This window comes from Microtus oregoni, unplaced genomic scaffold (genome assembly GCF_018167655.1).
Source record: "Microtus oregoni isolate MIOR12 unplaced genomic scaffold, Mior012 000014F_ref0000157, whole genome shotgun sequence".
Taxonomy (NCBI): domain Eukaryota; kingdom Metazoa; phylum Chordata; class Mammalia; order Rodentia; family Cricetidae; genus Microtus; species Microtus oregoni.
In genome coordinates, this window is record NW_024543073.1 from 41,300,003 (window position 1) to 41,372,091 (window position 72,089).

At 44.5% G+C, this 72,089-nt stretch overlaps 1 protein-coding gene across 4 annotated transcripts; it reads left to right on the forward strand.

Moving 5' to 3' along the window:
- The first annotated feature begins 29,178 nt into the window (after positions 1-29,178).
- Isx (intestine specific homeobox) lies at positions 29,179-45,965 on the forward strand. 4 transcript variants are annotated; one of them, XM_041663759.1, is made up of 5 exons: positions 29,179-29,295; positions 29,811-30,351; positions 42,198-42,349; positions 43,994-44,069; positions 45,013-45,928. In XM_041663759.1, the coding sequence occupies exons 2-5, from the start codon at positions 30,054-30,056 to the stop codon at positions 45,279-45,281; spliced, it is 795 nt and encodes a 264-aa protein (XP_041519693.1). In that variant the 5' UTR covers positions 29,179-29,295; positions 29,811-30,053; the 3' UTR covers positions 45,282-45,928. The 4 variants fall into 4 exon arrangements, with proteins under 4 accessions (XP_041519693.1, XP_041519696.1, XP_041519692.1 ...); XM_041663761.1 differs by having other exon boundaries at positions 29,206-29,352; XM_041663762.1 differs by having other exon boundaries at positions 29,191-30,351; positions 43,994-44,110; positions 45,013-45,965.
- Positions 45,966-72,089: the final 26,124 nt, after the last annotated feature.

Below are 72,089 nucleotides of genomic sequence, written 5' to 3' on the forward strand. Positions count from 1 at the left end.
GGAAACACTAGAGAATGCATCTAACAAAAAGCCTGGCGGAGTCACGCAGTCTACATGTAGCTTTCTTTCTAGCTTAACCTTATCTCGGCTTTCTGTAACAAGCAGGGTGGCTTGCAGCTGCAAACCTGAGTTTCTCAGGCTCTGTAGGGTAGACAGAGAAGATCTGCTGTCCTAGGTGCCAGGCTCTGTCTTGTCCTGACCTAGCCTTTTCTATACATGTTCCTTTCTGTGTCCATGCCTCTTACAAGGTTGCTAGTCACAGGATTTAGGAATCTCCATTGCCCTTCCAAGCTAGGCTATTAGGACGGCTTTCCTCTCATAGAGTCTGCCTGTTTCCCTTCTGCTAGCAAGCCATTCAGTACCTGGGCCCAAAGAGAATGACTTAGAGCAAAGAATGACTTAGAACAAAGGAAAGATGTTTGTTTCTCTGACATTTTCTATTCTGGATTATCCCAGGGCATCTCTAGAGCCTGAGAGTGTGTGGAGTGGCCATGCAGACAAAAGCAAAAGGTAGGTACCTAGCACCCAACTGGGTGACCCAGTTAAGAGCACAGTCCATCAAAGCTGAGGCCACAGTGCCCCTCAGCCTATTTCACAGCTCCCTTGTGTTCCCACAGCTGAGTACAATAGAGGTGGCTGTAAATGAATTTAGCATCAGCACAGTTATTTTAATTGTTTTAATTAATCACAGATTGAGCAGTAAATGAACCACTAAGTGGAGAGAGAGTGCTTAGGAGCACACAAGAGAGGACAGGAGAGGAAAGCAGAGACTAGGTGATAGCTGGAAGCAGGGAGCGCTTCATGAACAGGAGGAGAAGGCTGCAGGCAGATGGCTGAGCTCTCCTGGCTCCAAGTTGGGCTCCTAGCACCAGCCCAGACAAGACTTGTGGAGGCAGCAGGTGTTCCCACCAAGTGGGGAGAACAGAGTTTGATGACTCAGGGATATCCTTTCCCCAGCATGAAAGAGCATTAGCTCTAAGGAAAACAGCAAGCATGGAGGAAGGACAAACAGCATGAACTCATGCTTAGCCTGTTCATGCTCATCACCCATAATTTCTTTTTCCTTTTTTCTTTTCTTTCTGACAGAGTCTCATCTATCCCAGGTGGCTCCCTGATGGAGGAAGGTCATTGGTTAATTATAATAAAGAAACTGCTTGGCCCTGATAGGTAGAAAATTAGGTAGGCGGAGTAAACAGCACAGAATGCTGGGAGGAAGAGGAAGTGAGGTAAGACGCCTCAGACAGAGGCTATGCTCCCCTCTCCCGGGCAGATGCCATGAAGCAAGCTGCCAGGTCAGATATGCTGAATCTTTCCCAGTAAGACTGATGCTACACAGATTATTAGAGATGGGTTGATCGGGATATGAGAATTAGCCTGTAAGGGCTAGAGTTAATGGGCCAAGCACTGTTTAAAAGTATACAGTTTGTGTGTTGTTATTTCGGGGCATAAGCTAGCCAGGCGGCCAGGGTGCTGGGGACGCAGCCCCGCTGCTCCTAGTACAACAGGTCCCAAACTCCCTATGTAGCCTAAGATGACCTTGAATTTCTGATTCTCCTGCCTCCAAACACAGAGTACTGAAACAACAGATAAACACCACCTTTTTTTATCCTGTGCTGGAGACTAAACCCAGGGCTTCCTGCATACTCAGCATACCCACTACCAACTGAACTACTTTCCTAGTTCGATCGATACTTCATGTGTGGTCCCCTGGTAGTTGGTACTCCAATGGGCAGTCACAAAACCAAGGGCCTGTGGGCAGCCCAGGTTGTACTTGTTTGTTTGCTTGCTTCTTTGTTTTTATTTATTATGTATACAACATGTATGCTTGCATGCCAGAAGAGGGCACCAGATCTCATTATATATAGCTGTGAGCCACCATGTGGTTGCTGGGAATTGAACTAAGGACCTTTGGAAGAGCAGGCAATGCTCTTAACCTCTGAGCCATCTCTCCAGCCCCAGCTTCTTTGTTTTTAATGAAGGCACAAAGTTAAGCAGGTAAGGAAAAAATGGATATTGGAGGAGTAAAGGAAGGGTGAATATAATTGAAAAACACTGTATTACATTCGCAAATAATTAATGAAAATCCAATTAAAAGTCTAGTTGAAGCACCAAGCATCCTGCAACCAAGGCCAAGAGCTCATGGCCATACCTTAGTACTGTATTAGTATTGTCGAGTTACCTGTACCAGCTTCCTATCTGGAGTACCTGAGAGCCCTGGAGACGGGCAAAAGCTGTTGTTTCTTGGAGCCTCCCAGATGCAGAATTCTGTTTTCTCAGTGGAAGACATTTCCACAACTCTCTAGACATGACTTTGTAATTTGCAAAATAGGTTTCTCACATTGTAATGAATTTCACACAGGACCCAGCACACTGTAGCCCAAAGGCCTGTTTCTACACACAGCCACAGGCTAGGAATATTCCACCACGTTTCCAAACTGTCAGAAGAAGAAGAAGATTTCATGGCACTTGAAAATTATGAAATGCAAATTCCATAAATAAAATGTGATGGGAATGTAGCCAGACTCCTTGAAACATTGCCAATGGCTCTTTGAGGTTCAGGGCAGAACTCAGTAGCTGCAACAGACTGGGAGCCTATGAACTCTGAAATACTTGTTTTCTGATGTTGTGGAAGGTTTGCCGACTCAGTTCCACATATCACATGTGAGGCACATAGGATGTTTATATGACACCACTAATGAACACTAACTCAACCACAATGCTCTTGTGTTACATAAAGTATTTGGCTTTTAATTTATTAAATGTTACTCTAGGAGCTCAGAATATGACTCAATAGCAAGCATTAGGATCTGAGTTCAAATCCCCAGCATACATGTAAAAACCAAGTTTGGCTGAGTGTGCATGTTACCCCAGCACTGGGGGACAAAGACAGGCAAATCCCAAAACTAGAGAAAAGGGAGAATTTCTGGTACAGTAAGACAGCCTATGTACGGAAATATGGTAGAGACTGATGGAAGAAGGCAACCAACATCTCTGATCTCTACGTGTATGAGCACAGGCTCGTACACCTGTACACTTATGTACAAACACCACACACACCATACATGATACCACAAGATGTGAGAGTGAGTGCCTGTGTCCTCTTCAGCACATGCTCTCACAGTTGCAATCACCTCCCGTACTCCACAGTCTGCTCCTGGAACTAAAGGAGCAGCCAGCAGCAGGAAAGTTGAATGCTTGGGCCTCTGGAGTTGGTTTTGTTCTGGAAGCAGAGAGGACACACGGGAACATGCATAGAAATAGAATACAGGGCAGCATCGGTTCAAGCTAAGGCGTTTGGAGGACACTAGAGAGGATGGTGGCACACGGCAGGGTGTGGCACTTTAAAGTGAGTGGAGCAGCACACAGGGCAGAGAATGGGCACTTTAAGGAGGTACTCGGTGTGTCCAGGCAGCAAGATGTCTCTGTCATTTCTAGAGTTTTGAAAGTTGCTTACAATGTACTTCCTGTTTACTTAGGTAATATTATATTCTTCTGAAGTCTTTGATGGAGTTGAAGAATTTATAGTTATAGTTTTCCTTAATTATGATAAAAGATAAAGTAGATATGAATATTATAACTATAATTCTTGTTTGATAACTGTTTTGTTATATGTAATTTTACTATGTTAAAGCCTTCCTTTTTGTTTAAACAGAAAAAGGAAAATGATGTAGGAAGTTTTCTGTCTTTGTGTTGCTTTCATTGGTTAATACAGAAACTGCTTTGGGCCCTTAATAGGTAGGCATGGAAAATTAAACAAAATGCTAGGAGGAAGAAAGCAGAGTCAGAGAGCCATAAATCCTCCACCTGAGATGGACACCACTGGTTAGAATCTTTCCCAGTAAGCCACTGCCACATGGCGATATACAGATTAATATAAATGGGTTAAATCAAGATATGAGAGTTAGCCAATAAGAGGCTAGAGCTAAAGGGTCAAGCAGTGATTTAATTAATACAATTTCTGTGTGGTTATTTCAGATGTAAGCTAGCTGGGCAGCTGGGACAAACAAATAGGCCCTCACCCTGCAATAGGAGGAGGTCACATGACAACAGAGACTGGAATGGGAGTGACACTCACAAGCCAAGGAGAATCAAGGCTTGTACTGACAACATCAGAGCCTATGAGATGGGGCGGTAGCAGATGCTTCCTAGGGACCTGCTGTGCTTTGACCACCTGTGCCCAAATGCATTGAAATTTAGTTCCCTAGGTATTAGCATTGTGACCCTGGCTAGGAGATTAGCACTACTCTAGAAAGGACCTTTGGGAGTGAATTCATTCTCTCTTCTGTTCCTGCACCAGGCAAGGACTGTAAGGGATAAAGTTATGTTTAAGTTTTAATTACTGAGCTTAAAAGAGCTGTAAAACAAACAAACAAAAGCCTCTAACCTACAAGCCCCACTTGTCCAAGGACAGATAACTTCCTGGAATGATGGGGGCTGTTGTTCATAGAACAAACCACGTGAGCCACATGCTTTCACTGCTATAAAGGTTGGTTGCCCCAACTGCACAGGATGTGTTTGATCACACATAGGTGGGGAAGTACATAGACAGGAAGTACACCAGGATGTAAACTTGCCCCCAATTGGACAAAAGCAGGAAGTGGGTTTTGCCTTGTGGGTTTTGCCTTTATAACCCTCTGACTAACAAAATTTGGTACCATTCTGTGAAAATTCAAAGTATGGACATGGTCTATCTTCTTGACAAGTATTTAATAAAGCTTGCTTCAAATTTGGCTCAGAAATTGTGATAGTAGTCTTTTTCTAGCCTGGTGGGATTAACAGGACCCAGAGTCTAATCAATTAAGTTTTCCACCATACATATTACAAGCACAGAAAAGGTCCTCACCAGATGCTGCCACCCTGATCTGGGTTTCCAGACTCCAGGACCGTGAGAAATGAATGTCTGTCCTATGTGGACTGCCCAGGCTGTGGTGTTCTATGCCAGTACCATGAAAAGACCAAGATGGGCCTCTGAAATAGTGCAGCCTTGAGGACACCTAGATTTTAGACTGCCAGCTGCCGAAACTGACAGAATTTGTTGCTGTGATTCAAGACAGAACTCTTGGTGGCCATCTGGCACGACAGCCTCTGGGAGTTAACAGTTGACAAAGAAGAGAGTCAGGCCACCCTGGGCATGGGGTAACATACTAATGGAACAAAGCTGCTAAGTTTTGGCTGGAGTTTGACCCAAAGTGTGATAAAACATGTGCACTGTCACATCGCTGGGCCTCCCACAGTACTCACGGTTTAGATTTCCTACCTTACAGCACCATCAAGGTGTGACAAGACTGTTTCCCCACTTTACACAGGGACACAGAAGCTCAGAGCAAGGCCAGCTCTGCCTCAACAGCAGGAAATCTGAGGTCTGGGAACATCCACAATCTACAGAATGAAGTCACACAGCTCCTGAGAGGCAGCACCCTGGACAGTGCCTCCCTGGCCTCTGAAGTAGATCAGAGACTGATCAGCAGTCTTCAGAGCTCAGTGTTTCCACAGCCAGAGGGAAACATGAAGACCCCACACTCGAGGAAACTTGAGTCTCCAAGTTCCATAGATCTCTGCGGGCCCTCAGCTGTCACCTCAGAGGCAGAGTCATACCAAGACTTGGGCCCTGTGACTTCAGACTAGTGCACTTGGCCTGGTGCCTTTACACCTCAGCAATGATTGCCCCTGAGCCTGCCACCACCACCCCCAGATTGCCCTCCCCAACTGCCAGAAAAGCAATCCACAATAGCAGCATCTGAGCCAAGCTGGAAGGAAAAACTAGAATCACTCAGCATAGACCCTTCAGTTAAAATCTGAGTTCCAGAGACAGAGAGTGACTTAAGCAATACCACAGAACCTGAAAAGCCAGAGTCTCACTCCAGAGGATCTGATGGTCTTCCCTCGAAACCACAGCAGCCTTATGGGTGTCCGGTCCTGTCAGAAGATTAAACTAGGAGGAGTTTAACACTGGGAATTGACAACTAGCTAGCAGCAAGAAGAGGATTAACAACTAAGAATAAAGAAGAGAAGCACAGCTTCTATCAGTAGTGCTGAGGTTGAGAAGGAAGGCGTGCATTTCAAAGAAGCCCTATTCCACAGCAAAGCCAGAGGACAGGCCGGGTGATCTGTGCTGGGTACACAGAGGACAGGCCAGGTGATCTGTGCTGGGTACACAGAGGACAGGCTGGGTGATCTGTGCTGGGTACACAGAGGACAGGCCAGGTGATCTGTGCTGGGTACACAAAGGACAGGCGGGTGATCTGTGCTGGGTACACAGAGGACAGGCCGGGTGATCTGTGCTGGGTACACAGAGGACAGGCGGGTGATCTGTGCTGGGTACACAGAGGACAGGCCAGGTGATCTGTGCTGGGTACACAGAGGACAGGCGGGTGATCTGTGCTGGGTACACAGAGAACAGGCCGGGTGACTGACGCACATTGAGAGCCACAGTTCTGGAATCTGGGAAGTCCAAGATGAAGATGACATTGGGTTCAGTGTCTGAGTGCTGCCCTCTCTTCCCAAGAAGGCACCTTAACTGCTGGGCCCTGTGACCTGTTAGAATGCTTCTTGGAGTCTGTTAGAGGGACTGAAGGGATGACTCAGCAGTTAAGGGCATTGGCTGCTCTTTCAGAAGACCCACATGTGGTTCCCAGAAATCACACGGAGGCGCACAACTTTCTACACCTCTACCTCTTGTGGCCTCTGCAGGCACCAGGCATGCATGTAGTGCAGACATACAATATAAGCAAAACACTCTGTATAAAATAAATTTAAATTTAAAAAAAATGAAAGACACATGATTGTGCATTAGGGAAGGGATGGGAGAGCGGAGGGCCTACCTAGCTCCCTTGAGACCCATCACAAGCTTGCTGACCTTATAATCTCCTCCAAATTATTATATTGTCAATTAAGTTTCAACACGAATATGGGGGACACGTTCAGATCTCAGTAGGAGGGAATACACTGACTAGTTGCTTCTCCCTGGAACACGAGTCTCCCCCACATCTCTAGCAGGGAAACACAGGCTAGTGTACAGGAACCCCTGCTCACAGCCAGCCTGCCGAGAAGCAAGAAACCACAGCATTATCCCGGGAGAAACTCCTTTCCTACAGTGCCACCTTCAGGTCATATTTAGCATTGCATCCACTGGTGAAGAAATATTTACTGCCCTGAGCAGGGAAAGGATGAATGAATTCACACCCCTACCCTGATCAGAGAAAACAGAAGACTCCCAGCATGATAGTCAGAGCCATCCATTGCTCAGGTCCTATGTCCTCAGTAGGCCGTTCCATAAACACTGTAGAAGCTCCCAATGGGACAAGTCACTTGGAACTGCTTCTCACTCATCTGTGCATAGAATTGTGTTCTCTCCTCATCTGAAGGCACAGTTTTGACTCCTGATCTGTTTTGTCTCTGTGCTTAGACCATGGCATGTGTTTATTTAACTAATCATGGACAGTGACCCAGCAGAGGAAGCACAAATATAATCATTTCACAGGCGTGGAGGCTGAGATTCCCAGGGCTGAGGCAATCCATGATCTCTGCCCTTTCCCTTTTAGAGACGTCATTCTGTGGCTAAACTCAGCATCCACAAGGTCAGGGAGGGTCATTCCATGTATGTCTGCCTACAAAATGCTGCCCATGACCACTTTGCACCAGTCTTTGGGTTTCCATGTACATCCATGATCCCAACTACAATCTTCACACTTCTAGCTCCAGGGCAATGTGGCTCCAAGTAGACATCTGGGAAACATCCTCTCTGAAGCCCCATTTGTATTTTTAGAGTGTTTTAGGAAGGGGTTAAAAGACAAAATTTGAATCATTTACATTCTAAGATTTCCCAAAAAGACATCCCTACAGAGTTATATATCAAATAAAAAACTCAAAGTGAGCAAAGATGTGTGCTGCCTGCATTCTGACTGCACTGCTCCCTTCTGTAAGGCTGCCTGGGCATCTTTAGCTTGTTGGTTTGCTCTTCCTGGGTTCTGGAGGACATGGTGTTTCATTGAAAGCTGATAAGCATTTTCATATCCTCCAGAGTCCATTTGGACCCCATCACCATTTTCACAGCCTCTGTGGGGTAGGATATAGGGAAGAGGGGACCAGAGAGAACAGGGAGGGCAAAGGGGAAGCAGGCAGATCAGGAGTCTGAGAAGTGAGGACAGAAGTGAGACAAGGTAGGTGCCATGCCAAGGCCTGTCCCCTGAGACCTGGCCATGTACTTTCCTCTAGGCTCTGTTCTGAGCCTAGAGGCCACTTGGTCATTCCTGCCGCTTAGCAGCTCAGACCCATCTCCACCTCTCTCGCTTGCCCAGCCTTTCTTCATCTGGTCAGTCTGACTTTTCTGGGCCTAGCAGGACAGAGACTTTGTTGGAACTCAATCAGGGGGTGACACAGTCTCAGGGTTTTGAAAGTGACATGGGTGAAATCGCCTGAAGAGTCAACCTTCTTTAGTCCCTGGGAAGCAATCTCTTTCTAAAAATAATGGTTTACAGGGTCCAAGCATTGGCTCGTGGGAAGATGGCTGGGAACATCCTGAAAACTTCCTCACAATGGGACCCATCTCACGCTCTTCCACCTGACTGTCTTCCCCTACAACCCTCCCTACACCCGCACACTCTTAAGAGTTCATCTTCCCACCCTAGGGAGGAGGACTTGCAGGATAGCACAATGAGACCCACACACCAAATTCCATCTTGATCTGGCTGCCAAGGCTACCAAACTCCACACCATGCCTCAGCTTCTTTGTCTGAAAAAGGGACTTGCCAATGTCTTTCTCCCTGGTGTATGGCAGAAACTCCTTAATTCTCGCCCTAGAAACATGACCTAGGGTGGCTGTGGACTGGGGGCTAAACTGATGCCTTGGTATATCATTCTCTCAAATTCTTCTGGACTTCAACCCTGGCCCTGCCATGCCCAATCTGCAAGACTGACTTTCCATTCTGTCGAAAAAAGAACTCAGGCTACAAACTGGGCACTTAGCTCCCCAGCCAGCTCTGAATCCTCCTGTCCCTGGAGGAGCTGTCAGGAAATGCTCTCCATTACTAACAAAGTTCCAAAGGGGCAGAACCCAGGGACACTCGCTTAGTATAGCACTTGTCTTGAAAACACAAAGACCCAGGTCCAAACCCTGAAATCTATTTAAAAAAATAAGAATCAGTCATAGCTGCCATGCTGTCAATGCCAGTGCTGGTAGGCAGAGACAGTGGACCCCTTGGGCTCCGTGACTGGCAGCATAGCCTACTCAGTGAGCAAAAGTAGATGCCACCTGAGGATGACACCCAACATTGTCCTCTGGCCTTCACATGTGCCTAAACACACATATGTCACATGGAGGTGCCAGCTTACCCAGGTGTCCCAGACCCCAGCTAGCTCCACCTTCTGCGTGGCTTTTGATGTCCCTGGATCACTTGCAAGTCAGATGCATTCACGGCGAAGCACAGAGCTCCCAGGATGCCGTGCACATGAAATGTAGGTGCAGGTGCTCATGACACATGTGGCAATAGAGGGCCTCAGTGCACAGATCTTTGCCACAGTAGGGACTGAGCAACCATCCTGTGATTCCAGGCCTGAACTTCAAGGCTTATGACACAAATACATAAATATTTTTGTGCCAGAGAGATTGCCCACACCATGGAAAGTTCATGCAACCTCTTCAGGTTTCTGTGTGTGTGCGTGTGTGTGCACATGTATGCGAGTGTGTGTGCCACAGGTTGTAGCCCTCAATCATTGTGCACTTTTTTTAAAGACAGGCTCTCTCACTAAACTTAGAATCAATTAGGCTGGGCTGACTGGCCAGCAAGACTCCAGGATCCTCCTGTCTCTGCCTCCTAGTACTGGGACTGCAGGTCCATGCCCACCATGCCTGGATTTTAAATAGGTTCTGGGACTCTATTTCATGGACCTATCTACACAGCCCAAATTCCTTTATTTGATGAGTAAGTATTTATTGGGAAGAACAATGGACTGAAGGTACAAGAACAAGTAAACAGACATAAAAAGAAAAAAAAAACCCTGACACTTATTGGCCCAAAGTCCAATTTGGGGAGAGAAGGCAAGGCACGAGTGTTAAGCCACAGGCATGCTCAGTAAGTAGGTGAGCGAGTCAGTGGGGAAAAAACGGAGACATCTGGGTTCCAGAGCAGGACTGAGCATGGATGTCTGCCTGAGAAAGTGGAAGCGGGAAAAACTGGAAGGAATGAATCTTGAGAGTACATCAGGACACACATTCTGAGCAGATGGACCATCACGAGCAGAAAAGAACAGCCAAGAAGATATCGCAGCAGGATCTTGAAGCTGCTTGAGGAGAGAGGGTTCCCAAAACCTGGCATGCTGTCGGTTAACATCCGGGTTCATAGCAGCAGGGTGGCTGGAGCAGAAGCAGTCAGTGTTGCCTGCTGGGAAGAACGGGTGGGGACCCAAGGACACTGGTATACAGGGTCCACTGTGGTGGAAGGTGGGTGACGTCCGACAGGCTAACTGGCAGGATTTGTGTGATGTGTGCATATGACAATAAAGGAAGCTGAGTTGTGGGATGTAATTAAAATCTCAGAACCAGCAAGTGACAGGATCAGAGAGAAAGCCGGATGTGTCCCCTGAGAAAGCAGGCGTCTCCCCTCTATGTGTCTGTTCTATAGGGCTGGTGACTGCAGTCTGTGTGGCAGAATCAAGGCTGAGAGACCCATTGCCACGAATCTCTGCCTTTCCACAGCTGATCTAGACATCGGGAAACTTCCTTGTGAGGCCGACTATTCCTGGATAGCTTAGAAGAGCCCGCCAGATCATGTTACTGAAAACGCCTGTGAATTCTACCATTTCGAGAACTATTGTGGGATATTTGTTCCCTCTGTCCCCGGAAACTGGCAATAAACTGAACCTTTTTCAGATGATGGAGTCCACACTCAGCTGCCCAGAATAAAACAGTCTTTTGGCAAACTCAGAGAGGAACACAGAGAAAAAGGGGGAGGGGCTTAGGACTTTAGCTGGCCCTTTTGGATCTTGGAAAAACAGAGAGGAAGGTCATCTGGGCTTTTCTCCATCGCTTTGTAGATCTACCAGGTTCTTGCCCTACTATCTGACTCCCTAGTTTTTGTTAATAATAGAATAAATTAGGTAAACATTACAAAGAACAGTACAGCAGGACTGGTGGTCCTTCCAGAGTCCATCCAGAGAAAGGTTGCACCGCCATCTATGAGAAGCCCTGCCAAGATGCCCTAAGTCTAGCCTGTGTCATGCAGGCTCCATCAACAGCTCATCTTATAAAAGAAGAAACAGAGATAGACCATGTTTCCATGATTCCTCTCTTTGCTGTGTGGCTTTGGACAAGGCACTTACCCTCTCTGATCTTACAAAGTTATTCCACTACCACTGTGCTCCTGTCATCAACTCTGAAAAGTAGAGGTCCTGGAGCCTACAAATACTCACAAACAGCCCAATATTTTGTGTTTTTTTAATTATCCTTACCTTTATCCTCACTGTGTATGCTATTTTGACATCTGTTCAAGGAGCTGTGAGATCTCATCACACATTTTTTTAAATGTGTGAAGAAAGGAATGTAGAAGGAATGAACAAATGAATGAATGAACGAACATGTCAATCACCCAGGGAAAGGGCTGGCTGGAATGCAGAAGAGGGTAAAGGGTATGAACAATAGGTTTGGGAACAGAGGGAGCTGGTGGGTACAATAGAAAAGATGTTCAGTCATCATAGCCACAAAACCGCCACTCAGCTGGCATTTCCCTCTTCTTCCAGGGCAAGAATCAGAGAACTGTTTCTATGCCACTGCCTGGTGATGCCGGTGGAAATGTCAATGGATCATAATTGGTCCATAAATGGACCCCACAGCACAAGTTATCCATCTCAAACTCCAGGGATGCTTTATAATCTTTTTAATTTGTGGCTCATTTAAGAACTTATCACAGATAACAAACCTAATAAACCGCAGATTAAAAGGACTCCAGACAGAAGTTATACAGTCTCCCATGTGACGGGTGGCAGCCGCTGGACCTTTGAGACAATCATAGCAACTGTCACCAGGGAGACAGCTGCAGGAAGGTCCAGAGTCACCATGGTGACAGTTGAACACAAACAGCCTTTCCCGACTCAGCTGGGCTGGAGGAGAAGCACATCCCGGGTCAAGTACCAGCTCTGCTGCTCACTGGCTCTGTGGGTACTGCATTTTGTCTCAGCTTATGTGAGACACAGCTGGGCAGTCACTGCCTTGAGGGCCATTCCATAAGTAAGATGATAAAGGCTCACAGAGATTCTACCTCCTGCTTTCTCCAGAGAACCTGGGATTCAAACTTAGGGGCACCAGGTTCCACAAGCTTACTCCACAGAGCTGAGAGCTGAGATTCTGATGTATCCAGATGAGCAAGCGGTCAGTGCACACACTCACTAGCATGCACCACGGTGGCTGCCTGCCTGACTGCAGTCCCTCGGTCTCATCAGCTTGCATCTGGAAATCACATAGAGAGAACTCTGTGGTCACACTCTAGTCAGAGAGTCTCTCTGTGACTTCCCCACAGCTAACTAGAATTATATGTCTACTTCATGCGAACATGAAGACTCCAGCCAGGCAGTCAGGAGGCCTGGCCTCAGCACTCCACACTCATGTTTAGCAAATAGATCACCAGATTCTTTATACAGCATCTACTCACAGCCCTGGAAAAGACTGGAGGATTTTGAACATATTCCACCAGCATAGCCGTGTAAAGCAAGGAACTGATAAATATCGGAGAACGAAGGAGTCAACATGCCAACACTCGGCTTACAGAGCCCAGGGGTTAACTTAGGTGTCTTCTTCTGCCTACAGCCATACCACCCTGGACATACCTGGTCTCCTCATATACTTCTGTCACTCTCCACTTTGTTTTTGAGACAGAACTTCTCATTGAACCTGGACCTATCCATTTGGTCAAGAGTGCCTGGCCAGAAACCCCTAGGAATCCTCCTGTCCCTGTCAACCCAGCCCTGGGGTTACAGGAACATGTAGACACAGCCACCCTACTATGAACATATGTTGAGAGATATCTGTGGGAGAGTTTTCAAGAAATCTGTGGAAATGTATAATAGCCCATTTGGAAAGACCTGTGTGTGGTGCCTGTGAGAATACCATGGGATCCCTGTCAGGATACCTGCAGGGGGTCTGTAGAAACCCTATGGGGAAGCCTGCTCAATAGCTGTGAGAATAGTTATTGGGAGTAGAGCTGAGGAAGTGACCCAGAGAGTAAAGTGTTTGTTAAATCACAAGCATGAGTTCGGATTCCACTACCCATGTAGAGAGCCAGGCATGGTGGTACAAAACCCATGATCCTATACTGAGGAGGAAAGGCAGAAAGATTGCTGGGGCTTGCTGGCCACCTAATCTGGTCAAACTGGTGACCTCCAGGTTCAATGATAGATCCTGTCTCAAAATCTAAGATGGGGAGTAATTGAGGAAGACACTTAACATTAAACTCTAGCCTCTGTGTCAAGCACACACATACACGCAAAGACAGACACACACACACAGCATACACAAACACTCAAATATATATAAATATATACTACAAAAATTTCTGTGAGAATACTTGTAGGGAGCATGTGGAAATACATGTGACAACACCTGTGAGAATCTGTGGTTGACGGCAAAATCCCTTGAGGTGTCTCTGTAAGAATACATGTGGAATGTCTTTGAGAACACTGCACAGGACTGCCTGTGGGAATCCTTACTGGGATCCTAGGAGCACACATGGAGAAAGCTGCTTTCCGTGAGACACCACTGTGGATCTGATCATGAAGGAACAATGTGGTCGCACATCAAATGAAGTCGAAATAACTTCAGCTAAAATGTTTCTCAAAGTACATTTTACTAATCTCCCAAGAAGGACTTAAAAAAGCACAAGTATCGCACCCATAAGATGCCTAATGTTAAACAAATACAGCCTCCTGGTGAGTCCTCTGACCCAGCTCAGCAGGAAAAACGTAGCCTGAATGGTTAAAAGAGTGAAGGCAATTCATAAGTTGTTGAATAAAAGCCAACTCAGTGTTGGGAGGTCATCTGCCAAAATGATGATCAGGGGACTTAGAGCAACTCCTTGTGAGCCACATTTCCATTTAGACTCATGAGGCTGTTCCTGGTTTGTGACAATAAAACCATGTCATGTGCATATAAAAGACCTCTAATTTCCTGTTCCCCAAAGCAAAGAGTAATTCATTCAGCTCATCCGAAAATCTTTCAAGCCATAAAACACCCATTAAAGGGGTCAGGGGCCAGAGAGGCTGAAACTGTCATGTGATTCATGGAGATTCACGCCTACACACCCTGGCCTCACACTGAGCTAGGGTGCAAGTTCTGCATAAGTTCCTGTGGCCAGGGGGAGACCAATCAAGAGTCTGCATCTTAGCTCATAATTAGTTGTCATCTGCATGCTTAGTTTTTCTCCAAGGCCAAAATCGGTCATGGCTGTTGCAATTCTTACGTTGTTCCTGACAAATTTTTGCACAAGTGCTATGAATAAAAAGGTCAATCATGTGGAATGAATGTGCCTGAAATCCAGGGACTCCTCAAACAAAATATCAGCTTGCAAAGTCCAAACTTACAATTTTAAGTAGGAAAAAACTGACAGGTCGCTTAGTTGGAATGTAGCCCGATGAATCTATCATTTGTACAGCAAGAGAGGGTGGAGGATGGAAAAGGAGTCCTTTATAAATGGGATTATCTGCACTCTGGGTACAGCTACATGAGATCATGCTGTAGGGTTAAAGAGAATGAGCAATCTCCCTACTCAACGCCACAAATTCGGCAGGAGCAAGTCAAGACATGCTCTAAGTGCAAGCACCCACCCAACTGCAAATTTATCACTATAAGAGAAGGTAACCCTTCCACTCGACATCTCACATGGGAGGCCAGCATGATGGCTCAGAGGGCAAAGCACTTCCTGCCAGAAGATGCAAATCTTATCACCTGACTTTGATTCTCTAGAGTCCACGTGAAAGTGGAAGGAGAGAACCAACTCCACAAAATTGTCCTTTCCCCTCCATGCGTGTGTGGAGTGCATACACATGTGCATGCACATGCACACCTTCCATAATAATAAACAACTTAATATAAAATGATTACACACTAAAACAGTAATATTTGGATATTTTATGTAAATATAGGATATAGTAGTCAATATCATCTTACTTGACATCTATATTGCTATAACAGGATTTCTGAGATTAAATGTTTATAAAGAAAAGGCTTTGGGGTTCAAATATCTTGGAGACAGAAATTCCACGTTTGAGAAACCCCTATCTTGTTGGCCTCAGCTGAGAGCCATCAGGCTACATCACAACTGAGTATATGGTATCAGTTAATGAGAGAGAGAGAGTGCGCGCGAGAGAGAGAATATTATATAACATGAGAGAAAATAAGAATGCAACACAAGAGAACCAAGCTCATTTTATAAGCATCTGCTTTCATGGTAACTAACCCAGTTCTGAGAAGCAAGCATTAATCCCTTCTAAGGACAGTAACTTGATAACCTAATCCCAGTAAACCACACCTCTTACAGTTTCTGTTATACATTATAGTAGGGACCAAGTCTTCAGCACATGAACCTTTGGGAATCAAACCAGGTCCAAACCACAGAATCCAAACTGATACCTTCTTTTTCTTTCTTTTTTTTTTAGCTTTTGTTTAAAGATTAGAGGATTCAAGATTGCTTATGTGCACACTATGGCAGTCATAGCCTCAAAAGAATAAAATAGACAGAGGCGCAGCGGCGGCGGCGCCAGACGCACAGAGGCGCAGCGGCGGCGGCGCCAGACGCTGCGCAGCGGCGGCCAGACCCAAGCGGCTGGGACGGGCGTGCAATAAGGAGAGCAGATCGCCCTACTACAATTGAATCAAAGAGGTAGGCCTTTGGTTGGCCAGGTCACTGGCACAAGGGGAGCCTGGTCCAGTCCTGAAGATCCTTCGGAGGGGTGAGAGGGTTCTTGGCCTGCAGCAGGAACCACAAAAGAGAGTGAGGGCATTTTGTAAGTGGAGCCCTTAGCCAGCAGGGAAACCTGATCCGGTTTCTAAAGGATCCATTGGATAGGATCAATAGGAGGAGATGGGCAGGCGCCAAGGCAAGAACTCACCCAATAATCCGAAAAACAACATGAAAACATCAGAACCCAATGATCTTACAACAGAAGTATTTGAACAACCTAACACAGAAGAAGTGGAAAAAATCGACTTTATGAAGATAATAGAGTCCCTTAAACAACATGTAAAAAATGCCCTTATAGAAATGGATGAGAAGTATAATAAAAAGTTTGAAGAAATGAGTAAATACGTACATGATACCCTGGGAAACCAAGAAAAAACCATCAAACAGGTAATGGAAACAGTTCAAGAATTGAAAACTGAAATGAAGGCAAAGAAGAAAATACAAACTGAGGACCAGCTGGATATGGAAAATCTAGGCCAACGAGCACAGTCTACAGAAACAAGCATAATCAATAGAATACAAGAGCTAGAAGAAAGACTCTCAGATGCTGAGGACACCATAGAGAAAAATAAACGAACAGATCAAAGAAAACAGCAAAGCCAACAAATTCTCAACACAAAACATTCAGGAACTATGGGACACAATAAAAAAACCAAACCTAAGAATAATAGGAATAGAAGAAGGAGAAGAGTCACAGCTCAAAGGCTCAGAAAATATTTTCAACAAAATTATGGAAGAAAACTTTCCCAACTTAAAGAAAGATATTCATTTAAATATTCAAGAAGCATACAGAACACCAAACAGACTGGATCAAAGAAAAACATCTCCTCGCCATATAATAATCAAAACACAAAATATACAGGTTAAAGAAAGAATATTAAGAGCTGCAAAAGAAAAAGGGCAAGTAACTTATAAAGGTAAACCGATCAGACTTACACCTGACTTCTCGATGGAAACTATGAAAGCCAGAAGGTCCTGGATAGAGGTTCTGCAGAAGCTAAGAGACCATGGATGCAAACCCAAACTACTATACCCAGTCAAGCTATCGTTCACTATCAACGGAGAAAACAAGACATTCCAGGATAAGAACAAATTTAAACAATACGTAGCCACAAATCCAGCCCTACAGAAAGTAATAGAAGGAAAATCGCAACCCAAGGAATCCAACACTGCCAACACTGCCTACAATAACCCAGGCATCTAATGACCCTTCACGAGCACATCTCAAAGAAAGGAGACACACAATCTCTACTACCAAAAGCAATAAGAATAACCGGAGTAAACAACCACTGGTCATTAATATCACTTAATATTAATGGGCTCAATTCACCTATAAAAAGGCACAGGCTAAAAGATTGGATACGAAAACAGGATCCAACATTCTGCTGTTTGCAAGAAACACATCTCAACCACAAAGACAGGCACCTACTCAGAGTAAAGGGTTGGGAAAAGGTGTTTCAAGCAAATGGTCCTAAGAAAAAAGCAGGTGTGGCCATACTAATTTCTAACAAAACTGACTTCAAACTAAAATCAATCAGAAGAGACCGAGACGGTCACTTTATACTCATAACAGGAACAATTCATCAGGAGGACGTCTCAATCCTGAATATATACGCCCCCAATATAAAAGCACCTACTTATGTAAAAGAAATATTACTAGAACTCAAGGCAGACATCAAACCACACACACTAGTAGTAGGAGACTTCAACACACCTCTCTCTCCAAGGGACAGGTCAATCAGACAGAAACCTAATAAAGAATTAAGAGAATTATTGGAGGTAATGAAGCAAATGGACTTAACAGACATCTATAGAACATTCCACCCAAATAGGAAAGAATATACCTTCTTCTCTGCAGCTCATGGAACCTTCTCAAAAATTGACCACATACTCGGAAACAAAGGAAACCTCCACAGATACAAAAAAATATCAGTGTCCACCTGTGTCTTATCAGATCATCACGGATTAAAGTTAGAAGGCAACAACCACGCTGCCCCCAAAAAACCGACAAACTCATGGAAACTGAACAGTCAACTACTGAACCACACCTGGGTCAAGGAAGAAATCAAGAAAGAAATTAAAGTCTTCCTTGAATTTAATGAAAATAAAGGGACAACATACTCAAACCTATGGGACACAATGAAAGCAGTGCTAAGAGGAAAGTTCATAGCACTAAGTGCCCACTTAAAGAAAACGGAGAATGCATACATTGGGGACTTAAAAACACACCTGAAAGCTCTAGAAAAAAAAGAAGCAGACGCGCCCAGGAGAAGTAGAAGACTGGAAATAATAAAACTGAGGGCTGAAATCAACAAAATAGAAACACAGAAAACAGTCCAAAGAATCAATGAAACAAAAAGCTGGTTCTTGGAGAAAATCAACAACATCGACAAACCCCTATCCAAACTAATTAAACGACAGAGAGAGAACACACAAATAAATAAGATCAGAAATGAAAAGGGGGACATAACCACAGACACAGAGGAAATTCAGAGAATCATTAGATCTTACTACAAAAGCCTGTATGCCACAAAACTGGAAAATACAAAAGAAATGGACATTTTTTTAAATAAGTATCATATACCAAAGCTAAACCAAGACCAGGTGAATGATCTAAATAGACCGGTTTCTCGCGAAGAATTAGAAATGGTTATCAAAAATCTCCCTTCGAAAAAAAGCCCAGGACCAGATGGTTTCAATGCAGAATTCTACCAGAACTTCCAAGAAGAATTAATACCTATACTCCTTAAGGTATTTCACAATATAGAATCAGAAGAGTCATTGCCAAATTCCTTTTATGAAGCTACAGTTACCCTGATACCAAAACCACAAAAAGACCCAACCAAGAAAGAGAATTACAGACCGATCTCACTCATGAACATCGACGCAAAAATCTTCAATAAAATACTGGCAAACCGAATCCAAGAACACATAAGAAAAATTATCCATTATGATCAAGTAGGCTTCATCCCAGAGATGCAGGGCTGGTTCAACATACGCAAATCTATCAATGTAATCCACCATATAAATAAACTGAAAGAAAAAAACCATATGATCATTTCACTAGATGCGGAAAAAGCATTCGACAAAATTCAACACCCCTTTATGATAAAGGTCTTGGAGAGAATAGGGATACAAGGGTCCTACCTAAATATAATAAAAGCTATTTACAGCAAGCCAACAGCTAACATTAAATTAAACGGAGAAAAACTCAAAGCCATCCCACTAAAATCAGGAACACGACAAGGATGTCCACTCTCGCCATACCTCTTCAATATAGTGCTTGAAATTCTAGCAATAGCAATAAGACAACATAAGGAGATCAAGGGGATTCGTATCGGAAAGGAAGAAGTTAAGCTTTCGTTATTTGCAGATGATATGATAGTGTACATAAGCGACCCCAAAAATTCTACCAAAGAACTCCTACAGCTGATAAACAGCTTTAGTAACGTGGCAGGATACAAGATCAACTCCAAAAAATCAGTTGCCTTCCTATACACCAAGGATAAGGAAGCAGAGAGGGAAATCAGAGAAGCATCACCTTTCACGATAGCCACAAATAGCATAAAATACCTTGGGTTAACCCTGACCAACGAAGTGAAAGATCTACTTGACAAGAACTATAAGTCTTTGAAGAAAGAAATTGAAGAAGACACCAGAAAATGGAAAGACCTCCCTTGCTCTTGGATTGGGAGGACCAACATAGTAAAAATGGCAATTCTACCAAAAGCAATCTATAGATTCAATGCAATCCCCATCAAAATCCCATCAAAATTCTTCACAGATCTGGAGAAGACAATAATCAACTTTATATGGAAAAACAAAAAACCCAGGATAGCCAAAACAATCTTATACAATAAAGGTTTGTCTGGAGGCATTACCATCCCTGACTTCAAACTCTATTACAGAGCTACAGTATTGAAAACAGCTTGGTATTGGCATAAAAACAGAGAAGTCGACCAATGGAATCGAATAGAAGACCCTGACATTAACCCACAAACCTATGAACACCTGATCTTCGATAAAGGAGCTAAAAGTATACAATGGAAAAAAGAGAGCATCTTCAACAAATGGTGCTGGCAAAACTGGATGTCAATCTGTAGAAGAATGAAAATAGATCCATATCTATCACCATGCACAAAACTCAAATCCAAATGGATTAAAGACCTCAATATCAGTCCGAACACACTGAACCTGATAGAAGAGAAAGTGGGAAGTACTCTACAGCACATGGGCACAGGAGACCACTTCCTATGTATAACCCCAGCAGCACAGACACTAAGGGCATCATTGAATAAATGGGACTTCCTGAGGCTGAGAAGCTTCTGTAAAGCAAAGGACACTGTCACTAAGACAAAAAGACAACCCACTGACTGGGAGAAGATCTTCACCAACCCTGCAACTGACAAAGGTTTGATCTCCAAAATATATAAAGAACTCAAGAAACTAGACCGTAAAAGGCTAATCAACCCAATTATAAAATGGGGCACTGATCTGAACAGAGAATTCTCAACAGAAGAACTTCAAATGGCCAAAAGACACTTAAGGTCATGCTCAACTTCCTTAGCGATCAGGGAAATGCAAATCAAGACAACTTTAAGATACCACCTTACACCTGTCAGAATGGCTAAAATAAAAAACACCAATGATAGCCTTTGCTGGAGAGGTTGTGGAGAAAGGGGTACACTCACCCATTGCTGGTGGGAATGCAAACTTGTGCAACCACTCTGGAAAGCAGTGTTTCGGTTTCTCAGGAAATTCGGGATCAACCTACCCCTGGATCCAGCAATACCACTCTTGGGAATATACCCAAGAGAGGCCCTATCATACAACAAAAGTATATGCTCAACTATGTTCATGGCAGCATTGTTTGTAATAGCCAGAACCTGGAAACAACCTAGATGCCCTTCAACGGAAGAATGGATGAAGAAAGTATGGAATATATACATATTAGAGTATTACTCAGCAGTAAAAAACAAGGACTTCTTGAATTTTGCATACAAATGGATGGAAATAGAAAACACTATCCTGAGTGAGGTAAGCCAGACCCAAAAAGAGGAACATGGGATGTACTCACTCATATTTGGTTTCTAGCCATAAATAAAGGACATTGAGCCTATAATTCATGTTCCTAGAGAAGCTAAATAAGGTGAATCCAAAGACAAACACATAGGCATCCTCAGGAATATTAACCTTCATCAGGCGATGAAAGGAGACAGAGACAGAGACCCACACGGGAGCACCGGACAGAAATCTCAAGGTCCAAATCAGGAGCAGAAGGAGACGGAGCACGAGCAAGGAACTCAGGACCACGAGGGGTGCACCCACACACTAAGACAATGGGGATGTTCTATTGGGATCTCACCAAGGCCAGCTGGCCTAGGTCTGAAAAAGCATGGGATAAATCCGGACTAGCTGAACATAGCGGACAATGAGGAATACTGAGAATTCAAGAACAATGGCAGTGGGTTTTTGATCCTACTGCACGTACTGGCTTTGTGGGAGCCTAGGCAGTTTGAATGCTCACCTTACGAGACCTGGATAGAGGTGGGCAGTCCTTGGGCTTCCCACAGGTCATCTTCGAGCAGATGGGGGGGGGGACTTGATCGGGGGAGGGGGAGGGAAATGGGAAGCGGTTGTGGGGACGAGGCAGAAATCCTTAATAAATAAATAAATTAAAAAAATAAAAAATAAAATAAAATAAAAAAATAAAAAAAAAGAATAAAATAAAATAGCTAGGAATAGACTTAACTAAGGAAATGAAATATTTCTACAATGAAAACCAAGAAAGAAATCTAAGAAAACACTACAATATAGAAAGACCTCCCAAAGAATATTATTGTGGCATGGCTATGGTTCTAAGAATAATCTACAGACTCAATGTAATCACCATCAAAATTTCGATCTTCACATAACTAGGACAAACAATTCCACACTCATATGGAACCATAAAGACCCCCAAAGATTCCAAGCTATCCTAAGCAGAAGGAACAAGGCTGAAATACTTCAGTACCTGCTTCCAATATCAGAGGGAAAAAAGCATCAGGACAATAGAGCAAAACAGACAAGTAGACCAACCAAAAAAAAAGAGTTGCCAGAAATAAGACCATATGCTTCCCAACAAAGATGCCACAAACATATCTTAGGGAAAAGATGGCTCCTAACAGTGGTGCTAGTGAAAGTGGATATCCACAAGTTGATGGAGCCATACCAGTGTCCTTCTGCTGTGATAAAACACCGAGAAAAGGCAACTTAGTGGAAGGAAGGGTTTATCTGGCTTGTGCTTTGAAGTTACTTCTCATCAGTGGAGAAGTCAGGACAGGAACTCAAACAGAAACAAAGAAGAAGCCTCAAAGCAATGCTGCTTGCTGGCTTGTGCACAGGCTCATGCTTAGGAGCGCACTTATGCAGCACAGGATGACCTGCCCAGGGAATGGTGCCACCACGAGCTCATCTGACATAGGTAATCCCTCCATCGAGACTCCCTTACCAGATGACCCTAGGTGAGAATTGAAGCTAACTAGTATACTCAGTCTGTGTTAGATCTAAACCTTTGAAACTCCTAAAGGAAAACACTTCAAAATAAGCATAGGCAAGGAATTTCTGAAAAAGACTTCAGTAGCTCAGTAAATAATTCTAATAACTGGCAACTGGGATTACATGAAGTTAAGAAGAAACACAGAATAGAAAACAACGGACAGAATGAAGAAACAGCCTACATAATGGAAGAAAATCTTTTAAAAAATATTTATCTAATTTCAACAATATATAAAGAACTCAAAAATTAAATATCCACAATATAAGTTCTCCATCTAGTAAGTGGACACATTAAGTGAACAAACAGTTCTCAAAACTAGAAATAGCCAGTAAGTACATGAAAGAATGTTCAACTATCTCAGCCCAAAATGAAATGCAAATCAAAACTACGCCTCATCCAATCAGACCCATGTCCCATGAGCTGAAATGGCTATCATCAAGAAAACAGGGATGAGAAGGAAGAAGGAAACCTTCTACACTTAGATAGATGTGCAAAGTAGTGAAGCCAATGTGAAAACCACTGTGGACGTTAGTCAGCCACCCAAAAAAAGATATAGGCAATCTACTGTATACCAGTATATACAGCACAATCCAAATACCTGTGTATCCATGACTGCCACAGCTCCAGTCACAACAGCCAAGATTCCTAATCAGGACAGATGTCTGACAGTGGATGAATGGATAAAGAAGTGATGTGCTACAGATTGGAGTATAATTCAGTCATGTAAAAGAAGGAAATTGTGCCACTGCAGGGAAATGGAGATACCTGGAGATCACCGTGTTAAACAAAATGAGCCAGACTCAGAAAAATATGACGTGTCTCCTCTCATCCATACAGTCTGGATTTCAAGTAGAGAGAGGACTGTCTCAATAAAGGTAGGTAGCAGGAGAAGGGAAGGATGATTAGGAGGGGTGAATATGATCAAAATACATTGTATACATGTATGAAAATATACTGAAAAATTGTTTTGTATAAAAATATATGAAGAACCCAAGCTATTGCCCAGACCCCTGCCCTGGCCATTCCTAGACATGACTGCCTGCAGGAGAGACCCAGCAGGATATAGGCTCCTGACTCAATGGGATATAACAGGATATACGGTTCCCCTAGCTATTGGGGTCAACTACAAGATTTCCTCTATATGGTAAGGAATCAATCAGAAGTTAGCTGGTGGGCTCTGACCAGGTCTTACTGATATGGGGAAAAATGTGGTAACCATTGTTAATGGCCCCCAGAGAGTTTCCGAATACAGCAATCTTCCATAGCTGCAGCTGACAAATCCACTCAGAACAGGTACTCCCAGTCCAAAGGTGTGCCACTTCTGAGGCTGTTACTATGCAAGTTGCTGACCTCCAGACCGCCCCCTTGCCCAATCCCAAAATGCTTTGTTCTCCTGACACCCGGGGTCTCTCCAACTCAACTGCTGTGCCTGACAGGCAAGAGACCCTGGTTCAAACTCACAATTAAAAAGGCTCTTTGCTTTTGCCTTGGATCTGGTTTCTAGGTCTTTGGAGGTCCTAACTCAGGGTACAACAATATATACCAATTAAAAATAAACCTTGGCTTATAAAAATGTATTTAAGAATAAATTCTAAATATTCTTATCATAAAAATGCTATGTGTGTGAGCTGTTTCTATTAAGAGCAATTCAGCCATTCCATGCCATATATATTCCAAAGCATTCTGTCATATACCATAAATATATATGATTTTGATCTTTTAATTAAATAAATGCTTTAATTCATTTGGATACAATAGAACAGCTTCCTGGGGATGGCAAGAGAGAAAGAAAAGGCCCTGACCTTTGCATGTTCCTGTGCCTGGCTGAACCCAGCCTGCACCCTCCACCTAAGCACTTCCCTCTGTGAGCTAGTAAGCTCCCTTTGTTTAGCCTCCAGAGAGGGAGTTGGATCATTTGCAGAGCTCAAGCTGAGGCACCCTGCCTCTCCAACACACACACAGCCCAAGCAGATTGGCCACATCTTACTACCAGATCCATGTACCTCCCTTTCCCTGATGTCCAGTAGGTGAGAGGGCACTTGTCCACAACACTGCCCACAGCACTGTGCTGCCTGGGGTGAACTCTAAGCATCACATCCTGCCCTTCACCTTTCCCTGCCACTGTGAAGTGCTTCTGTGCTCTGCAGTGTTACCACCCAGCAGGCCTGAGGGCCAAAGCCCGGTGAACCTCCCTTGACTAGCAAACAGCAAAATGCAACTTGAGCTATTTCTTGTAAATGCCCATGATACAAAAAGACAAAATCAAAGGAAGCAACCAACACACTCAATCATAACTAAGGGCTCCCCCAAGGAATAACAAAAGGTGCTTGCAGTGCATCTGAGATTAGGTCCCCAAACCGTGTTAAAAGCTGGAGGTGTGTGTCTGCAGTCCCCATACTGAGGAGGCAGAGACAAGAGGATGCCTGACACTTGCTGGTTGCCAATCTAGACAAATCAATGAGATCTCTTTAATTTACTTTATAGCCCTAACACTTAGGTGTGATTGAGACTACTTTTATAGCTGAGGAGACATGCCGGAGAGACGGAGTAGAAGAAGCGAAGCTGCACAGCTGACCAGTTGAAAGTGCTGCCTTAAACCCTCACACTTGGTAGTCATCCTCAGAGTCCATCGGCTGCAACCCTCTCATTTAACGGTGGAGGAGACAAATCATTTACAGGAAAGTCACCAGACCTGGACCTCTGGCCTCCACACGCACACACATGCACATACACATGCACACACATATACATACACATGCATATATATGTGCGCACACACATACACGTGCACATGATGTACACACACATGCACATACATGTGCACATATATACATGTGAACACACATACACATGTACATACATATACATGCCACACATGAGTACACACAAAACAAGGGCCTTGTCTTTCTCTTTTGGCTTTGTTTCTTTGGTTTGTTTTTTGATTTTCAGGTTTTGAGAAAGACTTTCTATGTAGCCTTTCCTGCCTTGGAATTCACTAAGTAGACAAGGCAAAGCTCAAACTCACAGAGGTCCACATGCCTCTGCCTTCCAAGTGCTGAAATTAAAGGTGTGCTCCACCAAATCTGACATGAAAAGGGTGTTTTATTAGCTTGTCCATGAGCCATGCTCACTCATAAGAAAGTCAAAATGAAAGGAACTAAGCCAACAGGTACAGCAACAATGACCACTTAGCTCTCCTCCACCGTTAAATGAGAGGGTTGCAGCCGATGGACTCTGAGGATGACTACCAAGTGTGAGGGTTTAAGGCAGCACTTTCAACTGGTCAGCTGTGCAGCTTCGCTTCTTCTACTCCGTCTCTCCGGCATGTCTCCTCAGCTGTAAAAGTAGTCTCAATCACACCTAAGTTCTATAACGTAAATTAAAGAGAACAGTGAGTGCCCAGACCCTGGCATGAGCCTGGGCCCAAAGAACATTCTTCTTGCCTCTCTGTCTTTATCTCTCAACTATTCATAAACTGGAAGCCCTCCTTTCACCTCTGACTACCTCTGGCTGGCAAGATGGCCTCCTTAGTAGAGACTTTCCTCTGTGGGACTCTGCCCTCGTGTTGTACTGTGTTGTGTTGTGTTGTACTGTTGTATTGTATTGCACTGTACTGTATTATGTTGTATTGTGTTTATTGTACTATATTGTGTCGTATTGTATTGTACTGTACTCTATTGTACTAAATTGTATTATATTGTATTGTGTTGTATTTTATTGTGCTATACTGTATTGCATTGTACTGTATTGTGTTTCATTGTATTGACTATCCTATATTGTATTGTGTTGTGTTGTGTCATACTGTATTGTGTCATGTTGTATTGTCCTGTATTGTGTTTTATTGTATTGTATTATGTTATGTTGTATTGTATTGTACAATATTGCACTGTACTCTATTGTATTGTACTAAACTGTATTGTATTGTGTTGTATTATACTATTGTGTTGTATTATATTTTATTGTACTATACTGTATTGTATTGTACTGTATTGTGTCATGTTGTATTGTACTGTATTGTGTTGCATTGTGTTGAACTATCCTGTATTGTGTTGTGTTGTGTCATACTGTATTGTGTTATGTTTTATTGTATTATACTCTATTGTGTTGTTTTGTACTGTCCTGTGCTGTGTTGTATTGAGAAGGAGAAACTACTGGACTATTGACTGAGAGTAAATTTAGAGACTGTTAAAATAAGCCTATGTTTCAATTCTGGGAATTGTTTTATTCTGGATCAGTGTTTACTAGGCACTACATTGCTGTCATGGAAACAGACTCATTCCATTTGTTTGGATTGTTGGTGTGTGTACATGCATGTGCACATCTTCTGCAAGGATGGGGGCACGCCGTATGTGGGTGCGCATAGATGTGCATGTGGAAGCCCAAGGCTGATGGATTGTCCTCAGTGGCTCTCCCACCTTGTTAACTGAAGGGAATCTCACCATGTGTTCAGTCCTGCTTGTCTTGTCTCCTCTCCCCAAGGCTGGCATCACGAGTGGATAACCCCACTCATGCAGCATTTACATGAGTTCAGGGGATCTGGACACTGATCCTTACAATGGGGTAACAAATGCTCTAACCACTGAGCCACTCTCCCCATCTACTTAGCTCTTTTTTTAAAAAAACAGATTTTTTTTCCAAAAAGTTTTATTGGAAGTCTCATGTATTTGAAAAAGCCCACTTCACTTGAATGGAGCTTGTCCACCTTTATTAGTCTCCAAAGAACACCATCTGCTTCCAAAGTAAACGAGCATTCTGAACTTGCTTCTCTAGGTCTTTGTTCCCAGTTCCTGTAAGCATTCCCATCAGAATTTGAGGCGATTTTAAGGAAGCTGTTCCTTTATAAAATGCAGACACCACCAAATCTCTAAATCCACACACTCCTTGACATATTTGGTTCATTTCCACCTTTTCTAAAGTTTTAAATACCAAAAACTAAGTTGGTATAACTTTGTACAAAGTCAAAAACTATAAGATACACTTCCTGTTTCTTTGCTGAAGCATTTAAATGATTGGCTGCTTAGATCCAGGTTAAACAGAATACTACAAAATTTCTATTAGTACAAATTCATGGATTGTTCTGCATACACATGCACTGACCAGTGGCTTCAAAGACATGCTTTAATTATGAAATAGAAGGAAAGACTTCTTCAAACACGTTACAAACTCTTCTATCACAAATACAGTTTGATTTGTGTATTGTAGGGTGTCTATAATTTTGTACTGCATACAGACTTCCTTAAGACTTGTCTTTTACAGTGCATGTGGGTGCTTGTGTATGTGGGTGCAGTATTGACGGGCCAGAAAAGGGCATCTGATCTGGGGGAGTGGGCAGGTGTTGAAGTGGTGAGCTGCCACGTGGGCGCTGGGAACCAAACGTAGATCCTCTGCAAAGGCAGCAAGTGTGCCTAATGCTCGCCCTTCTCCATCTTGCCTGGGTTGTTTATTATTCATTTATTTACTTTTATGTGGCAGTTAAGTAGTTCTCTAAAATCATAGTTGCAAAAAAAAATGGTATCGTTTCCTTGAAACCAGAAGTGTTGAATTTGGAGGCAGCTTCCGGGTTTTAGTGGTGGCAATAACTCACTGAGCTCTGTAAAAGGCAATAGCCTGGAGACACAGCCTGTGGGCGTTCCCAACACTTACCTATACAGTTCAGAATAAGACAATGGAAGTGTACATCACACTATACTTCTGTGGCTTAATTAGATTAAGATGCATAAATTTAACTTTCATGTGAGCAAATTGTCCATTTGTCTGATTACAGTTCATTAGCACATGGCTTCTACATATCCCTTACTTGAGCCGTGTGAAATATTAACCTAAAGTCAAGATGAGGAGAGAGAAGTGAAATGCCAATCAGGTTTCTGAGTTTTTCAAAATATAAAAGAGCACTAGCCCATCTGCATGAATGTTCTCCTGAATTAAGGAAAGCACCAGGATCCATTCAGAGAGCTAGTTACATGACTCAGCAGGCCACCAGCAGGAGCAGACATTCCATAAACCACTTCTGACTCACTAACCTCTCCACTCTGCTCTCGCCCCTCCCTTAGATCAGAAGATGGTGGCTCCATTGTCAGAAAATCCCTGCTTCATCAGACTTCCATAGGTGACCCAAGATCACTGCGGAACCTCATTTTTCCCAGCCATCCCAGAGATTCCAGCACACAGGACCACTTGGCCTGTTCCACAGCTCAGGCCGGCCTGCCCCACCTCCCTCTTCTAACCCTGAAATACACAGCTGGATGGCACCAGTCACTCTGTTCTAACAGCCTGAGGTATCCAGGGGAGTCCTCAAGTCCTTCCTCCCCTCCCCTGTATCCCTTTGGTCTGAGCCTGAGTTTCTCCACATGCCCCACATGGGTTTTGGAATGTCGTCCATGCAAGGCAAGGAACACAAATCTGTGAGGGACAACACAGAGCTGACCCTTGCCACCGCACCCTGGCTCAGTCTCTAAGCCTCTGCAAATCCTATGAGCACTCCTAAGCCTGAGTGTATAAATGCATTTTACTGGGCCTGGCCATCCCTCCCCCACCTTCTGCTTGTCTGTTCCACCTGGCCATTTCTCGGCACCACACCTCTGCGTGGCATCCTGTATCTATCCTCCAATCCTGGCTGCCTCCCACAGCTCTCTGCTCCAACACCTGAATGCCATCCCATCTCCTGGGGTGGGACTTATTCCCCTTATCAGCCAACCCTCCTCCTTTATTACACACAATCCTTTGAACGGTATTCCTAGCAAGATAGAGCAGTGACTGTCAGCTCCAAGCTGGGGTTTATTGGACAAAGACGCTTTGGGACTGTCTCAGAGACAGGTAAAGGGTGACCAAGCAAGAAAGAAGAAGAAAGAAGCCCAAACGAAAGAGAAGCAGGTGGCTAAAGAGTTTAGTATGTGACTGGAGGTCAGGGAGAGAGTAGAAGGGAACCAACAGCACCCCAGGCGGGGGGAGGTGTGCAGGAGGCAGTTAGAACACAGGCCTGAGGTCTATGAAGGAAAACACCAGCCTGGCAGTGTGTTAGTGACCCAGCACCACCCTTCCTGAAGATCTACAAAGGCACATGGGCTCTGGAAATTTCTTTCATTCTGGAGACTGGAAGCTGAATTGAGGAAGTCCAGAGGGCATTTGCAAAGGCCCCTCAAGTCCAGGGAGGCTCAGGGCTCACTTGGCCACATAGGGCCCATAGGTGGCACCATAGCCTCTCAGGGACTATCTGAGGTCAGCAGGAAGGGGACACAAGTCAGAAAAGAAGACAAAGGTGGACACTCGCTCCAGGACCTCTCCCTACCAACTCTGAATCGTTTCTCTCTGTTTCTGTTACCCTTGAGCAGTGACTGCTGACTGGGAAAGCCATCACCTCCAAGACCCTCTCTGGAAAACTGAAGCTCTGTCTGGTGACAACTGTGACCTGTGGACACAGGACGTCAGCTCTTCCGCTGGAAGCCACTCCTGGTCTTGTATGTGTACGAGGTCCATGGAAGTCCCTGTGTCCAAGGGATCGTGCTCGAGTCACCCAGGATCAGGATCCCTGAACACCACCTCTGTGTGCCCTCCGAATCCCCAGAAGCTCCAGGATGAAAGTACACCACCCTCTGCTGGTATCTTCCTGGGCACACACAGAGTGTCCCTCCCAGCTGGCTTCAGGGCAGGCCAAGGCAGGCCCTACAATCCATGAGGACATGGAGAAGGAGAGTTCAGGGTACAATGAGGCTCGGGAGAAGCTGGGCCTGTCCTTCTCCATTGAGGCTATCCTGAGGAGGCCCTCAGAGAGAAGAAACACACCAAGACCGCAAAGCATAGGAGAAGAGGACTCCAGGCAGACAGCAACCCCAGGTTCAAAGCCAGAGAGGCCCCCACAGGATCAGTCCCGAGGTAAGTGACTTCTGGTCATTCTCTTTTGTCCCGAGGGCTCTGGGGAGGTTCTGACAGTTCTCATCAATAAAACAAGGAGCTGTGACATCCAAAGTGATAGTAGGTCTAGGCCAGATGCTTTTTAGGATTTTCAGTCTGAATCAGAACCGTGCTCTTCAGAGCGCAGAAGCCCATTGGCTCAGCCGATTGAAAAATGCAGGGCCATAGAGCAGACTCTTGTTGACCTGGCTATGACCAGGAACTGTCATTTGGGTAGAAATTAGGGCAACTGGGCTGATAAAGCGGTGGACAATGTCATCAAGTTACAAAACTAGAAGCCACAAGCTGAACTCAAGCCCTGGCACACCCAAAACCTTGCTTCTAGCACATTCTCCCCACGAGCTGAGCTCAGTTTGCATCAGCTTGCATGGCTTCTAGTAGATCAAGGTTTGCCAGGCCCTGTCCTCATAGATTCCCCATACCAAGTCTGTAGCTTCCCAAGGACACACACCTACATAAATGACCAAACAGTTTTCAGCTTTTCTTCATGCCAGCACTCACTCAGGGCAGTGGATACCCCTTGCTGTGGAATCTGGGATGGCAGAGGGTGTCTCCAACCTATCTTAGTATGCTGTGTGACTTTAGTTAAGTTCCTGTTCTCTCTGATCTCAGCTTTGCTCTGTGAAGCAGCACAGGCAATCTCTGTGAAGCAGCACAGGCAATCAGAGTGAGGGATGTTAGTGCTTATGAAGTCTCAAATGCCATTTGGTCAGGATTCTGTGAGCCTGGAGTATCTCACACCATACCCTGGTCTTTCCTGTTTTCACCCCTTTCATCTAAGAAAATACTAGGCAGGAAGCTCAGGGGGTCCTTGATGGCATTGCCTCCCCACACAGAGTCCCGCCCCCAGCCAGTCTCCCACAGAGATTCCTTACAGCTGCTGTCCTTAGCTGGGGGAGATGCTGCCACCGGCAGCAAGGGAGCTGGCTGGTTTTCTCATAGGAAAAGGGCTTGGGCTCAACTTTCAGAAGTTCGCTGGTATTCCAGTCAATTAAGGATTCACAGAAGCCAGCTCACTGGGAGTTTTAACCTGGGTCTCATCTGCTGCAGCTGTATAAATGAATACCACCTTCCCCATCACAGAGAGAGAGGAGGGTGCCCCTGCTACTGATAGCTAAAAGAGACTGCTCTTTCTAAACCTCCATTGAAGATTCTAGTATGTTCCGTTTGTATGTTCCTGCTAAGCCCAGAGCAGACACCAGAGAGTGCTGGCCAAAATAACAGCCACAGCATTGGAGGGTGCCCCGAGCTAGTACTATCTCCCTTGTTCTAGTTCATGCTCATATATGTGAGACCCACTTTAGAGAAGGCAAACATGAAAAAGGAGAGAAATCACCTACAAAAACTGCATAAGCAATTAGTACTAGCCCTGAGCCCTAGAATCTTATGGCCATGCAAGGGAAGTTATTTATGGTCATAGTTTAAAGTTTTCCCAACCCTTGGAGCAGGTCCCTCTGGCAGTTCATGACTTTGGCTACTCACAGATGCAAAGCCACTATGTCAATAGTTCTGGAGTTACTGCTTGCTACCCTAGCTCCCTATGGTGTTGATAGTGCTGATAACTGGTAGTGGTCAGGACAGAAGGATCTCTCTTCACATGTGTGCTTTTGAGCAAACACACAAAGTAAAGACGAAAAAGACTGAAGCAGACATAGGGCAAATGGGCAGCAATGTGGCAGCAAGTACAAAGGTGTCTGCGGACGTCTGGGATGTGCTGGGTATGCAGGGCTGGGTGCACAGGGAAGGGACTCAGACACAGTGTCAGTGCACAGGACGACTTTTAGCAAATCACTTCCTCATCTGGGCCTCAGTTTCCTCAAAGGTAACATGAAAGAGCAGAGAGAGATCTCAGTACAGTTCCTCCCAGCTCTGGCGTGCTATTGGAAAGCCCCAAAGAAAACCATGAGAGTCCTTTTTTCCCTAGCAAAGACTTCTTCCATGCATTAAGTCCAGTCACAATGCCATGTGGGAAGGAGCAAGGTGGTTCGTAGGCAGATCCTGTCAACTACCCTTGTCCCTCCCCACCATCTGAGGAGCCCTGGGTACAACTCAGGATGTGGTGGCTGGCCATTGCCCTTAAGCTTCTCATGTGCTGTCCCTCCTCCGGGACAGAAACCCCCCTAGAAGGGCAGCATCCAAGGACAGCAGCAAAGCTTCAGGCCCCTTGCTGTTCCATTTTACATGTACAGGACTCCATGGAGTGGCTGGTAGATATAACCTCCAGTGATGGTTTGAATCTGAAACCTCCCCCACAGGTTCATGTTTTGAATGCTTGTGCCCCGCTAGTGACACTATTTTGAGAAACTATGGGACCTTTTGTAGAGAAGGCCTTCCTGAAAGAAGTATGCCACTAAGTGGGTCTCTTGAAGATATATCTTGGCCCCAAGTTCCTCTTTCACTCTGTACCAAGCCTACAATGAAGTGACCAGCCCCTCATTTCACATACCCTGGGCTGCTCCACCATGCCTCCCCTGCCATGGTGCACTACAGACCTCTGAAACAATGAGCCAGATGGATTTTTCCTGTCCAGTTTTATAGTCACAGCTCCATGCAAATAACCAACCCCACCCCTACTGCCACCATGTAAGAAGCCTGGATTAACTGTGCCATTTCAGATCCCATGTCTAAGATAGTGACACCAGCTCAAGGAGAGGCCACAAATCTGTACTCTAAAAGCTCCACATGAATCTGGTGTCCAGGATATTTGAGGAGGCTGGGACTCCAAGAGGTAAAGTGGGTTGTTCAGATCTAAAGTTCATAAAGAGCCAGAACTGGACCTGTCACCCAGGCTCCCAGGCCAATCCAGGGTATTGCCCGTGGCTTGAATTTCCTAGCATGGACTAAGGTCCATTGCCTTTGGGACCCTCACGATGAAGGGCTTGGACCCTCTCAGATCTCAAATCAGTAGAAACCTGTGAAAGGATATTGGACTCAACCACCATTTACTCCTCTTGGGAGAAGCTATCCCTCTGAAACCCAGGGATTTTCCAAAGTCAAGGGAAAGGCAGTCAGGAAGAAACCTCTCTCAATACTGGAGACTCTGAGCCTGAAGAGGAAGGCGTCATCTCTGCCTAGTTCACTGGTGAACCTCTGAAACCCTAGCCCTAGGGGAAAAGGAGACCTGTGTGGACTACCCAGCCTCTGTGAAATCTTCTTACATCCCTTCCCCTGCTCATGGACTGTTTGTTGGCTTCCTTGGTGAAGAAGCACTAAGTGTGTTCCCTGGGCAGGAAGGTAACTAAGGAGGTAAAGAGGAATCAGTGAATGTCCAGAGTCAGTGAATGTCCACATATAGCAAACTGTGGCCAGTCACAAAGATAGTTCCTGCCAGATTCACCGTGGAGCAGGGTCAACTTGTGCCTATCTTGTCTGATGGAGCTGGCTTGGGCAGATACATTCTGGGTGTTTGAGGAATGTCCTACAGCAAGGGTCAGCAAGATTTTTATTTTCCTGTAAAGGATAATACTGTAATTCTAAGCTTTAATGATGGTCTCTGTCACAATTACTCTATCATGGAGGTTGAAAACACCGATAGACAATGTGAAAAGCATAGATATATTTGTGCTCTAATAAAACTTTATTTTCAAAAAGAAGGCAGTAGGTTCATTGGTCCTCATGCTCTGGCTGCTCAGCCTCTGCCCCTGCCTCGTTACTGGGCTATTCAAAGTCCTACACACACCTGACCTGCTTGTGTCTGCATTCACCTCCATCACTCATTCAGACCTTCTCCTCTACGCAAAGATATGTATTTCTGAAACTTTCCTCCCTTCAGATGCCTTGCACCTTCAGACTTTGAAAACCATGTCTCCTCCCCATGTTCCTTTCTCCTCCTCCCCTTCCTCTGGTTAGTTCCCCGACCTCTCTCCTGTCTGTGAGTGCTTCTGACAGCCTCCATAGTCACAGGAGTCCTTCCTTCCTCCCACTTGTGTGTATTTGTGTATGTGTGTGTGTTTATACATGTGTGCATGTGTGCATGTGCGTGTGTTTATGTATGTGTTTATGCATGTGTGTGCGTGTGTGCAAGTGTTTATGCATGTGTACCTGTGTGTTTGTGTTTATACATGTGTGCATGCGTGTGCGTTGCATGTGTTTATGCATGTGTGTTTGTGTGTGTGCTTATGCATGTATGAGGGGATAGACAGAGACAGAGAGTCCCTCCTTCTCTTCTGAAGGACACCAGTCATTGGATTCGTGTCTACCCTATCTCCAGAGTGGTCATATCTTGAGTCTTAACTTAATTATATCTACAGACTATTTCTAAATAAAACCCCATGCATTGTTAAGAGGAGTTTGAATTTGGACATATCTTTGGGGGCAGGATCACACCTCTCACAGGTCTCTCACTGCTTACCCCTTTATCTTACACTCTTTCCTTTTTCTCCTCCTGTTGCCAGAGGCTGCTCATTCATTTCCCAACCACCCAGATCAGAAATAATCACACAGAAACTATATTATTACAACACTGCTTGACCTATTACCTCACACTTCTCATTGACTACCTCTTATATCTATCTTAAATTAACCCATTTCTATTAATCTGTGTGTCACTACATGGTTGTGGCCTACTGGTAAGGTTCCATGTGGCATTTGACATCTGTCTTTTACAGCAGCTACATGGCTTCTCCCTGACTCTGCCTTCTATCTCCTTCTCTATCTGCTTGAAATTCCTGCCTTGCCCTATTCTGCACTGCAATAGGCCACCCCATAGCAGATTCTTTATTAACCAATGGTATTCACAGCATACAGAGGGGAATCCCACATCACTTCCCCTTTTCTGTCTAAATAAAAAGGAAGGTTTTAACCTCAACATAGTAAAATTACATATAACAAAACAGGTAACAAGCAAGAATTACATATACAATATTTATAACTATTTTATCTTTTATTATAACTAAGGAAAACTATAATTATAACTAGCTATTCTTCAACTCTAGAAGAATATAATATTACCTAAGTTAACAGGAAGTACATTGTAAGCAACTTCCAAAACTCTAGAATTGACAGAAACATCTCGCTTCCTAAACAGTCACCCAAAGTTTTCTGTAACACTGGAGCATCCATCTTCAGCCTACAAGCCCAAGTATCTGGCAAACATTTTCATGAAGCAGGAAATTTCAAAGACAGTTCCACCTATATTGGCAGTTTGTCAGTCACTTTCTTCTGTGTCCAGGATAATGTCTAGACTCTCTTTGTATATTCCATCTTTATGTGGCTTATTTTTCTTTACTCCTTTAATCTAATCTATGACTGTCTTTATCTGTCTCCTTAATGACTTATTTTTTTAAAAAAATTACTTCCTTTTATAGCTAACTATATTCTTTTTCTTCTCTCCCTTAAGCCTACATATATTTATCCAATGTAGAGATCTTTCTCATCTAAATCTGTCTTTATCATGTATCTGTAATCCTTTTCTGACAGGACTAAGGCTGCTTTGCCTTTTGGATCCACCAAGTCCAACATGACAGAGGCCCATTCAGTGCCAGCCATGTGAGTCCTGCTCATAGCCTCACTTCCAGATGCACAGCAGGTCTGTGTTGCTTTAAGCAAGTTGTAGCAGTCTGCTCACAAACCCCATTTAAGAGCTTAGCGTCCTGAAAAAGCCAGAACTGTTTGTGCAACTAGCACAAACCAGGAAGCCACCATTTTGAAACCCCATGAGGCTTTTTTGCTGCTAATGCTGAATCAAGAAGAACTCTCTTAAAAGAGCCACAGCACCCATGCTCGCCACCATCAAACAGAGCCCACCCAGGCAGAAAAAATTCAGCTACCAAAAAGCTGCAGTAAATTCTGTTTTATGTTTGTTTGTTTCTTTTTGTCCAGAATTTCTTTTCAAACTCTCTCAGATTTTATGTGGGCATAGTCAGTCCCATGTTGGCACACCAAGCTGTTGGTGGGGGCTGCTCATTCATTTCCTGGCCGCTTATACCCAAAATAATCACACAGAAACTGTATTATTACAACAATGCTGGGCTTATTACCATATGCTTTTTATTGGCTAGCTCTTCTATCTTAATTAGCCCATTTCCATTAATCTGTGTATCACCACATGTTTGTAGCCTACTGGTAAGGTTCTGTCCAGTGTCTGTCTCCTACCGCTGCTACATGGCTTCTCCTTGACTCTACCTGCTCTCTCCTTCTCTGTCTGCTTGAAATTCCTGCCTTTCCCTATTCTGCACTGCAATAGGCCCAATGCAGCTTCTTTATTAACCAATGGTATTCACAGCATACAGAGGGGAATCCCACATCATCTTCCCTTCCTTTTCCTCTCTTCTCTCTCACATTCATGTCACCCACCCATACACCCCCGACCTTTAACTGCATGGCCAGGGCCAATTAGCAAACCACAGACAAGGAACAATCAGGGAAAGGAGTTGAGAGCAAAGAAACATCAGTTTATGATTAGGTGGCCTAATCACCTACATAAATTGTGTATTTATTATGATCGATGTATTAAACGACTCAGTTTTAATTAAGTTCTGCTAACTCATTCTCTTTGAAGACTCACTGAAGTGTGATTCACACCTCCCAGAATTAACAATGGCCAGAAAGAGCCACATGAAAGAGGTAGCTGTCCTGGCTGTCTTCATCCACCTCTCCCTGCCCCAGGTGTTCTTGTCCATCTCAAAAATGAAGTTGCTGGGATGAGCTGGAGCCGTGGGCTTCCTGATGTTGGATATCCTGCACAGAGGTCAAAAATATGTTGTCCAAAATAGCAACTGCTAGATCAAAGTGGCCAAGAACCTGGGAAGGAGATGCTAGGCCTGGACCAGGAACCCTAGGATTGTTTTACTCTCCATCAGTGACCCTTCCTGCTTGTAAAATTGGGGCTTGATGATTCCTAATCCTCTCAGAGCAGAGATCCAGAATGCCAGTGTTCTTGCATCTATGAAGGGCTCCATCCTAGGCCTGGAACAGCTTCCCTGGTGGGCTCAGATTTTCAATGCTTTGATGAAGAAATCTCTGAGGATCCAAAGGTGTATAGGCTGCATCATGTTCCAGTCTCTTCTCCATCCATAATCTGCTTACACTGCTCGTCTTCTGGTACCTGCTCCTGTCTCCTGTGACCGATTATGATCAGTCGCCTGGCAACAAACTTCCTGGCCTCTGGCAACCTCTACCAGCACACAATGGGAAAGCTAAAGCATTGACCTTCATCCATACTGCACTTGCCTCTCCCTCCCTGCAGTCCTGTAGCCCTTGGTGAGGTTGACTCTGAGTAAACCCCCAGAGAATCTCGACACAATCTCTCCTGCTAACAGCCCCCTCCTTCCCAGACACAGGTAGAGAGGCAAGTATGGCAAAGTCTATACTTCAGATTCTTCTGAGGCCATCAAATTTGGCACCACACCAATCTCATATGTCCTTTTTTGGAGATTAGTGGCAAATAAATGATATTGTGATGGAGAAAAAACACAAACCTTGGCCCAGAACACAATTTTTTCATAATCCTTTAGATAGTCCAATGAGAAAGAGCAGCCAAACAGAACATTCCACAGTGATGGTTGTCTTGTACAGCTACAGTCCAACATGGTAGCCCCTCACCACACTGCGCTGTCCTGCTATGGATAACATGGCTGAGCAGCTGAATTTTCTATTTTTCTTATTTCAATGGCAACTTTGATCTACCAGCTGCTATTTTGGACAACACATTTTTGACCTTTCTGCATGATGCCCAGCCTCTGGTCCTGAATTATTTTCCTGACTCAAGGGTTCAAGTCTATCTGTCTCTCCCAAATGGACTTGACCTTAGTTGGGAACCCAACCACTGGGAGTGAGTGACCTCAGCTCTGGAGTTTTCTCACTACCGCTTATGTCTCTCTGGTTTGAGGTTGTTCCCAAGAACAGAAGTGAAATAAAAATAAGCATTAGAAGGGTAAAGAATATAATCAAAATATATTATTTGTAAAAAAAAAGCTATACGAAAAATCAAAATAAATATAAGGACAAAGAAATAATCATATTATAAAAAGAAAATAATCATCATTGATTACTGAAATCTCAAGAACCACAAACAAGTCTTGAAAAAGGGCTTCAGCATCTTGAGCTAAGCGGGTCCATTTGGAACTCAGCCTCCATGTCCCCATGCATGTGAATTTTAGGTACGATCTTTCTTCTAGAAAGGATCACTAGAGTGACTGAACATTCCCATCACCATCATATTATCATCCCTCAGGAAAAAAAAATTCAATCAGAGCACATGTAGCTCAAGGCCAATGGCATACAATATTTTTCTAGCCTACATATTAAATTTGAAGCCAGACTTGGCTACATAAGAACTTGTCTCAATAATAAATTTGTTATTGTTATTATTATTGTTACTTAAAAGCAGGGTAGACTTAGAAAGGTAGAAAGCAGATGGTAGAAGTTTGATTTCTACCAGAGATGGCACACTACTAAAAGAAAGGGTGTAAAGGCACTTGTCGTCAATCCTGATGACTGAGTATAATCTTTGAGAAAGCCGCTCCACCACAAGTTGTCCTCCGACCTCGATATCTTCTCCCTAGCAAATGTCCATGCACACACACATACATACATACACACACACACACATACACACACATACATACACACACATACATACACACACACACATACACACACACATACACACACACACATACACACACATACACACATACACACACACATACACACATACACACACACATACACACATACACACACATACACACACGCATACACACACATACACACACACATACACACATACATACACACACATACACACATACACACACATACACACACACATACACACACACATACACACACACATACACACACACACACAAATAAGTAGATGCAATAAGAAGCAGCACAAAAGCTATTGGGAGATGATACTTTAGTCACAAAAAACTTGTGAAGTCAGTAAAAAGGAGTAAAAAGCCAAATTGAAGAGATTTTAAAAGTGGATTAACAATAAAAGTTGGTATATGATGGGTGCGTGAGACTATGCAATCTCATTCCTACAACATAGGAGACAACATGGTTGATTGTGAAAAAGAGAAGTACACACCCAACTCCACTCACACACACCCCAGAGTGCACACATGCACATGCCATTTTCCTCCTCAACTAAAGGTCCCCAGGCAAGCATCCCTGAGGAGAAGGATTGCAGAATCTGCTCAGGGTGGATTTGTATTTGGTCATCTATCATTCACCTCTCCTACCTCACCCTATAAACAGCAAGTACAAGTACAGAGTAAATTAAATGTTCTCAAGTTGTGAAGGTTAACAGAATGAGCTCAGGTCTTGTGGTGTGGTTTCTACCATCCTGTGACAAGCATCATCCCCTGCAAAAGAAGAAAGGAATGTTAGTGGATCTTTTCAGCTATTAAACTGCCGGCATTGCCCAGTTCTTCCTCCCCTTTTAAAGCACGTCCGCTCTCATCAGTCATCTACGTGCTCTACAAAATTTCAGGTGTATTTTACAAAACCGTGTCCTCTGTCCTCGGGGCTGTTCATCTGGAGCAAATATTGGTGAAGCTCTCTCTGGGCATTGATTGCTTGGCTAATCTGAGAGCCTCCTGCCTTCCAGGGGTACACTGTCCAGAAAGGAGGCTGCAGGCAGATAGGAGCTGCCTTTCCAGTGTTTGAGTCCTCCAAGCATGAGTGCTGAGTCTTCCCTGGTACTGGACTCTGTCCTCATCTGAAAGTGAAGACAATTTGGGCTGAGAGTTTGTGTGTTTTGTCTACACTTCTGTAATTGGTCCAATTAAGACTACTGCAGCTTTATCTTCAGATGCCTTGGCCAGAAAACAAACCACAGAGTTTCGTCACTCCACCAGCATCCACTGTTGCCTGGCTCTCTGAGGGGCTAAAGTATAAAGGCAGCCGAATCTCCCATTCTGAAAGATCTCCCTGAGAGAAGCAAGTCTATATAGTATTTTTTTTTGTATGACTGGTGTCCATATGTAGTCATATTTTTCTTTGGGCCACCAGCTCACAAATAATGACATGGAAATTTATTAATTATGAAAGCTTGTTGTATCTGTTTGTTCCTTTGGTATATGTCCATCATTGTGAGAATTAAATAGTAAATTAAAAGCCACCATGAGGATTGAGGATATGACTCCGTAGGTAAGAGCATGAGAACCTGAGTTCAAATCCCCAGCGCACATGTAGAAAAACGGGATGTATCTACATGCACAGCTGTAACCCGCTTGGGAACAGAGACGGGAGAATCATTGGAGCTTTCTGGCTCCAAGTTCAGTGGGAGACCCTGTCTCAAGGGGATGTTACAGAGAATGACAGAACAGAGCACTCTGTCCTCCTGCACATACACCACACACAGGCATGTGCACATACAAATACTTACACATAAACAAACAAATAAATACCATGACAGACAGAGAGTGACAATCTAGGTAATAAGGGAAAAGACTTTGGACTCTTCTGAACAGGGGCCCTCACATTTTCATTTTGTGCTGAGCCCCATAAATGGCAGAGCCAAACCTGAATGGAACTGAGGCTAGTCAGGTGGGTTGGAGATAAGTTGGCAGGGCTCTGTTGCCACCATGCTTGACCTGCACTTCGTAAGACAATGTTGGCATACTTTTTCTGTAAAGGGCCCGATGGTAATTATTTCAGTCTTTATAGTCATATGCTCTCAGATGCAATGAGTCAGTGCCACCATTATAATGCAAAACTGGGAAGAAATAATACAAAATGCAATACATAGAGCTATGTTTCAATAAAACTTTATTTTAAAATACAATAGGATGGGTTTGGTCTGCTTTCCATCTCTTATTATAGACAAAGGGGTGTGCCCTAAAGACATTTAAACAGAAGAAAGGCACAGAATCAGAAAATTTTCTAGAAGGTTTACTTGACTTCACTGGGGAGAAGAGGATTAGCCTAGAGGGGCTTCTAGAAGTCAACGCTGCTAACCTCCAATTCCAAGGTGTAGCGTCTGTCTGTGCTGTGTGTACTACAGCACCATGTAGTGTAGCGTCTGTCTGTTCTGTGTGTACTACAGTACCATGTAGTGTAGCATCTGTTTGTGCTGTGTGTACTACAGTACCATGTAGTGTAGCGTCTGTCTGTGCTGTGTGTACTACAGTACCATGTAGTGTAGCGTCTGTCTGTGCTGTGTGTACTACAGTACCATGTAGTGTAGCGTCTGTCTGTGCTGTGTGTACTACAGTACCATGTAGTGTAGCGTCTGTCTGTGCTGTGTGTACTACAGTACCATGTAGTGTAGCGTCTGTCTGTGCTGTGTGTACTACAGTACCATGTAGTGTAGCGTCTGTCTGTGCTGTGTGTACTACAGTACCATGTAGTGTAGCGTCTGTCTGTGCTGTGTGTACTACAGTACCATGTAGTGTAGTGTCTGTCTGTGCTGTGTGTACTACAGTACCATGTAGTGTAGCGTCTGTCTGTGCTGTGTGTACTACAGTACTATGCTCATAGTGCGGCACCTGCACGAGACAGGTCATCCTTGAAACAAGAACGCCAACTTTATTGTGTTCAGGGGTAGCTTATATAGTGCTCTGGTCACATCCCAGCTCTCCGGATCTTTCAGCTGCAGCCACCAGAACCCACTCCCCTGTCTCACGCTCAGAGCAGCTAAAACACAGGGAAACAAGTTGTTTCACTCCAGCAGGCAAAGGGTCTGAGGCAGGCAAAGAAAGTCAATGAGGCCAGGGGTCTGCAGCCCCGAATACCAAAGAGCCAGGTACCAAGGCTCAGCAGTGGCCATGGGCTTGGAGAAGGAAGCAACATGAACATCTCCCCAAGCGACTAACAGCCAGGTTGCTGAACCAACTTGAATCCTTATCCCACAGAAGAAAAAAAGAGCAAGCGGAGAGTTCGCACCACCTTCACGATGGAGCAGCTACAGGAACTGGAGAAGCTCTTCCGCTTCACCCACTACCCCGACATTCATGTCCGGACCAAGCTGGCTTCCAGGATCAACCTGCCTGAAGCTCGAGTACAGGTACAGTGACCACCCAGTTCCTTGCTGGGCCCTCAGCCCTGCAGAGCTGCCCCAGCTGAACCATCTCCTGGGTTCCAGGAAGTGAGACTACCCTCGTCTAATAAAGAATCTCTAGTGGGTAAACACTGGTGCTCTCCACGCATCTCTGTCCCATGCCCTCTCTCAGCAGCTCATTCATGCTTCTAAGGGTTATCCATGCTATCAGCTATAGCAGCTGAGGACTGGGGTCAGCCAACATTTTCGCTAAGAGGAATCACCTTGGGTTTGGCTAGACATACAGTCACTGTCAGGGAGGGCCAGTGTCCCTGCCATGGTGGCCTGAAAGCAGCCAGAGCCAGGAAAGAAACAGGTGACCATGGTGACATTCCAACACAATTATATTTACAAGTGTGGAAATCTGATTTTTGTACAAGCTGCCAGTGTCAGAAAATACTATTCCTTTTGTTTCTTTTCTCAATGGTTTAAAACTGTGCAAATCCCTCTCAGCTGGAGGGCCACTCCGACATTTGGGATGGCAGGCCTGGCTGACCAGGGCACTGTTGGCCAGCCTGGTAAAGAACACCTTCATCTCCTTGGTGGAAGCAGAGCAGCAGACAGACCAAGGATTCACGGTCAGAGACAGGGTTTCTATACTAACAGCCAAATCTAACATCTGCCATCTTGTCACCACCACATTCTGTTAGAAAAGTCTCAGGCTGGCATGAGGCTCTGCTCTGTCCCACAGCAACACTGCCGGCACTGTCTCTGAACACAGAGACTTCGACATCATTCTTAAAAAACAAAACCCTGCAGTTTATTTGCTCTCACTCAGAATCAAAATAGAGGTCCAGCCCAATGCACGTTCCATTCAACCCCCTTCCTCTGGCTAGAGCCCAGCCCCGTCTTAGTCCGGCTAAGTTCCTCCTACTTGGAACTGTGTTTAACACCTGCATCTGCCATCAAGTCTAGAAACCAACACTTGCTTCCCCAGAATCACCAAGGACAAGTGGCTGCATGTCAGAGACCATCAGGGCGCCCAGGAATGCAGAGATCGGCCAATGTTCAACCAATAGATGCCAAGTGACCCACAGGGGTTGCAAACTGGTGGCCTGCTGATGGAAGACAGCCCACAAATGGCTTTTATTTGGCCTGCACGGCATTTAAAAACTCAAAAGCATTCACATAAAACAAGAAAAGGAAGGGAGGAAGGAAGGGGGGAGAGAGTGAAGAAGGGAGGGAGGGAGGAAGGGAAAGATAAAGGAAGGAAGGAAGAAAGAAAGAAAGAAAGAAAGAAAAGATCATCAAGATTGCTGGAGACTGGAGGCTGGAGACTGATGAATCTGACACGCCAGCTCCTGTTTCCAGGTGGCAGCTGTTAGCAGGACCTCAGATCTTCAAGCTCTGTTCACCACAGACCCACCTAAACCTTCTCAGTTCTCACTCATGCATGTCCCCCAATCCTGTTACACTGGTCTCTTCCCTGAAGTCTCCAGACTCAAGATGCAATGAACTCCCCCTCCCAAGGTGTGATTTTATAAACTGTGAAGTGCTCATTCTTGGGGGGATGCTAATGTTCTGGAGTTGGGGGAAGATACCAAATGGGGGTGGGGTGAGTAGTTGGATGTATTTCCTTTACACATGTCCATTTTCTTTCCCTGACCGCAGATCTGGTTCCAGAATCAGAGAGCCAAGCGGAGGAAGCAGGAAAAGATTGGAAGCGTCAGTGCATCGCAGCAGCCTGGTGAGGCCAGCTTGACCCTGCCCTCAAACATGGACATGGTTGTGAGTGGCTCAGTCGTCTGGGTTCATCTCACCCCAGCCCTGCTGTGAAGGAGCCCAGGGGAAGGTGCCTACAGTAGTGAGCACCATGTGAATCCTTCCAGAAATAGGAAGGCCAATGAGGTGCCTAAAAGAGGGGATCTGGAACAAGTGTCTCGCTAGCTGGCTCTCCCTTTGAGTGACAGAGTGGTATTGTCACCTGTACAAAACTTCACAGTTCACAAAACAGAGTCACAGGGTAAAGCATAGAACATAGGGGTTGGGCAGTCAGCTCAAAAGTAGACTGACTGCCCAGTGTCAAACCTCAGTTCAAATCCCACATCACAGTGTGCCATAGAAAAGTCATCTTGCTCCTTAGAGGTCAGTACTAAAGTTTTGACCAGGATGCAGTGACTGAGACCTGGAATCTTCTATTCATGGTCTGCTACTGAAGAAGTGACTGAGGAGTGAGGTGACATCCTAGACACATGGCTGATATCCATGCTGTGAGGTTAGGTCCAGGTCGGTATGCTGAAAGCCCCAGAAGGGCAGGACCAGCTGCCACACTACCCACCACCAGCTCCTTGAATCATGGAGGCCCCTGGGAAGCAGCAAGAACAGTTCTTAGGGAACCCTGATTGCTCTTCGAGCTGATGGGGGGGGGGGGACTTGATCGGGGGAGGGGGAAAGAAATGGGAGGCGGTGGCGGGGAGGAGGCAGAAATCTTTAACAAATAAATAAATTAATTTAAAAAAAGCAGAAAGGCTTTGCTAAAGCAGTGTCTGGCAAATAGGTGGTGCTCAATAAACATTTCCTAAATAAATGAATGGATGAACGGGGATGCTAAAAAAAAAAAAAAAAAAAAAAAAAGAACAGTTCTTGGTCAAGGTTAGGACTCATCAGTTCCCTCTGATCTTTCCTGACAGGGTCCTGTGCTGACACCTACTGCTCTGCCCACAGTGGTGCCTTCCACGGGTTGCTACCCACGCTCTCAGACCCAGCTCACTTTAGCCTGGTTCCTTGTCCCATGGCACCCATGGGATCTGCAGCCCTTGCCTGGCTATCTTACCCAACAGCCTTGTGTTCCTACCCTCATCCTGCCACCTCCATACCCCAAGTGGGGCAGCATCTGTGTCACTTCAACATAGGGACTGGTTGCTCTTTTCCCAAGCAAGCTACTCTACTTTCTCAGTGATAGCAGACAACCCTGGACCTCAGAGAAAATCCTCCCCAATCCATCAATGGCCCACAGTCTGGGAAGCTACCCAGAGCTTGCTATTGGAGACTGCATTGGCATGGCAGCAAAAGACAACACACCAGCCCAAGTCATTCTCCTAGTGCAGAAGCCTGGCTGCCTGAGGGCTGGGGATGAACTCCAGAATAAGACACTCTCCATTCACCCCTGTGCTTCCTCTAATGGCTGTTCACCTCCAGCTGGTCAGTCTCAATACCCCCTGTACTGAGTACCCCCTGGACCTCATCTGTAGCAGATTCCTTCTGAGAACCCTTTTCTCCCTTACTTTGGGGGAGATGAGCCCTGGGAAACACAAGATGTGGGGAGGCCCAGGAGGGGCTTCCCATCCATGCACCCATCCATGACATCTGTACTGACCACTGAGCATTGTACACTCGGAAACAGATGTGGAGCTGAACAGATTGGACTCTGCCCAGGTCAGCTGAAAGGTGACACTGACCTCTGCCTGCATCAGATGGCGGTGATCTTGCACTTGGCTCCTGTCTGGCACATTACTATTGACGTTGGTATGAAAAATCTCAGAATGAGAGAAAAATAGAAAAAAAAATGTTTTTAATTTAAAACAGAATTTCGTGTCTATCATTTGCTGGTCTGGGAAGCATGACCTGTCCGCACTGGAATTACTGAGGAAGAAGACAGCAAAGCTCTCTGTGCACACAGGGCCCAGCTAGCCTGCCTGGCTCTATGCTGAAAAGCCCTTGGCACAGCTCTTGGTTTCTTTGCAGGGATGCTAGACCATGGTTCTCAACCTGTGGGTAGCGACCCCTTTGGCAAACCTCTATCTCCAAAAATATTTACAGTAGCAAAATTATAGTTTTGAAGTAGCAAAGAAAATAGATTTATGGTTGGAGACCCCCACAACATGAGGAATTGTATGAAAGGGTCACAGTGCTGGAAAAGTTGCCGTAGACAAACCACATGTTCTGCCTGTCGAGTTTTTCTTGTCTCTAGGAGAAAGGCAGTGGCTCCCACCTGGCCTGTGATACACAGCATCCAGGAGACATTGGGAGGAGGGCACTGCACCTCAAAAGCCTGAACGTTGGGCAAACACTGGAATGATGTTAGCATATCATTCCTGGGCAGGCCATGGCTTGGGTCCCCATCCCAAGAGGTTTCTAGTCCCAGGGAGACCTCCTGCTGGACTTGCTTTCTGCCCAGAAGTCTCAGAGGCTTGTGGTTGCTGCTCCCCTCAGGTAGGCAGTTGTGGTTGAACTCTGTGTATAGCTCCAGAGTAAGTTCTAGAAAATTTATTCTGAATCAAAAACACCTGAAATCTCCATGAGCCCTGACCTACCACAGAGTTAGGCCAAGAGTTGGGAAGACTAGGTCTGTATGTCCTCTGATTAGTCTCTGCCTTGGTTTCCACATCTGTAAGTTAGAGATAGCAGCACCAGCTCTGCCCTGGGGAAACCAGTACACCAGAAGTCCAGAAGTACAGAGCACAGTTCCTCTACTGAGAAGTAGTCAGCCACTCCGAGCCCTTCAGACCCAAACCTGACATACAGGAGAAGGTTGGGGGCAGATCGAGAAACACAAAAGAAAAGTTAACTCAAAGGCTCACGATTAGGCAGCCTTCTGTGCTGTGTGCCTGTGACAAAATGCCTGAGATAGACTGTTTAAAAGGAGAAAAGGTTTCAGGGATTGAAGATCAGAGTTCTCTGACCATGTGGCCTTGGGCCTATGGTGGCAGAGTACCACTCAGAAGAGGGTGTGGCAGCGGCCCATTCACTGCGTGAGTAGCCACCAGGAAGCAAAGGAGGCAGAAAGGGGTCAGCGTCCCAGCATCCCCTTTAAAAGGCATCTTCAGCAACCCAGCTTCCCCAACCTCCCATGAGCACTCGGGTCAGAAACCAAGCCTTTGGAAACATTTAGGCGCAAACCATGGCGCAGGGGCCCATTCCGTGGCCAGAAGTCCATTATACAGATGTAGCTCCCACCATTTCTCTAACATTGTGCTTACTGTCTGCATTAGAAGCAAGAATTTATTCTAGTAGCTTCTAGATTGCTTTTCAGTAACTCAGATACTCCCAATGTAGTGTGCCAAGTCACTCAGGGATTGAATTCAGGTCATAAGCCTTCCCAGCAAGGGCTCTTACCTTCTGAGCCATCTTTCCAGCCTTGGAGACACGAATTGCTCCAATACAAGAAGCTCAGCTTCAGCACTGTAGGAAAGGCTGAGTCAGAGACACCTCTTCCTCCCTGGGGATTCTTCTCCCCAAAGAACTTTCTAATTGCTTACCTATACCCCTGGGACTTCCAAACCCTTATCAACTGTGTAACCTCGGGTAGCAAAGGACATGTCCTTCCACCTACTTCTTCATGGAATAACAAGTGTCTTGTGTCTGTGGGAGACATTGACAATTACATCAGAGCCTCTGGCACATGGCAATAACTCAACATGTGTGGGGAGGGTCATTTTCCCAAACAGTCTTTCAACCCCTCTGCTGCCTGGAGCAGCATTCTCTGACCCCAGGCACTCTCTCTCCCAGTAGCTCTGGATTCCATTCCTGGGATGCCAAGGAACTCTCCAAAGACATCAAAATCATGTGTTTCCTCTTCTCTGGAAAAAGTGCCCCTCCTTTTCCTAGTTTCTCTGAGGCCCAGGAATCCTGACAGACAGGGCAAATTGCATTCTGACAGGAGCTGACTTTAAAGACCAGCGAGAGAATACAAGGGTCACTAATTTCTCTCTTTTTAAAGAATTTTTATCATTGCATATGCATCATATATATGTTCGTGCATGTTTATGTCCATGAACAGAAGTGTGCATGTACATGTGGAAACCAGACGACAACCTCACATGTCAGTTCTCTATGGCCTCCGGGACAATGCCAACACCAGTATGGAAAGAAAAGTAACAGGCTTAAGTGAAACCCCAAGAACTAACAGAGAAGCTTCCCAAAGGCCCATTCAGCCCCCACCTCTCCAGGCCTCTTCCAGAGGTGCCCTTCAGAGCCCTGCACTGGGAATATGTCATCACTGAGGCCCCTGGACTGGACTGCGAACGTTCTCTATCTCTGCCCTTTGCCCTGCTCATCCTCCAGCCAGGAATGTCTACCCTTCTGTGTGGGGATGCCTTTCCACTCGTGTGTCACATCTCCATCAGAGGACATCCCCACGGCCCCTCTTCGCCCCTCTGAAATTAGGCAATCTTTTACATAATCCAATGAAAGAATGTCTAATAGCTACTACATACATGTGATTCTGTAGCTTGGAAAAAGTTATCTTTATAGATGAAAATTATAGATAAGTTCTGCCTTATCTTTTATGCTGTCTCTTCCTTCTCACTCCCATAGCACTGTGAACCTTCTTTGTGATGATATGACCCCAATTCTGAAGTCCTACCCTGTGCCAAGCACTGATCCTCACACCAGTCCAATGACATGGGTTCACATTGTCCCACAGGCAATGGGTCTTGCACATCACACAGCAAATGTCTGTATTTAGAATTCATTTCTGTTTGATGCCAAAACTTGGAACCACTACATACACAAAATTATAATGATATAGTTAATGTGTATATATATATGGTTTATAATTAACGCAAACATGTAAACTGTGCACAACATCTGTAATCATATAAATCCATAATGCCCGGCTATGTATTTCCTGCATATGTGTAGCCTCCCCATATTTACTCCATCTATTTTTCTTTCTAGCACCATGTTAGGTGAACGGCTGAATTCTGTTCTGTGATTAGACATCTTTCTCTCCCACATTCAGTTGTCTCTCTCACTCCCACTGTTATGATTTTCTACACAGGTAGAAGAAAGAAATTGAGCCAAACCCCGGTACTCTTTATGGGAAAGATCAGAACTTGAAAACAGACTGGCAGAGGCTTGTCATAGCCCCCAGAAGCTGATGGAATGGTAGAGGGAAGTTGGAACACCACACAGGTGCCACTGTAGTTACCTCTGCCAGATGAGCCTGTTCTAAGGACTCACTAGGAGGGCCCTGACCGCTCGGTGACCCCTGGGTGGGGAGGAAGGTTACAGCCCTCTTATCAACAGAAGGTAATAAAGTCATTTCATGGCAATTAGTATCCTAACCAATTTAAATCATTTATAGCTCCAAACAATTACACAGGGATCCTTATCCCCAAGAACAACACAATGTTCTTTGAAGTGGAACATAATGGCCTCAGGTAGGAGTAGACAGGAGGAAAAGATGGGAGCCAGAGCCTGGGAAGGAGATTTCTTCCCTTCAGTTTTCTTCATGTTTAATAAGCATGCATAGTAACTTGTTCTCTTGTGATATTTTCATGCTCAATTTTGGTTGATTTCTCTACTCTCAAGTCTCCCAGTCTCCATGTCTCCACCAGAATTTGTACCTTTTTGACCACAGTATTCCCCCTCCACATTCAAACCACAATGAGATGGATTACCAGTGGAACCTCACTCCCGGCCTCGTAGCTCTGTCTAGTTCCCATCCTTACACACACTCCCACATGAATGTACATATAGGAATCTTAGAAACTAGGATCTTCATGTGAGAAAGAATGTGATATTTGCCTTTCTGGACCTTAGTCATCCTACTCAATGCCATATTTTCAAGTTCTATCTTCCTTAAGTATCTGGCTCAATCTATCAGATGCAGGCTACTTGTAATATCTGTAGGTATTTTATGAAGGGTACCCAAAGGAACACAGATGGGGGGATTGTGACCTGGGTCTCCCTCCTAGAGAAAGAAACCTATTGTGTGTCCCAGGTTCTATGAAGGTCAGTAGGACAAAAAGCAGGCTCCTCGGGAGAGCTTAACTCAGTGACAGCCAGGTATCTCTGACTATAACCACTGAACCTCTCTTCCCACCAAGCAGTACATGAACACACAGCAAAGCTGGGGAAGTGTGGATCTGGTCATCACACTGTCTTCTTGGGCTAAGACTGGCCTGAATGGGAACCTGTTCCAAAGCCCTCTGTGATCTTAGGGTAGGGACTTTCCCTAGCAAAGATCAGTCATCTAGCTACGGTCACCTCTGAAAGACAGGTGGGAAGACTCCACTTGAGAGGACCTGGAGAAATAGGAAATAAAGGACGAAAAACATCTATAACAAGTCACCAACTGAAGGACCTTCCTTCCAAAGGTGACAGGAAAAGACTTCTTTGAAGGTATCAAAGGGGAAAATTGATTGTATAAAGAAGTTCAGCAGACACCCCAGGAAGCAGAGACCTCCCCAACAGGAGGAGAAGAGCCCTCTGAATGGTCGGATAGCAAACACTGGCACCGCTGTACATTTCAAGCATCATCTAAGCCAGATAAAGTGAAAGGTGAGTCTGTATGCCACTTTGATGCCCGTATCCTTATGGGTAGAAAACACTGGACGATCAGAAGAGACTCCTCCCTCCAGAGAACTATGACAGTTTGACATGGGTGATGAGTTATTATGTTAGTTACTCTTCTCATTGTTATGAAAAATATGAGCAGTGACTTAAGGGAGGAAGGGTTTGTCTTGGCTCACAGACTGAGGGGATAGTCCACCATACCGAGGTAGGTGTTGCAGGCGCAGAAGACATCAATTCATGTGGTGTCCACAGTCAGGAAGCATAGAGTAAACAGGAACTGGGCTGGGCTCTAAAACCTGGTGACTCACTTCCTCTCCTGGGACTCCACCTCCTAAAGTTTCCACTACCTTCCCAAATAGCATCACCAGTTAGGGACCAAGTGTCCAAATATGTGAGCCCGTGGGAGATACTTCACACCAAACACAACAACTAGTGATAGGAGATGGTCCAAGGAGACCAGCCGTACCGGAAGAGCCCCTGCAGAATCCTAGAAGCCATCCCTGAGGAGAATGAGGTGTCTTGGCATGACACCTCAGCAGTACAAAGGCTCTGACACGGGAATATGCAACAGGTTCAAAGAACACCCACTTGTTATGACTTTAACAGCTCCATGATGGAGCTGAATAGGTAGCCACTGTCCTTGAAAGCTCAGCCTCAGTTTCCACACCTAACAACTCCAAGATAGGGCTACTTTCAAAGATGCTGTAGGGATAAGTGAGCACTTCATGAAAAGCAATGGAACCCCCTTCCTGCTGCAGGAAGGAGGGGTATTCTCAGAGTACTGGCAGGAAGCTAGGGACAGAGCCACCTGGCATTTCTGATATCTGGTAAGTGCGAGTTGTTGCCATAGTTACTGTGCTTAGATGAATGTGTTCTAGGGAGGTGTCTGTTGTGATCTCTGTTCATTGTCCCATGAACTTCAGAGCTCCCCATCCAAAATATGTGCCTCTTATTGCTGATACACTTGTGGACCTGATAAGTGGGCTAATTGAGGAGCTGCTTTGGGGTTCTATTGTTGTCATGTTGAAACACAACACGTAGCACACAGGCTGAGCATCTCCTACAATAGCTGTGAACCCATGCCAACATGGGGATTCACACACTCTGAATGTGAGTGACAATTGTGTGGCTGGGGCAGATGGCAGTGAGACCAGGATTTATCCCTACTTCTTCTGGCTTTTTGGAACCATTCTCTCAGAAGGGATACATTACTCAGCCTAGATATAGGGGGAAGAGTCTTGGTCCTGCCTCAAAGCAATGTGCTACACTTTGTTGACTCCCCACGGGAAGACTTACCCTCTCTGAGGAGAGGGTGGGGGGGTGAGATGGAGGGTGGGAGTAGGGGAAAGGAGGAGGAAGCAGGAGGAAGGGAGGGAGTGGGAAATGGATTTGGCATGTATAGTGAGAAAAGATAGTTTTTTAAAAAATAAATTTTAAAAAATGTCAAAAGATTGGATATCCCAGTTGAGGCATTCATAGCAGAAGTCTACACTCTGAATGACTTTCTCCCTAACCTACAATACTACCACTCTCTGTGACATGAGAAAGTGGAGAGGGAGGGGACAGGCTGCTAATCTTCAAATCATCATTTTGTACTGCTGTTTCTTAGAGCTGAATTAGAATCATTAGGGAAAAAAGTCATCTTTAATCCAAAACAAGGGCACTATTTAGTACCTTTTGTAATTTTAAAAATTAATCCCATCCTCAAGGCTTATTTCATGTGTGCTTGTTCATCTATGTAACTGTGGGTGTGAGCATGCCCACAACACATCTGTGGAGGTCAAAGGACACCCTTGGGTCTAGTCCTCACCTTCCATCATGTTTGAGACTCATTCCCAAGGTTCATTTAGCTCCACTCATGGGGACCGCAAAGCTGGAAGCCCTGTAAGAAAGGATGAGGATGACAAAGGAAAACCACTAAGCTGCTTTTTTCTGTGCCAGACAGAGTTCAGTTTCAGAAGGACTATCTTCTCCATGAATGGGGATAAGAACTTAGAGAGGCAGAGGGCCTTGCCCAAGGTCAGACTATCAGTGAGGATGAGGATAAAAACCTAGGTCTATTGTCCCTACAGGACAGAAAACTCAGGTGATTTTTTTTTTATTTTATTTATTACCATTGGGCATGTATAAAGTGTGTGCGAGAGAGAGCAGGTGCATGCATGTGATCCTGTGGTGTGCACATGGAGGTCAGAGGACAACCTTCAGGAGCCAATTCCCCCCATTCGCATTGGTGTCCAGTGAACAAACTCAGTCTGTCAAGTTTGTATGTCAAGTACGTTAACCCATGGAGCCATCTACATCACCCCTTAGATGATTCTGTAATCACGCCCTACTTTTCTCTTCATATATCCAAACAGACAGGGCCAGACACCCTTCTATCCTCATAGCATTGAGACAGGGCCTTTTATCGGGTGCTTTCCAACCCAGCTCTGTTTAGGGGTACCACTTGAGCCCACAGAGGTTCATCAGGTCCCACTGAATGTATCCACAACTGCCACTTGCAACCTTAGAGAGCCTACAGGGCTCGGTACCTGCACATCTCATCGCTGAGAAGGATGTCAACCACTCAGGAAATGCCTAGAGGTCTTGAACTTTTGAACTTCTGCCTCACCTCTGCCTGAACCCAATGATATAGCCTTTGCTGATATTACTTTATAGTCGAGATTGTAAATTCTTCCCTGGTCCCACTTTATGGCTGCCAGATAAAAACATTTGCCAGGAATGAGGCTCGGGAGGAAGGCTGTCTGTATAAGGTGGCATTGTCACAGCGTGGAGGAGGCTAGCTGACCAGACCCTGTGAGCACACAAGGAAGACGGACGTCACACTGAGAAGCCCTGAGCACAGCAGCCTTCAAACCCATCCAGTGCCCCCTGAACCATCCCAGACACCTGTTATTCCCCAAGCCCAAACCTTGGCTTGATACAGCATTCATTTGGGTCCTATGACCATGTTTATTTCACAGACTATAAACAAGGCACAGAGGGCCAGGTGTCCACAGCCAGCCACATAACCCAGCCAAGGTGAGAATACTGATCTTGAGCACCACCCACTCTATCCCAATCAACTCTCACAAAAACAGTCATGGCCTGGTATAATTCTGGGCAGCCCTGGAAAAGACACCCACGTGCGCACACATGCGTGCGCGCGCACACACACACACACACACACACACACACACACACTTAGCATAGGTTAGAAATGGTTCCATCCTCACCCTCAGGACCTTGTTAGGCCCTGAGCCCCAATGGAAAAAAGAAGAAAAGCGATGTCTTCAGAACCACTCTTCTCTCAGAAGCTATACTCTCTGGGGCGTAGTTCCATTCCTCCATGAATGCAGGGAAGGACAGAGGGCTAAGACTGCCCATGCCCGCCCTCCAGAAGACTCTCAGACAACTTGCATGCAAACCTAAGCCCCATTCTCACTGTCCAGTGCTAGCCATGCAAATTAACCATTGTTCTTTGAACCTGTGTGTCCTTGCCCATGGTCATGGCGAATGCTGGTCCAGGGTCCAATAAGAGTGAGCACCTCCCTGCCATCCCATGATGACCCATAACTGTCATTTGTGTACTTCCTCTGTCTTAACTTGAGCAAGTCCTCAATCAGTATAGTTGGTTTCACGCTGCCTTCTTCCCTCTAGAGCCTATGATCCTGAACGACAAGAATTCCAGGGCCTCCCAAGACAGCCCGCTACGACTCTCCTCACTTCCCCAGTGCCTGGGAATAAAGTCATTGTAAAGCCAAGGACTGCAGTCTGATGTGTGGACAGAAGTGCCTCTGCTTGGAGCTGTTTTAATCTTTCCCTGCAAATCAATAACTGCTTACTTTGGGTCAGTTTTAATTAGTGAAGCCCTGCTGAGTGTTCCATTGATAAAGTGGCCTGCTATTCATGCTAAGTACGTTGGGCGCCTGCCAACTTTATTGCTGCTGCTGTTGAGATGAAATCCTCCTCCCGGACCACACAGCAGGGTTCTCTGACAGAGATCTTCTGCTCAGCCATTGTTGCCTGAAAGCTGGGGAAGGAGGCCTTCTGAGCAACTGGGCTTCTCTCTGGTGACAAAACACTTCAAACAGCCTATGGACAAAGGGGCTTTCTCCAGGGCCAGAAAGAAACCTTCCAAGGAAGGGCGGTGCCCCTGCCCTAGGCTTTTCAGATTGCTAAATGAGCCACTAGTGTGGAAAGCATGAGATTTACTAAGGACCTTCTGTGTTCTTACGGTAGATTCCTCTAGTCTCCAAAGACATCCACAACAACCCTGTTTCCTCAGTGAAGTCTCAGTGCAGAGGCCAGGGCACTCCCCAGGGTCAGACAAAATTCACAAATGCTCATCTCAATGCTCTGCCTGCATCACACTTTGGTGAAATCTGGGGCTTTTTCCAGCCTAGGTCAGTTATCTCCCTAAGTTTCCTGACTTTGCTTTGTGTTGCTCACACTCCACCCCACCCCACGCCCCTGTCTGCTTGCCTGGTTATCTCACTCCCTTTCAAGATGCCCTCATCCACTGTGCTCCTTAGGATCTGCTTGGCTAGTGTTGAAGAACTGGAGCATGAGGCATGATCACTCCAAGTCAAAGGCCACTCTACCAACCTCGGCAGTCAATGCACGTGCTGATAAACAAAAACAACTCCCTACTGGAGGAAGAAAGAGTATCTGGAACCAGCAAATGTATCAAAACACTCCAGGAACTGAAGGAGCAAAGACCTGAGTTCAAATCTCATACATGCTTGCAATTCCAGCTACCAGTTCATCACTGAGAGAAGTCACAGAGGCAGGAGCCATGGAGGACTGCTACTCACTGGCTTGCTCTCCAGTTCACTCATGCTCAGCTGCTTTTCTCCAACAGCCCAGACCTACCTGCAGAGGGATAGTGGTGGCCACAGTGGCACAGGCCAACCCGATCAAGGCAATCCTTCAGTTGAGGTTCCTCTTCCTGGCTGACTCCAGGCTGCTTCAAGTTGTCAGTAAAAGCTCACTTGCTCGCCACATGTCATGTGTCACTCTGTAATTATCTTGATTTCTCTCTTTCCTTACCTAGACATTCATTTGCTTTGGAGAATCCTTACACTGCCCTCATTCACAGAGAGCAAACCTGAGCCGAGAAATATGCCTTGACTAACTTCCTTGAGATTTTTTGCTACTCACATTGTTCTGAGATAAATAAAATGCCACCTTAATGTCATATGGAGGCCAGGGATGTTGCTCAGTTCAGAGTGTTTGCCTAGTGTGCATAAAGCCCGAGGTTCTATCTCCAGCACTACATAATACAATAGCACAGTGTTGCAGCGGATAAGAGAGCTTGAGACAAAACATGAGAACCTACATGAGAGCCAGGCAGAGTCACATGTCCCCGTAATGCCAGCGTTGTGGTCTGACACAGGTAAATCCCCAGAACATGCTGACCAGCATACCAAATCAAAACTGCGAGCTTCAGTTTTAGTGAGAAATCTTGCTTCACGGTGGAGAGTGATAGAGGAACTCACCCAATGTCCTCATCTGATCTCGACATGTGCAAGCTTCAGTTTTAGTGAGAAATCTTGCTTCACGGTGGAGAGTGATAGAGGAACTCACCCAATGTCCTCATCTGATCTCGACATGTGCAAGCTTCAGTTTTAGTGAGAAATCTTGCTTCACGGTGGAGAGTGATAGAGGAACTCACCCAATGTCCTCATCTGATCTCGACATGTGCAAGCTTCAGTTTTAGTGAGAAATCTTGCTTCACGGTGGAGAGTGATAGAGGAACTCACCCAATGTCCTCATCTGATCTCGACATGTGCAAGCTTCAGTTTTAGTGAGAAATCTTGCTTCACGGTGGAGAGTGATAGAGGAACTCACCCAATGTCCTCATCTGATCTCGACATGTGCAAGCTTCAGTTTTAGTGAGAAATCTTGCTTCACGGTGGAGAGTGATAGAGGAACTCACCCAATGTCCTCATCTGATCTCGACATGTGCAAGCTTCAGTTTTAGTGAGAAATCTTGCTTCACGGTGGAAAGTGATAGAGAAACTCACCCAATGTCCTCAACTGATCTCAACATGTGCAGCACACACACACCCTCACATATGTGCATACACAAATTCACATACACACAGTCACACACAAAATAACAATAATAATTTAAAAAACAATTTGGACAACCTCCTTTGTCCATCCACATACACAAATTCACACAAAAACACAATAAGAATTTTTAAAAGCCTATCTGGAGAACTTCCTATGTCCAGTCCTTTAAGCGGGTCCTCAGCAAGGGATCATCCCTGTCCTTTACATGAGAAGAGTAGACTTTCTCCTTCAGTCCAAAAGCATATTACACTGGGCATGGGAATCTAGGTGGCATTTCCCAGGAAACTGGAGACTATATCATTCCCCTGATCCCAGAGCCTCTCCCTAGTCTGCCTTCTGTGTGCTTCTTATAGTTACATGTTTATTTCATCTTTAGTACTCATCATCTTCAGTTGTAGTCATCAGGAAACAAAGGAAGGCATTTCTATTTCATCCACCTGGAAGCAAATGTCCTACAAATTTTCATAAGGGAGAGTCTGGATTCCACCTGGGCAGTGGAGGCCCCAGAGCACATGGCCAGAGCCAGTAGCCTTGACCCCCAAAGTAGGAGGTAATCCCAAGAGAAGTACACTGGAATGTACCTTGATATTCCATTACTGTGAAGTCTTCAAAGACTGGAGGTCAAAATCTCTTCTTAAGAAAGACTCTTAAGAATCCTGTTAGTCCAGCTTAAACCTTTGTAGACTGTGACAAGAAACCACAGAGGCCTCACAATCCCATTCCATTAGTATGTGAGCTAAACTATTTAAATAAGCATGAGACCCACTTCTGGAAGGCCAGTTCTGTTCTTTCCTTTCATTCATTCATTATTTATTGAATGCAGCTAACTGGGGATAACACACTCATAACTACCTTTTAAACTGTGTTCTTATTTTGTACCAGGCGAAGTGTATCAGACACCATTTCAGATCTTATAAGCCTTGAATCTCTTCTAGCCACAGCTGTGAGAGCAAAACTTGAATGAACAGAAATCCATAAATGAACAGTGTTCAGAAAGTGAGAGACTTTGGAGCACTCACTCCTAAATGGGATATATTCATAAGACCCTTCCCCTTATGGTTCAGAGGTCTATGTGGAAGAGGATGTGGAAAGATTGTAAAGGGCAGAGGAGGTAGATATCTCCAAGGAAACCGTGTCTTCCAGGCTCAACAGGAGTGATACATGTGTGAATTCACAGAGACTGTGACAGCATGCACAAGAACTGCAGAGTCTCAAGCCAACAGGGTCCCAGGACTGAAAGGGGAAGTGGACACAGGGTTGCACTCCTAACCAAGAGCAATCTTCAACTGACACCCTCTGGAAAAGAAAAGAATCAGTTTTCACCAATGTAGTCTCAGTTGGGTTTCTGATTACACTCCAGGGTAGGCCCATGTCCAGGAGTAGTTGACCAACACAAAATAAACTTGATAGTATCTTTGTGGACTTTTTGTTTAGTTTTGGCTATTTTTAAATCTTACTGGTCTATCTTAGGGTTTCTATTACTGTGAAGAGACACTATGACCACAGTAACTCTTATAAAGGAAAACATTTAGTTGTGGTGGCTTACAGTTTCAGAGGTTTAGTCCATTCTTATCTAGTGTTACATGATGGTGGGCAGGCAGACATGGTGATGGAGAATGAGCTGAGAGTTCTATATCTTGATCCACAGGCAACAGGAAGTGAATTGTATCACTGGGCATAGCTTGAGCATAAGAGACCTCAAAGCCCACCCCCACAGTGACATACTTCCTCTAACAAGGCCCTACCTACTTCAACAAAGCCACACCTCCTAATTGTGCTACTCTCTATGGGGCCATTTTCTTTTTAACCACTACATGGTCTTTCCTTGTTTGTTTTGATTTTTGTTTTTGTTGAGAGTTTTGTATTTCTTGTTTTTTGTTTTTATTTCTTGTTTATTTGTCAAAAAAGAAAGAGAGAAAAAGAACATAAAATTGGGTGGATAGGGAGATTGGGAGAATTGAGGAAGTTTAAAAAGGGGAAAAACAAAATCAAAATATATGAAGATGATTTTTTAACAATTAAAATAAGACAAAAAATTAAACTTTTTTTAAAATTTCAAAAGAAAAAAGTTATTTCAGCTTTACCTGGTTTTGTGAATGTGCAATCCAGGGCCCTGGGGACAGGAAGTAAGAGGTTCATAGTAGGGTCTTAAATAAGGTTCCATTAAAGATCCCATTCAGCACTCATTAACATGCAAACTGGAAGCTAGCAGATAGCTACTTCCTCTTTCTGTTCTTATGAAGATGACTCTGAAATATAATCTAGAAGGTCTCTATAAGGTTCCTGAGGATTAAATAACCAGGCTTACTAGAGACAATCAAGCACTCAGGGGAAGGATAACACACTATTGTGAGGCTTCCCATCCTACCTGTGATGATTCTCATTAATCCCCACTCTGACTCTCTGGAATGACATTCTCAAGTAAACAAATAAGCCTTTGGGAGACTCCAGACTAGGAGACCAGTTACCACAAGTGGCACAACAAAGCAATCCTGAAGTATGACATTGCAGAACTACAATCCCTGCAATTCAGTAACAATCTCACGGCTAACCATGATAGACAGTGAGCATTAGAATGTGAGTAGTGATGCCATTGGATTAATCCAGAGTAAAAATTATAGAGACTATGGGTAAACTGGCTTACCACTTGAAAAACCATGAAAGCATCAAATTGGTATGCCTAGAGCCAACTACCAGCTCACAGCAGAGACATGGTCCACTTGTGTTTATTTGAAGTTGCTCTCACTGTTTATAGCAGAACATGCTGAAAATAAGGTCTTGGATCTAATGGTAGTCATCAAAATATTACAGAGGACACTGAACACATAGTCTGTCTTTTCTGATTATCAGATACCTCAGAGAAAAATCAGTGAAACCATAAGACCCCAAAAAGGGACACTTACATAAAGTAGCCTGAGAATATTGAACCCCATATTCCTCTGAGTGCATCAGTCTGAGGGTATTCCCTTCCCTTTGTAGAAGAGAGGGGCATCCCTTCACATAGAGACCTGCAAAGAGCTTTCCTAAGGCTGGTATCTTACTCACTGATAATTAATGTCTGCTCTGAGCTGTCCCATTGACTTCAGGGTAATAAACATACAGCAAGACAGTGAAATACAAGTAGTACCCCCAAGGAAGGAGTTGCAAAAAACTAGCTAACAATCATTCTTTTGGGACCTGATCAGTGAAAATGTAAGGATTAAAAGGGAAGAATATACCAACATGACTTACTTGTAGTATGTGCCTGAAAGGACACTTTGTAGTCAAGCTAATTCTGCAGAGATGGTTCCTTGACACTCAGATAGATATGAAGATGGTTTTGCAATGAAGGTGAGGGAAAACACTCAGTCAATAAAGTTCTTGCAAGCATCAAGACCCAAGGGACATCCCCAGAACCCAAGCAAAAAGTTGAGTGAGGTACCACATACATGCAGCCCACTGCTGTGGAGGCAGACAGGCAGATTCCTGCTGGCCAGAAATATGAGCCTACTTGATGAGCTCCAGGCCAGAAGGAAACCCTGCCCACCTCAAAAAGAAGGCAGATGGCATCTGAGAAATAACACCAGAGGTCTCTTTCTGGCCTCCACACAGACATCTGCACACAGAGCAAATGCACATACAAAAAAATAAAAGGAAAGAGGAACAAGATATTCCATAATGGGTATAAAAATGTGCTGGAATTGGCTGTATGGTACATGGGTGGTGGGCCAAAGATTGAAAGAGACAGGTTAGCTGACTTCACTGTATAAAATGAGCAAGTCAGCCCTTCCTGGTTTGGTACACTGTAGAGGCAGAGTGCTGGGGACCAGCCTCAGCAGAGAAGTGGGTCTCAAAACTGGGATGTCTGGAAGGCAAAATGAGTACAGGAATACAGGGTTCTTATGCAATCTGACAGGCTATCAGCTGCAGGGCAGCTTCTTCTTCTTCTTCTTCTTCTTCTTCTTCTTCTTCCTCCTCCTCCTCCTCCTCCTCCTCCTTCTTCTCCTCCTTTTCCTCCTCTTCTTCTACCTTCTCTTCTTCCTCCTACCTCCTTCTCCTCCTCCTCCTCTTTATTCTTCATCCCTGAGCTTCAAACCTCAGTTTTCTACTGTAAATTTTACACAAGGAAAATGATTCTTTTTTTTCTCGCTGCAGGTTAACCATTACCTAAGCAAAGCAGTTCACAAGAAGTATAAAGATTCTTTGACATCAGAACATTATCATTCATTATGACATTTTTCCAGTTCCCAAACCCTATGCACCCACTATATCCTTAATTCTTCACTGAGTTAATCATAAAACAACTTCTGAGGCTTCCACCTCAGAGGTTAACTACTTGCAGTTACAGTAGCATAGTTCAGTGGGTTTTACTCCATTGTCATACCTTTCCCTCTGTTGTTCTTCACGATTCCAATTTTGATTTATAATGCCATAGGCAGTCAGCCCTAAAGCCCTGAGTTCTTCAGAAGCTTTTTCATAGCCACGTTCCTTTCTGTTTCAGTATAATTTTTTGTCCAGTTTTATAACCAAGCAATGATCAGTTTCTGCATTTTTCCCAAATTTCGCCAATTCCTTTATCAGTCAGGTTTTTTTCCCATAACCTACCTGCTTTACAGCTTTAATGCTTGCCCACTCTATCAGATCAGAAAGGCTCATATTATCATACAGCACATCCATATTTTCAGAATCCACTGGTGTGGAAGGAGAAAAAAACATGAAGAACAAGAATACTAGTAGAATTGCTATACCCAGAATCATCTGTAACATTTCCAAATGTGTATGCAGGCACCATAGAAGCAGTCCTCAGGGCACATAGGTGTTTTCTCCTTGGCCCTCAAGTAAAATGCTCATTTAGCTGCCACTGGGTTGCCTGGAGGGAACTGTTTCCTGCATCTCAGGAACCACACATGTCCAGCAGCAGAGTAGGTGCAGAGGGAGCCTGCTCCTTCTTGAACATGAGGCAGATCCTCAGCAAGCCTGCATGCCATTCTAATGACTGCTCCTTCTGGAACATAAGGCAGATCCTTAGCAAGCCTGCATGGTATTCTAATGACTGCTCTATAGGGCCAGGAACAACTCCCAGTGTCTCAGCCTCAACTGTCCCAACGGTTTATGCTTGGTCACTTTATATGGGAATGTGGCCCCAAGAGAGAAAAATGAAGGCAAGGATTTTAAACAACAATGAAGAGAGGTCAACAAGAAAGAAAAAAAAAAAAAACAAAAAACCATCCTTTTGCTAAGGGCAGTAAATGCTGCTGGGGACCCAGGATATCCAGTGTCCATGAGGCAGGGAACTTAGAGAACTGGGTAGCATGTCATTGCCAAAGCCAAGATGGACGAGCTCAGTGGGAGACAGCAGGCTTTGACTCCGGCATTACTCTAAGGAGAACCCAGACGCAGTACTGATGAAACCCAGTAGGCCACATGGTATACTCCCTCTTTCAGATACTGCAAGTCACCTGAGAGAGGGCTGAGACACCCCCTTTGTCCCCTTTCTGGCCTTTCTCACTGCAGAAATTTGAAAGTCCAGAGTCATTCCAAGACCCTCTGTTCTGTGTACCCTTTGTGGTTTTCAACTCCACGGTTTACAGAAAGACTTGTCACCTGTCCTAAGTTTGGAATCCATTATTATTATCATGGTGGTGATGGGTAATTAAGCAACAAATGCATTAATCTCATTAAACCAGTTTTAAAATTAATTTATTTTAATGCATGTAATTAGCTAATATGATAATGCTCTCTTTCATCCAAAGATAGCCTGCAGGCTCTCCACGCTCTGTGTGTTATGATTAATAGATTTTCATACACTGGGAAGGGAACAGTATAGGGAGTTGCTCAAAGTCACACAGCCCTCTGTCAGGGGGTCAATTAGCCCATGGGAATGCCCTGCCCTGTATCTGTTGCTCTAGTCTCCCATCCTTGGGCACGAACTCTACCTCGCTTTAATATTTTTGTCCTTGCCAGTCTCCAACCTGGAAAGCTATTCCTCTCAAGTTAGTTGTTCTACTTTGCTTTTTGTTGCTGTGATAAGCCACCATGACTGAATACAACAGAGGGAGGAAAGGGTTTATTACATATTACAGGTTAGAGTCCACCATTAGGAGAAACCTAAACAGGAATATGAAAACTGAAAGAAAAACCATGAAGACCGTTGCTTGCTGGCACGCTCTCTGCCTTAGTTGCTCTTCTGCTGCTGTGAGGAGACTGGTGGACAAGGCAACTTCATAAGTGAAGCATTTAATTGCAGGCTTCTTCACAGTTTCTGAGGGTTAGTTCATGCCCTTCATGGTGGAGAGCATGGCAATATGGAGCAGTAGCTGAGAACTTCCATATTATCCACAAGATAGAGGCAGAGAGAGCAAGACTGGGCCTGTCATGGGCTTTTGAAACCATAAAGACCACACAGTGACACACTTCCTCCAACAAGGATACTCCTCCTAATCTTTTCTAACAGTCTTCCACTGGAAAACAAACCCTCACATATTTGAGCCAGTAGGGGCCATCCTCATTCAAGCCACCACATGCTCTGTGGCTTACTAACTTACTTTCTTCTAAATCATAGGACCACCTGCCCAGGGTGCTGCCCACAGTGACCTGGGTCCTCCCACATCAATCATGAGTCAAGAAAACACTCCCATAGTCATGCCCACAATCCAATCTAATGAGGAAATTCCTCAACTGAGGTTTCTTCTTCCTAGCCGACTCTTATTTGTGTCACGATAACCAAAACTAAGCAGCACAACTGACCCCTTGTCAACTTAACACACAAACACATCACTGTTGAATCATAGTCTTTCCTTTCTTGTTTATCCCCACAGCCTCGTGTTAATATTGCAACATGAAACATAGTATAACTCTAAAAGTCCCACAGTTTTCTAAAACTTCAAACCCTTTAGAATCTCAAAATCTCTTTAAACTATCCAAATAATCTTACCTATAGGTTCCTGTAAAATCAAAAACACCTTAAACACTTTCTTATGCCAAAATGGAAGAAGCTGGGCATTAAAAGAACAACACTCAATCAAAACCAAATACCCACAGAGTAAATACATGAATTTCCAATGCCTGAAATTCGTTCATGATTTTCTGGTCTCTAGAGGGATTGGGCTGGACCACTTCTCCAGCTCTGTTATTCATAGCACACACACAGCTTGTCTTACATGCTTGTACCAGCTCTACTTTAAACCCGCTGCTATCCTTGCAGGTCATGCCATGGTCCTGGCATCTCTGTATGTTGTAGTTTTCACTGCAACTGAGGTAAAACCTTCATCAAGGGCCTCTCCTGGGCTCTTTGGGGACTCTGACAATGTCCATGGTGCTATGCCTCATCTTCTGTCTATGGCCTCTTTAATCCTAGAGTCTCTACATCTACAGCTGAGACTTCAAATTCACCAGCAGCTCTTCCTGGTCTCAGACAACGCCAAGCCTCCACTGCTCTCCATGACTTCTTCTGTCCTGCAAAGGCCACCAAAAGCAGCATCACATAGAAGATTCAAAGATTTATGTTTGGCTGCCAGCTTGAAATATAGGCTTGGCTATCTCTGATCCACAGTTTGTGTGTACTGAGGAAACATCGTCCAGAAGATCCCACCTCAATGGAGTTGGTCTCTTATCAATCACAACTGATTTTTCAGCCCCAACTGAAGCTAACAAGCATCAGCTGTCTTAGCAAAGCAAAGATTTCACTTTCAAAGATTCTTAGTTCATAACATCATGTAAATGACCCTGATAGAGTCTTTGCTTACCCTTTCACAATCCATATGCCATTATTTGTATTTTCTCAGCACTCTCTTCCAAGATCCAACAGAACAGTTCACTGGGCTCTATGTACTCAGTGGCTTTTCCAGTCCCAGGTTCCAAACACTTTCACAGTCTTACCTAAAACAACATGGTTAGCTGTTGGGGAATATTGGTTTAACTATGTAAAGATGTGTTGCTTTTGTTTACGCTGCATTTTACTAGGTAAAGATGTGATTCTGTTTTTACCTTGCCTGCCTAGGATGGAACAAGCTAGAGAGAGAGAGAGAGAGAGAGAGAGAGAGAGAGAGAGAGAGAGAGCCTGGGCCAATTAGGCAGCTGCTGGACAGACACTGAGGAAGCAGAAAAGCAGTAAATACAGAATGAAAGAAAGGTAAAATCCCCCAAGGCAAATGTAGATGAAAAGAAACAGATTAAATTAAGTTATAAAAGCTAGGAGGACAAGCATAAGATAAGGTTGAGCTTTCATAAATATTAATAAGTCTTTGTATTATAATTTGAGGGCTAGTGGTCCAAAAAGTTTGCTACAGTTATGGCTCTCACAGAAATATCCATGTTCCTGATACCAATTTCTATTGTAGGTTGTTTTTGTTGTTGTACTAAAATGTTGCAACCAAAAGCAACTGGAGGGTGGGGTATTATATCTTACAGGTTAGAGTCCAACATCTAAAGAAGCCAAAGGAGCTCAAAGCAGGAAACAAAGCAGAGGCCCTGGAAGAACGCTGCTTACTGACTTGCTCCTTATGGATTACATGGTCTGCTTTCTTATAAAACATAGGACAATCTGTCCACAGTGGCACCGCCCACAGTGGGCTTGGGCTTCTCATTTCAATCATTAATCAAGAAAATGTCCCCACAGACTTCACTACAGGCCAGTCTGGTGAAGGCAATTCCTCAGGTAAAGTCTTCCCAGGAGACTCTTAGCTTGTGTTGACAGAAACTACCCAGCACAGTAGCCATGTCACCCACCCTTTCAGAATAAGCTGATGGGTCACCTCCTATGGGAAGCCTTCCAAACACACCCCTCCCAGTCAGGTTAAATGGCTTTCCTGAGATACCGACAGAGCTAGAAGTGAAGTATCTGTTCTGAGATAATCAATGGGTAAAGTGGTTGTCATTTGGGTTGTGAGGTGTTATAGCCACATGGTGGGGTGACATCCGTCAGGGTCCAGCCTCAATGGTTTGTACATTCAAGGGTAGGGATGTGTGGGTTAGAAATGTTAGGCAGAATAGACAGAGATATAAAAAAAATCCAGAGACATAGGACAGTGCTGGGAGGGCAACTCAGTGAATACTAAATCTGCTCTGTTTATTTCATATGATCTTTAAGTATTCCAACTCAAAAAAGGGGGAAGAAAGGAAAAGACTTTTTTTTTTATCATGATACAAGGAAGAAACAAAGTGATTACTATCTAAATACCCAAAACACCAAGCAACAACACCCTGGGTCTAGATATCTTTGTTAGTAGTCACACCTTCAGTTAAATCTCCTGTCAATAGCCTTGAAGAAGCAAGAATAGGCTTAAGTTCTCTGACCTTTAGTCAAGGTGGAATGGATCCACTTCTATGTGCCATCTTAATACCCAAAACACCAAGTAACCACACCCTAGGTCAGAATGACTTGTTTGTAGCCACTCCTTAAATCAGACCTCTTGTCAATAACTTTGAAAGAGCAAGAGTAGGCTTAAGCTCTCTGACCTTCAGTCAAGGTGGAGCAGACCCACTTCTGTGGGCCTCCACAATGAGGTTCTGAACTAAGATCCCCAGGATCCACACAATGCTGGGTGTGGCAGTAAGCATCTATAATCCCAGCTCCTATGTGGAGATAACAGTCAGAGACAGGAAAATCACAAAAACTTATGGGTAGGCTGGAGTCTGAGACCCTGTGGGTCCAGGAGTCCTGGGACCTCCGAGGGAGTAGACCTGAACCACAGGCCTCTGCCAATCAGGGTCCAAGCCAGGGACCTCTGCAGGAGTGGGCCCAGCCCAGGAACATCTACAGGAACAGGCATGAGACAACAACCTCTGCTGGAGCAGGCCTCAGTCAGAGACTTCTGCAGGATCAGGTATAAGGGAGCCATCACTGAGGAAACAGGCCCAAACCAGAGACCTCTGCAGGACCGGTCATGAATCAACAACCTCTGAGGTAGCAGGCCTAAGCCATTGACCTTCACTGGATAAGGCCCAAACCAGCAACCCCTACCTGAGCAGCTCTGAGCCAGCAACCTCTGCCAGAGCAGACCCAAGGCAACAATCAAAGTAGAAATAGCCCCAAGCAAGCAACCTTCATGGTGGCATGCATGAACAATCTCTGGTATTATAAAGTGACCCCCAGGTCCACTGAGTGACCTCCAGGAATACAGAGTGACCAACAAACTAAATATTCCTCAACAAAAGAAAGGATAAGGAAAATGTGGTACATTTACACAGTGGAGTACTACACAGCAGAAAAAAAATAATAACATCTTGAGATTTGCAGGCATATGAATAGATCTAGAAAACCTCATATTGAGTGAGGTAACCCAGACCCAGAAAGACAAATATCATATGTACTCACTCTTAAGTGGTTTTTAGACATAAAACAAAGAAAACCAGCCTAAAACTCATAATCCCTGAGAACCTAGACAACAATGACAACCCTAAGAAAGGCATACATGGATCTACATGGGAAGTAGAAAAAGACAAGATCCCCTGAGTAAATTGGGAGCATGGGATCATGGGAGAGGGTAGAAGAGGAGAGGAGAGGATGAGAGGGGAGCAGAGAAAAATGTATAGCTCAATAAAAAACTAAAAAAACCGAAACTCGTGGGTCAGCTAGCTTGACACACTCCACAGCAAAATAACAAAAGAGGCCCTGTCTCAAGCAAGGCAGAAGGAGAGGAAAGGGTTTATTACAGCTTACAGCTTAAAATCTACGGCTGAGGGAAATCAAAGTAGGAAGTCAAGGCAGGAACCTGGAGGTGAACAGAAACAGAGACCTTGGAGGAAGCTGTTTGCTGACTTTTTCTCCATGCCTTGCTCAGCTTGCTTGTTTATAACACAGGACTACACGCCTGGGGTGGCACCACCCACAAGTTGTTCTCTGAGCTCCACAAATATACCATGGCACATTTGTGCCCATACTCATACACATGAACACACACTTGCACACACACGGTTTCTGTGAGAAAAAAAGTCAGAGTCAACAACCATCAAAGCACTAAGTGCCTCTGCATGAGGCATTTGCCCACACCTGCTGCAAACACCCTCATTTGAGTCCTTACCCCAGCATGCATTGGGAAGTATTTCCCATCAGGAAATTTCCCTGAGCACCCAGGCAGACCAGGATTCCCATTTGCATTTGCATGACTCTAAAGCCTGAGGTCTGGGCTCAGGAGTCCTGTTTGTCTCACACTTTCCTTAATCCTCCAGCTCCAGGCACACTTCCTGAATGTCTCTTTAAGGAGTTTATTCCCCCACAAACCCCTTCAAATAAATTCAGATCATGGAGTAAGAGACAAAAAGACCCAATGGTTTAAAAACATTAAAAATTATTGTTGATGGGACAACATTGTATTCTAAGGTTTAAAAACAAAAACAGTGATTCTATTAGCTACTAAAGTGGTAATCAACTGGTTGAATATGAATTTTATTGCTATGGAAACCATAAAGCCCAAAGGTAATAAATAAAGAGGCCCTGCCTGTGGTGGGGAGTATATTCTGTTGCCAGTCCTCCATCAAACACCATCATTCTATTAATCGTTAAAAATTGAAATAACACCCTTGACAATAATTTTTATTGCTTTACCTGTAAAACATAAGGGTAAGAAATAATTTTGTCAACAGGAAAGTGTTGGTAATAACTCAGGCACATTGGTGAGATGCCCAAGGTCTGGATCTCTGAACAGCTGAAATGGGGCCCCAAAAGCTGCTTCTGTAGAATTTGTTTCTGTCCTCCATTTCTAGTGTTCTCCAGGCAAAGGAAAACTGCTCAGAAACAAGTCGACGTTAGCTATGTCGGGAACTTGTGGCCTACACATATAGGGATAAGTCCCGCCCCTTAGGGGGCGTGTTCGCCTCGGACTAATGTTTGCCTATAAATTTGGTGAGCGTGCTCCCAGCCGCTGCTTCTGCTTTCCTGGTCTCCGCGGGAATGGTGGTTCTGTAAGTCTATTTCTACATTAAAGCTATATATATATATTTTTTTTTACAATCTGTCTGCATTCGTTTATGCTGTTACATACACGTGTGTGTGTGTGTGTGTGTGTGTGTGTGTGTGTGTGTGTGTGTGTGTATTTATCCTCTCCCCTCCCCTTCTACCCTCTCCCATGGTCCCCATGTGCCAATTTACTCAGGATATATTGTCTTTTTCTACTTCCCATATACATTAGATCCAGATAGGTTGTCTAGGTTCTCTGGGATTGTTCATTGTAGGCTGGTTTTCTTTGTTTTATGTCTAAAAACCACTTAAGAATAAGTACACACAATATTTGTCTTTCTGGGTCTGGATTACATCACTCAATATGGGGTTTTCTAGATCAATCCATTTGCCTGCAAATCTTAAGATGTTATTTTTTTTCTGCTGTGTAGTACTCCATTATGTAAATGTACCACATTTTCCTTATCCTTTCTTTGGCTGAGGGGCATTTAGGTTGTTTCCAGGTTCTGGCCATGACAAATAATACTGCTATGAACATAGCTGAGCACAAGTCCTTGTGGTACGATTGAGCATCCTTTGGGTATATACCCTTAAATGGTATTGCTGGGTCTTGAGGTAGATTGTTTCCTAATTTTCTGAGAAATTGCCATAGTGATTGCCAAAGCAGTGGCTGTGCCAGCTTATACTCCCACGAGCAATGCAGGAGTGTTCTCTTTACCCCACATCCTCTCCAGCATAAGTTGTCATCAGTGTTTTTGATCTTGGCCATTCTGACAGGTGTAAGATGGAATCTCAGAGTTGTTTTTTTTTTCTTGCATTTCTCTGATGTCTAAGGATGTTGAACAATTCCTTAAGTGTCTTTCAGCCATTTTAGATTCCTCTGTTGAGAGTTCTCTGTTTAGGTATGTATAACATTTTTTATTGGATTATTTGTTCTTTTGATGACCAATTTCTTGAGTTCTTTGTATATTTTGGAGATTAGCCCTCTGTCCAATGTGGGCTTAGTGAAGATCTCTTCCCATTCTGTAAGCTGTTGTTTTGTCTTGTTGACCATATCCTTTGCTTTACAGAAGCTTCTCAGTTTCAGGAGGCCCCATTTATTAACTGTTTCTCTCCATATCTGTGCTACTGGGGTTATATTTAGGAAGTGGTCTTCTGTACCAATGCATTCAAGTGTACTTCCCACTTCCTCTTCTATGAGATTCAGTATGGTTGGTTTTATGTTGAGGTCTTTGGTCCATTTGGACTTGAGTTTTGTGCATGGTGATCGATATGAATGTATTTTTATTCTTGTACATGTTGATATCCAGTTATGCCAGCACCATTTGTTGAATATGCTTTCTCTTTTCCATTTGGTATCTTTTGCTTCTTTGTCAAAAATCCGGTGTTTGTAAGTGTATGGCTTGATATTCGGGTCTTCAATTTGGTTCCATTGGTCCTCCTGTCTGTTTTTGTGCCAATACCAGGCTGTTTTCAGTTCTGTAATATAGTGGGAGGAGGGGGCTGCATCCTGTCACCCAGCTAGCTTAACCCCCGAAATAATCACACAGAAATTGTATTAGTTAAACATTGCCTGGCCCAATAGTTCTAGCCTCTTATTGGCTAACTCTCACACCTTGATTCAACCCATTTCTAATAATCTGCCACCACGAGGTCGTGGCTTACTGGAAAAGATTCAGCATGTCTGATTTGGCAGCTCCATGGCGGCTCTCTGTCTGCCCTTCTTTCCAAGCATCTAGTTCTGAGTACTCCACCTACCTAATTGCTGCCTTATCAAAAGGCCAAGGCAGTTTCTTTATTTAACCAATGAAAGCAACACAAATACAGAAGGACCTCCTACACCACTGTAGCTCTGTAGTAGAGTTTGTAGTCAGGGATTGTGATGCCTCTAGAAGTTCCTTTGTTGTACAAGATTGTTTTGGCTATCTGGGCGATTTGTTTTTCCATATGAACAATGTGAAGAATTTGGCTGGGATTTTGATAGGCATTGCATTGAATCTGTCGATTGCTTTTGGTAAGATTGCCATTTTTACTATGTTACTTCTACCTACCCAAGAGTATGAGCAATCTTTCCATATTCTGTTGTCTTCTTCAATTTGTTTCTTCAAAGATTTAAAGTTCTTGTCATACAGGCCTTCCACTTGTTTGGTTTTATTTTATGCTATTTGTGGCTATTGTGAAGGGGGATGTTTCTCTGATTTGTTTTTTAGTCCATTTATCATCTGTGAAAAGGAGGGCTACTGATTTTTTTTTTTTTTTTTTTTTTAGCTAATCTTGTGTCCTGTGTAAACCCTATTTCTCATTCATGCCTCATTTCCAGCGATTGAATCCACACAGATATTATGGCTCTGGTCTCAGGGGGTTTATGTTTTGGGGAAAGACAGATACTAATACACCTCACACACACAGTGTGTGTGTGTGTGTGTGTGTGTGTGTGTGTGTGTGTGTGTGTGTAGTATCTCTTAGGAAAATGGAAGCTACTTGATGTTAGATAGGGACTGTCCCCAAAGGCCCATGTGACAAAGGATCTTGGTTCTGCTTGGAAGTTGTAGACCTTCCAAGGCTTGGCACCTGGGGGTGATCTCACTGTTCCCAGGGAGTACACCCTTGAAGGGAATGTTGGGTGTGCAGTCCTTTCTAATCTTTCACTTCCCAGCTGTGATGTTTGGCTCTACCATGTACTTCTGCTGTGATGGATCACCTCACCACTGGCCAAAGGCCACAGGACTGAACTTTTGAAGTCGTGAACCATACAAACTTTCCTCTCTATAATCTGCTCATCTGTTACAGTAACTGAAAGATGACACACCATTCTCTGTGTCCTAACTATGATGGAATTTGATATAGGGAATGAGAGACTTGCACATCTGTTGGAAAGCAAAGGCTCTAAAGGCAGAGAAGCTGCCCCAGGTAAACTTGGTCCACCACATCAAAGGAAGCTTTCAAGAACTCACCCAGAGGGCACTGAAGTTCCCAGGAGCCACCTTAGCCTGCAAACCTGAGACAGGAGATTAGCAGGAAGTGCCTGGAAACACAATGAGTAAATTTCCAGCACACACATAAATATCAGAGCAAGGGGGCATGTGTTTGCGATCCCGGAGCTGAAGAAGCAGACAGGCAAGATCCCTGGAGTTTATTAGCCAATCAGTCTTGCCTACCTGGCAAGATCCAGGACAGTAAGAGACCCTGTCTCAAACAATGTGGATATCCCAGAAGGATGACCCCTGAACACACACACACACACACACACACACACACACACACACACACACACCTTGAGTTCCTCCCTCTCCTTAGCACTGGGGCTTATAGAAACAGAGGCATGTGGATATGAGTGCCTTTTAAAAATCATGTTTTGTTGTATTGCAATGGACATGTACAGGATTTTGCTGGAGTTTGAAGTTCTCTTTAAAAGGTTGCCAAGGAATTTAAATGACTCTTGTGGTGCACAGACAGGATTATATATGATAGGGTAACACTCTAATGACAAGAGTTTAAGGGAAAGCTAGGGTATTTTCACTGTCAAAATTG

What these genes read in the sequence shown, in the direction of transcription:
- Isx (XM_041663759.1), top strand. Translation starts at nt 30,054, where the DNA reads ATGAAAGTACACCACCCTCTGCTGGTATCTTCCTGGGCACACACAGAG. An exon ending in CCCACAGGATCAGTCCCGAG is followed by an intron (nt 30,352 to 42,197) that starts GTAAGTGACTTC and finishes CTTATCCCACAG; the next exon opens with AAGAAAAAAAGAGCAAGCGG. An exon ending in CAGTGCATCGCAGCAGCCTG is followed by an intron (nt 44,070 to 45,012) that starts GTGAGGCCAGCT and finishes CTTTCCTGACAG; the next exon opens with GGTCCTGTGCTGACACCTAC.